The sequence below is a fragment of the Mobula birostris genome, chromosome 14, assembly GCF_030028105.1.
Source record: "Mobula birostris isolate sMobBir1 chromosome 14, sMobBir1.hap1, whole genome shotgun sequence".
Taxonomy (NCBI): domain Eukaryota; kingdom Metazoa; phylum Chordata; class Chondrichthyes; order Myliobatiformes; family Myliobatidae; genus Mobula; species Mobula birostris.
In genome coordinates, this window is record NC_092383.1 from 30,891,355 (window position 1) to 30,963,443 (window position 72,089).

The 72,089-nt window shown below is 41.3% G+C and overlaps 1 protein-coding gene across 1 annotated transcript; it reads right to left on the reverse strand.

Annotated features, from left to right (window-relative positions):
* Positions 1-7,408: 7,408 nt before the first annotated feature.
* Positions 7,409-34,706, reverse strand: idh2 (isocitrate dehydrogenase (NADP(+)) 2). The gene is made up of 11 exons (XM_072278310.1): positions 34,443-34,706; positions 25,461-25,552; positions 22,687-22,852; positions 17,004-17,164; positions 15,299-15,442; positions 14,699-14,835; positions 13,084-13,235; positions 10,811-10,923; positions 10,110-10,207; positions 8,507-8,599; positions 7,409-7,773 (listed from the first exon to the last, which is right to left on the reverse strand). The coding sequence occupies exons 1-11, from the start codon at positions 34,546-34,548 to the stop codon at positions 7,686-7,688; spliced, it is 1,350 nt and encodes a 449-aa protein (XP_072134411.1). The 5' UTR covers positions 34,549-34,706; the 3' UTR covers positions 7,409-7,685.
* Between the last annotated feature and the right edge of the window lie 37,383 nt (positions 34,707-72,089).

Genomic DNA, 72,089 nt, shown 5'->3' on the forward strand with positions numbered 1-72,089 from the left:
AAACATAAACGCAAGAAATTCTGCAGATGCTGGAAATCTTCAAAGTTCAAAGTAAATACTTATGATCAAAGTACATATATGTCATCATATACAACTCTGAGATTCGTTTACTTGTGGGTATATTCAATAAATCCATAATAGAATAATCATATTATAATCAATGAGAGACCGCACCAACATAGGTGTTCAACCGGTGTGTAAAAGACAACAAACTGCAAAGACAGAAAGACAGAAATAATAATAACATTAAATAAATAAATAAACAATAAATATCAAAAACATGAGGTGAAGAGCCCTTGAAAGAGAGTCCATATATGTTGTGAGGACATATCAATGATGGGGCAAGTGAAGTTGAGTGGTTCAATAGGTCAATAGGTTCAATTTAATGTCAGAGAAATGTGTACAATATACATTCTGAAATTCTTCTTCTTCACAAACATCCACAAAAACAGAGGAATGACTAACAGTTAAATGTTTGAACCCCAAAAACCCCAGCTCCCCCTCCCATGCATAAGCAGCAGCAAAGCGACAACCCCCCATCAGCAACAAAGCATCTGCACCTCCACCGAGCACTCAAGCGTGCAGCAAAGCATCAGTAAAGACACAGACTTGCAGTACCCCAAAGACTACTTGTTCACCCAGTAATATGACATATCACAGGCTCTCTCTGTCTCTCTCTAATAAGGGAAAAAGAGGTGTCCCCGTTTCACAGCAAGAGGGGAGACATAGCAAAACATCTTGCTGATTTATGGTGTTAAAAGTCTGTTGTGTCGCTTTTTCTGAGCTCTGTGCCCAAAGAACTTGGGTCTCTGGGCACACACCCAGCAGCCAGCTCACTGCTTTTGATCTTCCGTCTCCCATGATGCTCCAGGCGGCAGCACCAACCAAGTCTGCCTGCCTCCAGGGCCACCAAAATCTGGCACCCTGAAGGCGCGTAGTCTTCTAGGCCGTGTCCTTGGCATATCGAAAAACAGTCGGTCGTAAGGTTCTGAGAGCGGGTCCCATTCCCGTAAAGAACCGAACTCAGCGGTCAGGGTCTTCAAAAGAACCCTGAAAAGGAAAAAAAGATCAGAAATAGTGTTGTTTCTGAAGATGCAAGCAAAGCAATTGCTGTTAGGTGCCATCATCCTACGCTCTTTGATTCAAGAGCCTGATGGTCGAGAGGTAATAACTGTTCCCAAACCAGATGGTGTGAGTCCTGAGGCTCTAACAGCTTCTTCCTGATGGCAGCAACGAGAAGAGAGCATGTCCTGGGTGGCGGGGGTCCCTAATGGTGGATGCTGCTTTTCTGTAACAATACTGTGTGTAGATAGATTCATTGGTGGGTGGGGTGGGGTGCTTTGCACGTGATGTATGCACTACTTCTTGTAGGATTTTCCATTCCACGGCATTGGTGTTTCCATTGGTGGTGCAGCTCTTCAACATACTCTCCACCACTTATCTATAGGAGTTTATCAAAATTTTAGATCTCATGCCGAATTTTCTCAAATTCCTAAGGAGGTAGAGATTCTACGGTGCTTTCTTCATAATTGCTCTTTTGTGCTCGGCCCAGGACAGGTCCTCCGAATGACATCACTGAAGAATTTAAAGCTGGTAACCCTCTCCACCTCTGATGAGGACTGGCTCATGGACATCTGATTTCCTGCTCCTGAGGTCAGTAATCAGCTCCTTGATCTTGCTGGCATTGAGTGAGGGGTTGTTGCTATGGCACCACTCAACCAGATTTTCAATCTCTCTCCTATATGTTTATTTGTCACCACCTTTGATTCGGCCTATGACAGAGGTGTCATCAGCAAGTTTGAATATGGCATTGGAGCTGTGCTTAACCACACAGTCTGAAGTGTAAAGTGAGTAGAGCAGAGGCTAAGCACACGGCCTTGTGGCGTGTCTGTGCTGGTGGTGATCACGGAGGAGATGTTGAGCAACACACACAAAATTCTGGTGGAACTCAGCAAGCCAGGCAGCATCTATGGAGGGAAATAAACAGTCGATGTTTTGGGCGAGATCTTCCATCACGACAGCCCTGGTGAGGATTTCAACCTGAAGCACCGACTATTTATTCTCCTCCACTAATGCTCTCAGGCTTGTTGAGCTCTTTCAGTATTTTGTGTCGTGCCCCACACCATTGAGCTCTGTATGCGGAAGAATGCATTGAAGTATCATCCTTAGACTTTGTTACACTGTCAACTAACTAGATATTGTTTATGAGCATGAGCCACTGATTCACAGATCTAGCAAACTAGTTTCAAAACTGACATTGGGTGACCTCTGTGAGTGTATGGATTTCCCATTGTGCTGGTTAATGGTAATTTATGGTTGCCTATTCATCAAAGTGTGGATGGGTGACAGAATTAAGCTAGGGAACTTACTGGGCACTAGAGAGGGGTTACTGGGGAAAGAAGGCGAAATGGAACTGAAACCTGAAACAGTAACTCTTTCTCTTCCCACAGATGCTGCCTGGCCTGCAGAGTATTTTCAGTATTTTCTGTCCTTATTTTAGATTTTGAACATCTTCAGTTTTTTTAAAATTTGCTACTGCTGAGCAAATGTCCAGGGATTTCCAGAACTTAGTGCATTGAAATTGTAATTGCAAGACTTCGACATTTACCAAAAAATGCAGTACAAATTTGGAGGAACTCAACAGGCCAGGTAGCATCTTTGGAGGGAAATAAATTGTTGTTTTGGTTTTGTCCCTTTATCTGGACTGAAAAACGTGGAGGGAAAGAATGGGGCAAGAGCTGGCAGGTGAGAGAGAGGTGGATCCAGCAGGTGGGAGAGGGTGTGATAAGAGAGGGAGAATGATCTCAGGAACTGGGAGGTGATAGGTGGAGGGGTGAGATATGACTGGGAGAATGACGTCAGGAAATGGGAGATAGTAGGTGGATACAGGTGAGGGGTGATATGAGGTGGTGAATGATGTCACGGTCTGGGACATATGATGGGTGAATGTGTTAAAGAGCTGAAGATGATGGAATGTGATACGATATTGTGCTGTAGGTTTTCTGTTTCTAAAACCTACAGCACAATACAGGCCTTTCGTCCCACAAAGCTGTGCTGAGCTTGTCCTTACCTTAGAAGTACCTAGGCTTACCCATAGCCCTCTGATTTTCTAAGCTTCGAGTACTTATCCAGGAGTCAGAGGTTAGGGGTCGCATTGTTCAACAGGAGAAAGGAGAGAGAAAAAGGGATAAAGAGACAGAGGGGGAAGTGGTTACCATAAGCTTGAGAATTCAGTGCTCTTGCCACCCTTTTGAAGATGACTTAGGCATATTGTGGTATTGTTCCCTGAATTTATATTTGGTCTTAGTTGGGAGGCTATGGACAGATGTATCACTGTGGGAGTGGGAAGTGGAATTAAAATAGCAGACCACCAGGTGATCCCAGTCAGCTTGCTTATGGGGCACATATGCTTTGTGAAGCAGGAGCCTAATCTACATCCAGACTCCTTGACAGAGGCCACAACAGGAGTAGTGGCACTGCGAGATTCACGTGAAATACTGTCTCAATTAGAAGTGCTATTTAGGGCTCTGGATGGTAGTGAGGGAGGTGTAACACTTTTGCTGGTTACAGGAGAAAGTGCTGGGGGGGGGAGGATAAATATTGAAAAATCGGTGCAAGATAGATTCAGAAATCAGAATAAAAGGAAACTTCAAGGATTTGAGGAAGAGACCAGTTAGAATGAGTTAAAACAATGGTGGATTAATTAGGAACAATGACATGGGATCATAAGATATAAGAACAGAATTAGGCCATTCAGCCCATCAAGTCTGCTCTGCACTTGCATCATGGCTGATCCCAGATCTCACTCAACTCTATACACCTGCCTTCTCGCCATATCCTTTGATGCCCTGACCGTTCAGGAAATGATCAACCTCCACCTTAAATATACCCATGGAACTTGCCTCCACCGCAGTCTGTGGCAGAGTGTTCCAGATTCACTACTCTCTGGCTAAAAAATTCCTCCTTAACTCTATTCCAAAAGGTCGCCCCTCAATTTTGAGGCTGCGTCCTCTAGCTCTGGATACCCCCCACCATAGGAAATATCCTCTCCACATCCACCCTATTTAGTCCTTTCAACATTTGATCAATGAGATCCCCATGCATTCTTCTAAATTCCAGCAAGTACAGGCCCAAAGCTGCCAAATGCTCCTCATATGTTAACCCCTTGATTCCCAGAATCATCCCCGTGAGCATCTTCTGGACTCTCTCCAATGACAACACATCCTTTCTGAGACATGGGGCCCAAAAATGTTGACAATAGTCAAAGTGCGGCCTGACTAGTGTCGTTTAAAGGCTCAGCATAATCTCGCAAACACAAGGAATTCTGCAGATGCTGGAAATTCAAGCAACATACATCAAAGTTGCTGGTGAACGCAGCAGGCCAGGCAGCATCTCTAGGAAGAGGTACAGTCGAAGTTTCGGGCCGAGACTCTTCGTCAGGACTAACTGAAGGAAGAGCTAGTAAGAGATTTGAAAGTGGGAGGGGGAGGGGGAGGGGGAGATCCAAAATGATAGGAGAAGACAGGAGGGGGAGGGATGGAGCCAAGAGCTGGACAGTTGATTGGCAAAAGGGATATGAGAGGATCATGGGACAGGAGGCACAGGGAGAAGGAAAAGGGTCGGGGGGGGGGAACCAGAGGATGGGCAAGGGGTATAGTCAGAGGGACAGAGGGAGAAAAAGGAGAGAGAAAGAATGTGTGTATATAAATAAATAATGGATGGGGTACGAGGGGGAGGTGGGGCATTAGCGGAAGTTAGAGAAGTCAATGTTCATGCCATCAGGTTGGAGGCTACCCAGATGGAAGATAAGGTGTTGTTCCTCCAACCTGAGTGTGGCTTCATCTTCACAGTAGAGGAGGCCGTGGATAGACATATCAGAATAGGAATGGGATGCGGAATTAAAATGTGTGGCCACTGGGAGACCCTGCTTTCTCTGGCGGACAGACTGTAGGTGTTCAGCAAAGCGATCTCCCAGTCTGTGTCGGGTCTCACCAATACTACCTCAGCATTACTACCTCACCAGCATCATTTATCTGTGGTCCAATATCAATTCCAACCTCTTTTTAACTCTTTATACAACTCTAAAACCTTTTGGTATCCTGATTTATTATTGGCTAGTTTCCCTTAATATTTTTCTTATAGCTTTTGCCTTTTGTTGGATTTTAAAAGCTTCCCAATCATCCAACTTCCCACTCACTTTTGTTACCTTATCTGCCCTTCCCTGGTTTTTATTCAGTCCTTAACTTCCCTTGTCAGCCACAGTTGGTTACCCCTGCCATTTGAGAACAACTTCCATGGGACACATCTATCCTGCTCCTTGTGAACTAATCCCAGAAATTTCAGCCATCTTTGCTCTGTCTTCATCCCCACCAGTATCCTCCTCCAATCCACCTGGGCAAGCTCCTCTCTCATGACTCTGTAACTTCCTTCATTCCATTGTGATACTGATACATGTGACTTACAGTATCATCACACCATTTGACCCCAAGTTGTTCATCATTCCAGACTGAAAGTTTCACGACACTGCATCAGGGTCTAACTTGGCAGTCAGGTCCAAATTGCCACAGGAATGATCATCAGGAGGCATTCCCAGATAATAACATTTTAATATCAGAATTCAAATTCAGATTTATCACATGTACATCAAAGCATGTAGAGACATCATGTAATTTGTGCTAACAACCAACACATCCAGGATGTCCTGGGGCAGCCCATGAGCTTTGCCACACATCCTAGCACCAACATAGCATGCCTGCAATGCTTGGCAGAACAACACAGAACACACCAAGCAACAAAAATGAAGCAAGCACACATCTATACATATACCCCAGGTCAGGCTGTCTTCAGCAGTCTTATGGATTCGCAGACCCAGGCTTTGCCTTTCAGGCCTCAGTCTGGGCTCCAGATTGACCTTTGGCCTTGATGTTCAGCATCAACTCAGGACTTGCAGATGATAAAGAATGAGAACATCGGATGAGGGCCTAAACTTCAGGCTCAAACGGTGGATGTGAGCATCCTCAATTTAATAACAGGCAATTCAATAGCCCCCTTTCTTTGTCCCAGGACCTCAGCACCAAATCTGTATCCACACACTCGCAAAAATGCAAATTCATGTACCACAGTGCAGTTCTGAATCCACCCTTGTAGTTGTGAATAGAAACAGAGTGTGCATGTAGGCAGAGTTAACAGCCAATTGAGAGAGAGAGATAAAAAAACAAAGTATAGAATAAAGTGCTTTTACTGGATTTAGGGTTGCCAACTTTCTCACTCCCAAATGAGGGACAAAAGTAGCAAATACGGGACACTTGTGTTTACCCCGAGAAAGACTACCATGACCATGAAGCCTTGCGCGGGCACCTGTGTGCGCATGCGTGATATGTGCATTCTTGTACGTGCCGAGTTTTTCCTACAAATGGGTTTTGGCTTGATCTTCCCGATTCTGATACACTGTACATACATTATTTCTACTTTATATAGGCTGTGTATCTATCATATCATTCCTGCTTTTACTATATGTTGAAGTGTTATTTTAGGTTTTATGTGTTATTTGGTATGATTTGTTAGGTTATTTTTTGGGTCTGGGAACGCTCAAAAATTTTTCCCATATAAATTAATGGTAATTACTTCTACGCTTTACACCATTTCGGCTTACGAACAGTTTCATAGGAACGCTCTACCTTAGCGGGGGAAATATGGGACAAGGGCAGTCCCGTATGGGACAAACCAATTTAGCCCAAAATACGGGATGTCCCGGCTAATACGGGACAGTTGGCAACCCTAACTGGATTTCACAAAGCACACTTGCCACTCCAGTAAGCATGCTTCTTACCTAGATCTTCTCAATCTTGTTTCAACACCTCCTCCAAAACATTCACTTTACAAGTTATCATGCCTTTTACATCAGTATTATTGAAATATTCCTACAACCTATGATATCAGTAAGGACCATCTCATGTTCTCATTATTTATTGCTATTTATTTATATTTGCATTTACAGAGTTTGTTGTCTTCTACACTCTGGTTGCTCTTTCATTGATCCATGTTATAGTTGCTATTCTGTAGATTTGTGAGTATGCCACAGGAAAATGGATATACACTTTGATAATAAAATTTACTTTGAACTTCTGAAGTTTGAACTTGGACATTGTAATGTTGATTCTCACCCAAACCAAGTTTAACAGGTAAGAGCCTCCACAATACCTTACAGAACACAAAGAAATAACTGACAATTGTCAATCTATTGAAAATGTGGCAGTTGCTTTGATTGAATTGGATGAATTAGCTGCTAAAACCAGATGCAAACTCAAGCTAGGTGCAATTAATTACAAACATTATTGTAAAACACTGTTCTTCATGTGCTTGGCAATAAATATTTTGGAATAAGAATCAAAATAAACACAAAAAATAGTTACACTTTAAAAGGGAATTTTTATTGCTTCTTGTTAATCAATGCCAACTTAATTCCTAGTGGCAAATATATTACAGATCTTAAATGAAATGCTTCACAATACAAAACTCACATCAATCCAACAAGCTTCTGTACAATGTCCTCCCAGACAATGCTGGGGAATCATATCCTTAATAAATTTAAAACTTAAAAAAATATGTAATGACTGGCTTTTTTCCCTTCTATTGATGTGACTTCATTAAGTTAAAAATGAGGTAAAATGGATCCTTTAGACCATCTACTTCTTGCCTAGGGCTTTGTCCAAGTTATTCTTTATGGCATCCAAGAAGTCAGTAGTGTTCACATAATGCTCATTCAATCGGACACTACAGAGGAAAGTAGAACACATTCATTTAAGCAAAATGGAAGATAAACAATATAAAATTGCATTAAGCTTTCATGCATCAATTATCAGTTTTGCTCCATATTTATTAATTTCCAGATTTTCTCTTTTAGTTGGCCTGTTTGTGCCATTTGACATCTACAACCACTAAACTTCATCAAGGACCCTTTAGTTAGCAATGATGATGCAGTAGTTAACAGGTGACCCAAATGCACTTCCACATTATGTTCCCATTTCCAACACAAAAAGCTGTATATGAACAACTTGTGAAGGACTAAAGCAGTGTTTTCCCATGTTCCTTGTTTTAAAGCCCAAGCTCAGCACTTACTCTTCCACTCTTACCCACAATTTCTATCTGTAATCATTGGGCCAATCAACCCAAATCCCCAGTTCCCCTAGTCTAAGCTAAGAATTTTTTCTCATCCACATGCTAGCCAGTCCAGTCTGGATTGAAACTTAAATTCTCCAAGAGAATCCCTGAATGAAAACATTTCAGTTAAGCTCCAAGATTTAGCCTTGATGATATGATCGGTTATTGCAGTCAGAAAGCTAGTCTGGTTGCAGATCTGTGCAGAGATAGGCCACAGTCACCTCTGGCATGAACAGTACAGATCAAACAGCTTATTCTAAACAACCTTGTATTGACAGTATAATTATGAAGTGATAAAACCTCAGGAAAGACTTGGAGTAATGATTAATTGAAATTCTGAACTTACTGGCTGAGACCATGGATACAGCCAGCAAGATCCTTTGTCATGACACCACTCTCAACAGTTTCAACGCAAACCTGCTCCAGGGTCTGAGCAAACCTGTTAAAATGAAAAATAGTATTACAGTACATTTGAACCAGCAATAAAAATATTACAAGTTACGAAGTTTCACTTGACTGAACAGAAGTTAACGTTGCTGCAGATTAAAAAGCCCTACACCTGACTAGTTCCTGGAAAATGAAGTGCGAGATTTGGGACAGGCATTGTTCCACCCTTGCAACTACCAGATGTGATAGTTGTACAAGACTCAAAGGATTAACCCGTGTGCATTTTGCAAGATAGCTGGCTGGTGGTGTAGTGGCATCAGTGCTGGGCTTCAGAGCGAAGGCTCCCGAGTTTGAATCCAGCCGGCTCCCTTGCACGCTTTCCATCCATGCTTGGTTGTCGAGCTAGCAACTGGGCCTCGTAAAAATAAGAAAGCCTGCTTAAAAAAATGCCGTCACAACGGCGTCCTGATGACTCCATTCGGAGTTAAGGACTTTCTTCTTCTTTACTGTGCAAGATGAGAAGGCTATTCAGTCACCAGTTTTTGACAAAATTTGACAATGTCAGCAGCAGGGTGTGATAGGCAGCAGTATCCTGATCTCAGCTTTTACATCTTTTAGATTTATAAGGATGTTGCCTGGATTGGGGAGCATGTCTTATGAGAATAGGTTGAGTGAACTCGGCCTTTTTTTCCCTGGAGTGACAGAGCATGAGAGGTGACCTGACAGAGGTGTATAAGATGATGAGAGGCATTGATCGTGTGGATAGTCAGAGGCTTTTTCCCAGGGGCTGAAATGGCTAGCATGAGAGGGCACAGTTTTAAGGTGCTTGGAAATAGGTACAGAGGAAGGGTAAGTTTTTTTTAAAAACACAGAGAGTGGTGAGTGTGTGGAATGGGCTGCCAGTGACGGTGGTGGAGGCAGATACGATAGAGTCTTTTAAGAGACTCCTGGATACGTACATGGACCTCAGAAAAATAGAGGGCTATGGGTAACCCTAGGTAATTTCTAAGGTAAGGAAATGTTCGGCACAGCTTTGTGGGCCAAAGGGCCTGTATTGTGCTGTAGGTTTTCTATGTTTCTATCTGCCTCTGAGCTACAGAGAGTAGATTACCTACACTTGGAAGGTCTCTTCCAGCCATGAATATGAAAACAATTTCAACTCAGGCCAGTTAATATACAAAATGTAAATACTCAGGTTGGTTTTGGAATGTCTACAAGGTTACAAATATCCTATCTATAATGCCTTGACATTAATAATCAGCCAGAATCCAAATTAAATACAGATTTCCCATGCCATCTTCAGTTAGGAGGTAGCATTGGCATTAGCATGATTGACCCAATCATAGAGATAGATGCAATGACTCCTGGAGGGTCAGATATGTAACAAAAGCATTGAACTCCAATCCAAGCTCATCCTGGGATGCCACATTACAAAACAATACAAAAGAATAATTGAGGCTGATGGTTAAAGATCAAAAGTTAGAAATAAATGCATGTGAAATAAATCACCATTTTTAAAATGTCATTCCAAAGTATTTATGATTTTAATGAATGATCTTTACCTCATAAGCTCCTGATTACCATCCAGCTTTCCGCGGTGCTCAAGGCCTCGAGTCCATGCAAAAATACTAGCAATAGGGTTGGTGCTGGTAGGATTGCCCTACAATGTGAAGATTAAGATTAGCTCTTTCCAAACAATCCTGCAATTCTACATCACTGAAACCAGTTTCTTCAGTTGGTTTCCTAGAAGGGCAATCAACCCACAGAAATAGTAAAATTCAAGAAAATTGTTTAGTTATTCAGAGGTGAAAATTAATTAGAGTTAAGGATAAAAGGAATGGAATTAATTTATCATCTTTTAAAGAAACAATACAGACATGACAATGGTATCACAGGAGAGCAGAGCAAGAGTCTAGATAATAAATCCACATAGTAAACATTTATACAGTGATTATGTAAAAGCCTATACTTAATATATATATTTATTAAGTAACCAAGTATGGATTAAGTTTTAATTTATATAAGGATTTGTTTGACTTTGACTGACTTTATCTTTTGCAAGATTAAGCCTAATGTAGACTTTTGTAAAGGCAATTCTGAAAGGATGATTTATTTATATTTAAGCCATTCAAGGCCATTTATGACACTAGACAAGTGCAAATCAAGAAAGCAGAATCATGCTGACACTGCAAAGTAAAGCTCCAGTGATTTTCACCCCCAATGCCAAAGCAGTTTGCTTATCCATCAATCTCACTGCGCCTACCTTTTGGTGTTCCCTGTAATGGCGCGTAACTGTGCCATGAGCTGCCTCTGCTTCAATGGTTTTACCATCAGGACAAACCAAAACAGAAGTCATCAAGCCAAGAGAACCAAACCCTGAGGGAAAACAAAACAACATATATAAACAAAGTCAGCAGATGCTGGAAATCCAAAGCAACACACACAAATTGCAGGAAGAACTCAGCAGGTCAGGCAACGTCTATGGAAATGAATGAACAGTTGACGTTTTAGGCCAAGACCCTTCTTCAGGACTGGAAAGGGGAATGTCACCACAACAAAAAGATGGGGTGGGGGGGGGAGGGAGAGAGAGGATAGTTAGAAGGTCAGCTGGCTTCACCTATCTTCGCTTTCTCCTATGGTCCTCTCTCCTCTATCAGATTCTTTCCTCTCCATCCATATACTTTTTCTATCATCCTGGCTTCACCTACCACCTTTTAGCTAGCCTCCTCCCCCTCCCCCAACCATTTTAATTCTAGCACCTTCCCCCTTACTTTCCAGTCCTGAAGAAGGGTCTCAGCCCGAAACGTTGACTGTATATTAATTTCCATAGACGCTGAGTTCTTCTAGCATTTTGTTTCCATGTGATTATATGTATAAAACTGTACCTGTAGATTATTAGAGGTATAATTGTTAACATTTTTAAATTAGAGAAAGCTAGATGATGTGAGCTGCCTGTACAATAATATTTATGTTACAGATTTTAAGTTTACAACATGAATCACATCCAATACCATTTTAAGCTTATTGGCAAAGAAAGCAAACTGAGCACTCAAATGAAGAATGCATTCAATCATTAAAGTGGTGTAGAATTTAAACTACACTTCTAATTTTGGTATGAAGTTAGACGTGTATTGTTTGGGACAGCAACATTAGTTCCTCCATTTTTTGCTACTGCTTTATACTCAGCCTCATCCCTCCCAGGAATTTGTATATACATACTTATGAAAATGAACACAGTCAGGACAGAACAAAGTTACAAGAAAACCTTGTTTACATAGTATTTGCAGGAGAATCAATTCAGGAAACTTCAAAAGGGAATCGCAATCAACCACAATAACTCAACACAATTCCAAATTTGTTCAACACTTGCTAGAATTAACAGAACTCATGGACTTTATACACAAGAGAATACAACCTCAGAAGCTACATTGTCAGAAAAACATGAGAACAAACGTTGGATGTTACCCGAAGCATTATCAGCTAGTCAAAAATTCATCTGGCACTGAAATTTTCAATAGCAGTGTAATGGGTCAGTGATTGGCTAAAGTACGCACATTCACAAGCACAACTCAGAGAAAACATGAAATATTACGATGTACATGAGGTATAAAAATCTCAAAAGATTTGTTGCAAAACAGGCAATCTTGGAAAGGCCCTAACTGGGCACGATGGCAATATGATGGCAAATCATCAAACAGCAAAAGTTAAACTTGCCATTAATCTTGCTCTAGTTTTTAAGGCAATAATAAGTTCAGTACAGTTCTGTGATCTTATCATTTATCACAATTGTGTTAGAACTAAGGAAAAGGTCAATCAATTCCCTGAACATCCTCTGTCCTTTCATAGAATCATGATTGATCAGATCTTGGCTTGACCATAACCCACCCCCCAAAACACACACCCTAAATCTCTCTAGGGACCCCAACCATCTGTCTCAGCCATGAACACTTTCAATGATCCTGCCCCATTACTCTCTGGATCATAACTCTTAAGGAACCTCTCATATGTCTTACATGGACCACAAGCAGCAGCTGTGTTCATTCAAGACTGATCCAAAAATCACCCAGCTCTGCCAGTTCTCGGTATCTACACAGGCCAGAACTGCATCTCTCCACCACACCCTCCATACTGTATTCCTCTAAACCCAGAAAAATGCCAGAGCAAATTCTGGATGGTGGGAGGAGGAAGAATTCCCTTCATTCCTCCTTCTCAATTACTTCCTTTTAGGCAACCAACACTTGCATCAACTGGTACATTTAGAAAAGTGAGAACTAAGTAATGTTAATATCCATTGAGGACAAAGCTAACTAAATTTTGAATTTCTCCCCAAGTGAATAAAAACTACTGAATAGGTACATGGATAGGAAGGGTATGGAAGGATGTGTGTCAAACTCAGGCAAATGGGACGAGCTTAGTGGGCCCCATGGCTGGCATGGATCAGCTGGACTGAAAGGCCTGTTCCTACATTGTATCACCGACTCCAAGAATCCAAAGAATGACATTATCTTAGTGATGGTTAAAATAACATGCAATCACCTTGAGCTAGAATATCAGATTGCACATCACCATCGTAGTTCTTGCATGCCCAAACAAATCCACCAGTGGATTTCAGCACTTGTGCAACCATATCATCAATGAGACGATGCTCATACCAAATACCAGCCTTCTCAAAGTCTGCTTTGTACTTCCTGTGGGTGAAAAAAAAAACACACATTAATGTTATTTCCGGAACACAAGTGTAAAGGAGAATGAAATAATTGTTAATCCAGATCCAATTTAGCACAAAGAAACACAATAAGATAAAGAACATGATAACAAAAAATTACAGAGGAGTATATATATTTGATTAACTGTAATAGAGCCTTCCTGGCCACAGCAGTGCAGCTTCTGTACCATGCTGCGATGCAGCATGTTAGGATGCTCTCTACTGTGCATTTGTAGGTCATGAGTACTGATGTGTATAATCTGACTCTATTCAGCCTCCTCAGAAGTAGGCATTGGTAAACTTTCCTGATTGCATATAATGGTCCCAGATAACATGAGAGGCTGTGTGAGATGGGCACTCTCAGGAGTTTGAAACTGCTTATAGTTTCCACTGCTGAGCTGATGTAAAGAGGGACTTGAGTTCTAAAGTTGATACCTATCTCCTTTGTCTTGTTGACATTGAAGATTACTTGCTTGGAACCTGGCCTCAAACTTTTCCACCTCATCATAGGACTTTGCATCATTGTTGACGAGCTTTACCACTTTGATGTTATCGGCAAATTTAACAATGTGATTACTCAGGTGTTTGATCGTACAGTCATGTGTGAGTAGAGTGTACAGCTGTGTTGAGAATGATGGGATAGGAGGAGCAGTTGCGCATTCTGTCTATCTAATGTCTTTTGGTCAGAAAGTCCAACACCCAGCTGCACAGGGGTATGTTTAGACAGAATAGGAGTTTCTTCACCAAGGTCACTGGGACAATAATGTCGAATGCCGAGCTGGAATACAGAAACAGCATTCTAACACAAGAGTCCTTGTTTTCTAGGTGTGCCAGGGCAGGTACATGACAGATGCTACGGCATCTTTCAAAGAGTATTTCCATCGGTAAGCATTTTGGTGAGTGTCCAGTGTGGCAGGAATGGAGTTTTTGATATATACCATTTTCAGCTATTCAAAGCACTTCATAACAATTGGCACCATGCCATCAGGTGGTAGTCTTAGTTCTGGAGGTGTAGAGTTCTTTGGTACACGGATGAATGGTGGCTGATTTGAAGCATGTGGAGGCAGCATTGGCTGGCATTGTGTTGCATGCCTTGAAGCGTGTATAAAAATTGTAATTTTAATAATCACACTACCACTAGGTACAAGTATAACACAGAAGTGACTTAGTTCTCTTTCTGATGATCTAGCAATGCTGAAACTGCTAATTCTTCTCCTATCCTGAAATTTTGGACAGCTCTGGAAGAATACATCATCTCTTTTCCATTCATCAGCTTTTCCACTAGAAAACCTACAACTAGCAGACAAGTTTGGAATGGCAGTATTTAAATAGTTTAATTGTAGTGGCACAAATGTTAATGTTATCGCTTCAAGAATGTCTAAAATTTCAAACCAGTTTTAATTTGGATAAACATGATGTTGCAAGAGAAGTAAGACAACCACTTACTTTTGAAAGATGTCTTCAAAAATGTCTTTGAATCGGCCATCATAAGCCTTTAGAATAGTATTCTTTGTACTCATGTAGAGTGGCCACTTCTTCTGTAGAGCATACTGAAAGCAACTGTGTGCAAAGCCACTGATGGACTAGAGCAAGCAACAAGAGTTAGACTGATTGGAAGGCAGAGGCAGACAACCTCAAACCAAACATTTCAAGATCATTACCAACCCTCTGACAGAATACAAGACTGATTTAAAGAGTGCATCTGCGTTCCTGTTCATTTTCATTGCAATCCCCTGATTAGATTAACTAAAATTAGAGGCATCCCTTCACAATCCTCAGTTTAACCTTTGAGGCACTATCAGCCATAAGTACTGGCATTCCAAGGGAACTTTAGAGATCATAAAATATTGGATGGCTCAGCACCACAGTTTTTGTGCTATGTGAGCCAATTTCAATGAATACAGAAAGCTAGTGCACCTTTGAGTAACACAGTAAGCAAGAGCTTTGCTATCTGGAGATGATCAAGAAGTGGAAAACCCAACACTCGACTGCCAGCAGACTTTTTCCAATGGTGAAATAACCATTAATAGGAACTTGTGAATTTACCTCATCTGTGTTGTACATGCCCATTCCGACACCTCCTCCTGGAAAGTCATACACCTCCCACTCTTTCGCTGAACTGGCATCCTTTGGAGTGAAGACCAACTTGAATTTTCCTGGTTTGTCCACCACAAAGTCTGTCGCTTTGTACTAAAACAAAATAGACAGGATATACAAAAATCTGAGCAATTTAAGGTTATTATTCTTGTAGCATGGGATTGAGTATTTTATCTCCAATTAAAAGATTACAGAATGCAAAACAAAATGTATGGATTTTGCAATGGGTACTCTGGATTGAAAAATGATAGAATTTAAACTGATGAATTACCCATCTGAAATGGTGTACGTAGAAATTAATTAGCATTTTTTAAGTTGAGTAGGATGCCAAATAAGGTTATTGAAAAGATCAATTCAAACTGGTTTACATCAGACAAACTACTAGAGGCAATAAAGTCTTAACGAGATATAGTAAAGCGGGGCAGTCAATGGAAATAAACAGAACAAATAATGTGGACATTCCTAGAGTGGTTGTGTTTCCTGAATCACCACACCAAAGGCAATTTTCCCCTTCTGACCTTCTATAAAATCCAATCGCACCAATTAAAACAATTTATCCAGCACGTATATTTACATCAGACAAAGATTGATCTATTCATTTGAAGCCCAGTTCAAATCAATTAAGAATGTTCTAAAAAGCAACATCCGAGTCTCATAAGGAAATCCTCAAATCATTAAACTTCAGAAACATTCAAGACTTACTAGTGGGAATTAATCTGGAGAACTTTCAAGGCAATTCAGACAAATCAAAATCTGACCATTCCCTGAACACTTGCCAGGAATGTTTCATCCCAACATTATAAAATTCAAAACTGTGAGCAATAAGGTTTTCAAAACATAAAGCTCCTCTGTTGAACTGAAGAAACTGATTTTTTCAAGTTATGCCCTTCTTTCTCTACTGGCCCTATTACTGCAATTGCTTGTAGGACATTCAGCAGTGCCATTGATGGTACGAATCCTACCCAAAAATTAAAAATCAATCTCAACAGCATTTAATGAAGCATTATCTGGAATAACCACACTGCACAGGGCCACGGTAGGTGGTTTACTAAGAGGCAACTACTACTTTATTTCTACTTCAAGCAGGTAACGTCAGTTCAGTAATGACCTTAAAATCTCCCTTGGTCCTTTGCAAAATAAAGGTAATTAATTTAAAAAAGCATCATGCACCACTTCATTTTCTTACTCTTACTTGTCATGCTCATCCATTCATCCCATCATCAATCACTGGGCATTGTAGGTCATAACTTGCAACTTTGTTTCATTCAATGCAGCTTCTTTACAGCCAAAGTGATTTCTCAGCTTCAAATAAGCTGTTACAGCAGGTACTTTGGCACTTGCCAATGGGCCATTTAACCAGACTCAACTCATGTTCCCACTGTATTGTGCAAAGCAATGAAACACAGGCAAGCAATAGAAAACATTCAACCTCCAATGCTGACTTAACCTATTGGTATTGGTACCAATTAAATAGGAAAACAATGGAATTTACTGATTGTTGTATCATGGCATTTTCAATATCAAAACTCCCACAATTCTAATAAATATTGAAGCTTTAAAAAAAGTTCTTTTTAGAGAGCAGCTTGAAGGATCGATTACAGAACATGTCATTCAAATTATTTTAACTTCATTACTGAGGAGTAAAGTGACATACCTGATCACCATGTGCATGCCTGCCAATAGTAATGGGCTTGGCCCAACCAGGAACAAGTCGAGGGATATTGTTACAGATAATTGGCTCACGGAAGACTGTACCTCCCAAAATGTTTCTGATTGTACCATTTGGACTCTTCCACATTTTCTTCAGTTTAAATTCTACAAAAGAGATCATTCAGTGGAAATATTAACTCAATAACGTAACTGAAAGAATGGCCAGGAGCTGATGTGCACTCTGATTCCAACATCTAACATGCTTCTCACATGCTTTGTAACATAAACAGGACACTCCAATCATGTGTTGCCCATTAAACCTTCTCACCCAAATCCCAGTCTTCTATTCCTTTCACAATTTCACTTTTACTAACACACTCCCCTCCCCCACTTCATACTTAGAATATGCACTTAATTGGACACATTCCAATTTTTTTTGGCATTTACTTTTAACATTGGAGACCATTTGACCCATGGGGACCACATCAGCAACCAGGTGGGAGAAATCAGTCACATTCCCACTTCATTGCTCTGTAACTTCAACTCATTCTATTATGCCCATTAACTTCTTTAATTCTTTTGTCACTCTCCTACATCAAGGCATAGCCAAGTAACCTTTCAGCACAAGTTGGTGAGATGGGAGGAAATGAAGTACCAGCCCATTTGAGAATGTGCAAAACATCACACACACTAAGCACCCATGATCAGGATCAAGCCAGGATCCCTAAACCTGCAAGTAAGAAATGCTAAATGCCGTGCAATCCATACAGTCTTTATATAGATGGATGCACCTTTGCATAACGAGAATTTGCTATAACTTTAAGAGTGAGGAAAACTTGCACCCTTGTAATGATTCGGACAGTATTATATTTTTGTATCATTATTAAATTGCGACTTAATTCCAAGAAAAACTGGTATCACTCCCACTCAGATTTGCTCTATAGTTCTGACGCTTTATACCTCCCTGTGAATGGCTTTAAATTTAGGATAAGCTGGTATTTCTTTCCTGCCTATTTCATTTCTGAATATTCTTCACTGATATCACAAATGTTTTTCTCAGATCAACATCATGTAGATGTTACGTGTGTCCTTGAATGAAGCGTAGAACTATTAAAACAATTGCTTGAACTTGTTTGTTTCAAGTTGATCTTTTAAAAATGTTACATTGGTTAAAAAACTCCTGGCATAATCAGTTCGCACTTGCTTTTGGCAGTACAGCTACTTTGGCTAGCTATCTGCTGATGTACAGTACTGTGCAAAAGCCTTAAGCACGTGTAAAAACATTCTGTAAAGTGAAGATATTTTCAAAAATAATGAGATGTTTCAAAATATCAAAAAAATTACTATAAAGAGCAGTAAACAGTAAAAAACTAAATCAAATCAACATTTGATGTGACCACTCTTTGCCTTAAAACTGCATCAATTCTCTTAGGTACACTTGTTTCATAAGAAAAACAATCAGCCGGTAGGTTGCTCCAAGCATCTTGAGAGAACTTGCCACAGTTCTGCTGCAGACTTTGACTGTCTCAGGTAATCCCACACAGCCTTGATGATGCTGTGATCAGGGCTCTGTGGAGACCGTACCATCTGTCGCAGAACTCCTTGTTCTTCTTTTTGCCGAAGCTAGTTCTTTATGACCTTGGCCGTGTGTTTGAGGTCATTGTCCTGCTGCAGAATAAAGTTGGAACCAATCAGCTCCCAGATGGTATTGTGTGATGGATGAAAATCTGCTTGTACTTCTCAGCATTGAGGGCTCCATTAGTTCTGACCAGATCACCAACTCCATTTGCAGAAATGCAGCCCCAAATCTGCAGGGAGTGTCTGCCATACTTCACTGTTGGCTGCAGTGTCTTATTCATATAATGCTCTCAATGTAATTTCTACAGACAAACTATCTCCTGTTTGAGCCAAAATTTTCAAATTTTGACTCGTTAGTCCAGAGCACTTGCTGCCATTGTTCAGCTTTCCAGTCCTGTGTTTGGGTGCATAGGTGAGTCTGTTTCCAGTTTGGAGGAATGACTTTCTGGCACCAACGCTTCCATGAAGACCGCTCCTGCCAAGACTTCTCCAGACTGTTGAAGAGTGCACTTGGGTGCCAGTGATTTCTGTGAGTTCAGAGTTGATAGCAGTGCTGGACTTCTTCTGGTTTAAAAGGGATGTCATTTTGATGTACCTCTCATCTGCTGCATTTAGTCTCCATGGCTGACTACTGTGTTGCTGGTCCTCAATCTTGCCCGCTTCTTTGTGCTTCTTCAAAAGAACTTTGACAGCTTGAAATTCCTGTCTGCCACAGAAGTTCTGCTTGGGAGCAACCTTGCTGATGCAGGATGACCACCTCGTGTCTTGTTGCTATGCTCACTCTTGCCATGGAGTAGGAATTGATGAGTTGAAGGTTAAACTGTCACTTCTGCCACACTCTCACTTTTAGTTTGTTTGTCCTTCACCCAGTTTGATTCCTTCTACATGTTTTGTTTCAGTTAATCAGTTTAGTTCATTCAACTCATGATGTAATTGATCATTAGCATCCTGCTTGTTATCTTTGTTTACTCATGCACTGAGCTTGATACCTACAAAGTAATCAAGTTTTTATTTGAAAAATGGTTTATTACTTAATTTGCTACTTTCTTTAATGAAATACAAACATTTCTCCATTACATTTAATTTTTTTTTGGAAAATGGAATACGTGAAAATCTAAAATTTGCTCTTTTCTGTTGACATACTAAGACAAAAATAGACATTTAAAACGAAACTAATATAAAAGACCAAAGATGCCTAAGACTTTTGCGCAGGACTGTACCCTTCACTAGACAAGGTGGAGTAAGATGGAAAGCTCAAGGTCTGGTTCAGTAGTTGGTTGATCAGCAATATCTGAAGGAAAAGATAATTCAGACTGCTGCAGTCTTTCAATGACCTTTACAAATACAATTAAGTTATTGGTATTTCATAGGTTAACGATACATATTTAGGACTAATAGATGAGCAGACAATCGAAAACATGGAGAATGCCCAATAGTTCATTTTATATTGGCATCTTCATACCTTTAGTAAAGGGAAAGAGCAGAAGATTAGCCGAATGGCAGGAGGCAAAGAGTAGGAATAAAGGGGGCTTTTCCTAGTTGGCTGCTAGTGACTAGTGCTGTTGGTCCTCTGCTTTTCATATTACACATTAATTATCTAGATGACAGAACTGATGAGGAAGCAGGGAGTCCACACAAGGATCTGGACAGACTAGGAGAAAGGATAAAGTAGTGGCTGATGGAATAGAGTACAGGTGTCCCCCGCTTTTCGAACGTTCACTTTACGAAACTTCACTGTTACGGAAGACCTACATTAGTTCCCTGTTTTCGCTAACAGAAGGCATTTTCACTGTTACGAAAAAAGGCAGCACGCGCCCCGAGCAGCCGCTCTCCCCCCAGATTTGGAACTGCATTCTAGCCAGCATTGCTTAAACACGTGCCTGTGAGCAGCCGTTTGCAAGATCAGTTCTAAGGTATCAGAAAAGCCTGAAAGAGCTCGTAAGGGTGTTACACTTAGCATAAAACTAGACATAATTAAGCGTTTTGATCGTGGTGAACGAAGTAAGGACAAAGTGAGTTTGGCTTGTGGAAGTTGACAAAGATGATGTTGAAGAGATTTTCCAAGAACTGAAAGATGAAGAGCTGATGCAATTGGAAGAGGAAAGATAACAATCAAAACTGAATGCAGTAGCGAATGGACCGAAAGTGAAGTTGTCCAGGAACTGAACGTGAAGCAACTGCGTGAGATTTTCGCTGCAATGATAAAGTACAACTTTAATTTTGAAAGGGTACGTCAGTTTAAGGCATATTTGCAGGATGGTTTCAGTGCTTACAAAGAACTAGCCTTCCACATCAGCCACAGCAGGCGATGAACCTCGGCCTTCGACATCGAGGCAGGCAGACATAGAAGATGCTCTGCCTGCCCTGATGGAAACAGACGACGAGATGACCGTCGGCACCTAATTAATTAGCTTGTTTGTTTCGGTTTTTTTCTTAAAGATGTGCTGAGTGCGTTCCAGCTACCGCTGTACGACTGCACTCTTCACGGATTGGTATCGGGTCGCTGCCCAGAGGGTGGGGACCACTGCACCACCCCAACCTCCGACGACTCAGCCTAACATACCATCATCAGTATGCTTGATGTCTTCCCGATTCCCGTAAGTGATACTACACTGTAATTTGGCAGCTTCATAGCTTAAAGGTTACTGGAGAGTGCTTGCGCCGTGCTTTTGCCGAGAGCACTTGCGTGAGATTTTCGCTACGGAGAACAGTGCGGCGATGATTGTGGAAAAGTATTTCTACTTTATATAGGCTGTGTATTCATCACATCATTCTGCTTTTACTATATGTTACTGTTATTTTAGGTTTTATGTGTTATTTGGCACGATTCGGTAGGTTATTTTTGGGTCTGCGAACGCTCACGAATTTTTCCCATATAAATTAATGATAACTGCTTCTTCGCTTTACGACATTCCGGCTTACGAACCGTTTCATAGGAATGCTCTACCTTCGGATGGGGAGGGGGGAAACCTGTATAGGAAAGTATATGGTCATGCACTTGGGTAGAAGTAAACGCAAAGACTGTTTTCTAAATGGAGAGTGAATCCAGAAATCAGAGGTGTAAAGGGGCTTGGGAGTCCTAGCGCAGGATTCCTTAAAGGTTGAGTCAGTGGCAAGGAAGGCAAATGTAATGTTAGTATTCACAACAAGAGGATTAGAATATAAATGCAAGGATGTAATACGGAGGCTTTACAAGCACTTATCAGACTGCATTTGGAATACTGTGAGCAATCTGGGGCCCCATAAATAAGGATGCGTTGGCACTGGAAAGTGTCCAGAGGAATGATTCCAGGAATGAAAGGGTTAACATATGTGCAGTGCTTGATGGGCCCAAGCCTGAATTTGCCGGAGTTTAGAAGAATGAGAGGGATCTCACTGTAACCTACTAATATTGAAAGGTCTAGAGTTGACATGGAAAGGATGTGTCTTACAGTGGGAGAATCTAGGACCAGAGGGAGTAGCGTCAGAATAGAAGGATGTCCCTTTAGAACAGAGATGAGTGGGCATTTCTTTAACCAGAGGGTGGTGAATCTGTGGAATTCATTGCCACAGATGGTTGTGTTCATCAACTCATGGTGTATTTAAAACGGATATTGACGGGTTCTTCATTAGTAAGGTGTCAAAGGTTATGGGGAGAAGGCAAGAGAATGGAGTTGCGAGGGAAAATAAATCAGCTGTTATCGAATGGTGGAACAGATTAGAAGGGCTGAAGGGCTCAATTCTGCTCCTACATCTTATGGTCTTATTACATCAACTTGAAAGAGCAGTCAATCCTTTCATCAAGGCAGTGAGAGTGAAGGGGTCTAACAGAGCACTGAAGTGACAGTTTGAATCAGAAGGTGAAATAGCTCATGAACTCTCATCTTCTGATTTAATGCAAGGCTACTACCACATAACCAAGACTAACGTCACAACCAACTATATCCAACTACTGGCAGGGTCAGCAAATTTCAGAAGTTAATTAAAGAGGCACCAGAGATCATAATTATGCAGTGATTATAATGTAAATCTTGAACTGAAACACTTTCAGCAATACAAATTACAAGAAGTAATACAAATTAGTATTTACTTAGAATTACAAACTTAAGCTGAGAGGATAAAATACTTACCTACTACTCTCTCCTCATCGGGGGTAATTGTAGCACACTTAACAGCAACGTGATGCTTTTGGGTTGCTAATGCAGAATCAATGGTAACTTGATCATTTGTAGCATCCCGATGTGGCAATCCCAGATCATAGTATTTCATCTCCACATCAACATTGGAAAGGATGAGCTGCAGAGAAAAAAAAATTCTCTTAGGATTAAAATATTGCAAGCCTTCATACTGTTTGAGTAATAAGGCATAGTGTCACAGGGAAGCAACATCCATCAAGGATCCCCACCACATAGGACCCGCTCTCTTCTCGCTGGTACCATTAGCAAGAAGGTACACAAGCCTCAGGACTTGCACCACCAGGTTCAGGAGCAATTATTACCCCTAAACCACCAGGCTCTTGAACCAAATGGAATAACATCACTCAACTTCACTTGCCTCATCACCGAAATGTTCACACAACCAACAGACTCTCTCAAGGACCTCTTCATCTCATGTTGTCAATACTTATTGCTTATTTATTTATTATTATTGTTTCTTCTTTTTGTATTTGCACAGTTTGTCTTCTGCACTCTGACTGAACACCCTAGTTTGGCAGTCTTCCACTGATTCTGTTACAGTTATTATACTTTAGATTTGTTGAGTATGCCCACAAAAAATGAATCTCAGGGTTATATATGATGATATGGAGTTTGATAATAAAATTTACTTTGAACTTTTTTCAGCTATCAAACGTTTTATCAAACTTAGTCAGGTCGTTTTATGATTTAGTAAAGATGCACTATTTTTACAGTGCATTATGACAATTCACAGTGCAGATTCCATCTGCAATTCCAAAGCATGCATTTCTTTCATAAAAAGCAATAACTGATTTCTGAATCCAAATGAGTTTCTCCTATTCATTCTGGTTTCCTCCATCATCCCAAAGCAGTGTGGGTTTGTAGATTAACTACCTTCCAAAATTGTTGTAAGAAAATACAGTAACTTCCTGGTCAGGACATGCTAAATAGTTAATTTGCAAACTCACAAATCAGCCCATCTGCATTTTTCATCCATATTATTACCAACAGAATAACACTACTCTTACCACCACCTTGCTCTATAGTCAAGCCAATTACAAATCCAGTACTTTTACAACAATGATGGAGAGCTAAAAACCAGCATCCTAGTAGGAAGATGAATGTCACAGACTGAACGATAACAAAGTTAGATTTTAGCCTTTAATGGTAAAGAACATCTCAACCTTTACTACTTTGACGTACTTGTGGACCCGTATGCATTTTGGATCTTTTACAACTGTATCCATACGGACGCACACATGTTCCTTTTTCACCCTACAACTGCCACATGTCCGATTATGGTGCTCCAATCTCAAAATTTTGGGCGTTTCCTTCCAAGCACCCTGTCAACAGATCACACTTTCCTCTAGCTGATCAGTGAGAACACAAATCCACAAGCCTTTTGCATTCCTTTCTACACACCCCATGTTCTTATCAGCTCTTTCTAAAACAATTTGACAGCCAATAACTTCAGCATTTTATCTGACCACAGAACCAAACATTCAACCACAACTTGAATTAGATAGACTTCTATCTCCTGCATTTGTTCCACTCTCACCCCAGCTTATTTTCTACTAAACCCTTATCTGTTCTTTTGTCCGTGGTTACATCATTAGACTCCATCTGTATACTCAAGTTCATTCAAAAAAATTGTCAATCTCCCTTCAGGAACAAAACTCCACCCAGCTAAATGTATTCATTCAAAGAATCAACTCTTTGGCTTCCAGCCAGGCACAGATATCGATTATAACCAACATTCTGATGACAAGTTCTGCCCTCTTCAGGGGTGATGCCGGGGCATATCTAGCCCTGTGGTACTTATATCCCCTTAGTCCTTCGATCCTGATTGGTTAGTCCTCATCGAATCAGGTTTCCGTTCACCCACCTTGTTTACAATCAAATTCCAGTTCTTACTTAGAGTGAGATCTCTGTCTTTGTTAAAATTCTTTTCTAGTTTTATATCAATGGGTTCCTTTACCAGGCAGTCCCAAAAGCCATTGGCATGGCACAGTAGTTTAGTGCCAAAGTCAGTCCTATGTTCTCCTACCGCCAATTTCTCCGGGTAACCCAAACAGATACACTCCCGTGCTCCCTGATGTGTGTCCCACCTGGCCGATATACGCTGCTCCACATTCACAGGGAATCCTGTAAGCGTCAGCTGACCCGAGTCCCAGGTCATCTTTGACCAGCATGAGCTGTGATTTAAGCTTCCTTACGGGTCTGTGGGTGGTAATAATCTGGTAGTTCTTCAGGATCCAGACGATCCTTCCAGAAACCATGGAAATTTAGGGAAGACAGGCTGTAGCGACAGGTTCCTCCTCATTGTAAGGTTTCCTAGTTTTTCTATCAGCCCTTTTAAGGCCCAATTGATTTCCTTCACCTTGTAGCCATTCTGTAGGAATGTCATGTGTAATCATCTTATTCCGTCGGGGTATTCATTCAAATTCTCTGTTTAAATAGCTTTGTGGTTTAAATTAGTAACATCGAAATATGCATGCCCCAATCTATGACTACATGGCTATGGCACACAGTACAGAGGACACACGATCTTAGCTGCTTGTTAGAAAAGTGTTTATCCTTCAACTAAAAGAACAAACCCAAAGAGAATTGTTACTTTTATAAGAAAAACTCAAATCTTCAGTCTACGCCAAAGCTCTTGACATCAAAGAAATTACTGAGTAAGGACTATCACCAGTTATACAGTCAAAATTATGTGCAAAGAATCCTACCTTCTCCTTGATAAAAGCCCAAATGATGCGGGTCATCTCATCACCGTCCATTTCAACCACAGGGTTGGTCACTTTAATACGCTTGTCTGCATCTGTTCAAATGAAGGCAACTTAATCACGTACTCCAATCATTTAACTACTAAAATTTAAACTATTAAGAATATCTTGCTCTAAATGGGTTTAAGTGCTGTAATAATTCTTGCCATGTATAAAAAAATTGAAGGTCATACTCAGTCTTTGAAAAGCTTACAAATTCGGATCCTGGTGTAATACAGATCTGTAGTGCCTTAAAGTCCTCAGCCCCCACAACTATTTTCACGCCTTACTCTTATTTCTAAATTTAAAATATATTGAAGTAGGATTTTTTGGGCTAATCTACAAAAGATTGTGCATCATGTCACATCAAAAGAAATTCCAAAACATGTCAACCATTTACTAAAAATTAAAAACCAAAATTGTGAGGCTGAAAGTATTCGTCCCCTTTGTACTTAATATGCTAACTTTCCTCAGGTGCAATATACCATATTACTTTACCAATTCACCCAATTTGTTGATGCAGTGATTTCATAATAAATATCCCCTCTCTGCAAGATCCAACAGTACAGTAGATTTGCAACAGATCAAACTAAAATGAAGACAAAGAAAGCATTCAAGACAAGATAGAGGAGTAGAAATCTGGGAAAGAGCGCAAGGCCACCTCAAAGGCACTGAACAGACCACAGAACTCAGTGCAGTCCATCATGAAACTACATCCACACTGCATGGGTCAGGCTGCCCTATAAACTTAATCACCGGAGAAGAATGGCACTTGTAAGAGAAGCTACTGTAATGTCAACAGACACTCTGAGTGAGCTGCAGAAGGCAGTGGCTGCAACTTGAGATGGCTCCACAATCTCCAAGGCCTTGCGCAGAATGGGTATTTATGTAAGAGTGGCAAGGAAGAAGTCCTGGCTAAGAAAAACATACCTTTGCCCATAAAGACTTTGCAAAGCATTACTTTGAAGATACTGTAAAGATGTGGAAGGTCTTGTGGTCAGATGAAACTAAACTGGAGCTCTCAAAACCAAGTGGCATGTGCAGCATAAATCTAATACTGCGCATCAGCCAGGTAACACCATTCCCACTGTAAAGTATGGTGGAGGTAACATCATGCTATGGGACTGAAAATCTGGTATGGATTGATGGGAAGATGAATGCTACTAAATAGAGAGATCCTGGATAAAAACCTGCCAGTCTCTGTCAGGAAGCCTAAACTGGAGAGGAAGTTCCGTCTTTCAGCAGACAATGACCTAAAGCAACACTGTCAGAGCAACCATGGAGTGGCTTAAAATGAAGAAAATTGATGTCCTTGAGTAGCCCACTTAGATTCCTGACCATAACCCAATCAAACATCTCCAGCAAGACCTTAAGTTTGCTGTCCACTGCCGCTCCCCAATTAACTTGGCATAGCTTGAGCAATTTTGCACAGAGGAATGGGCAAATCTTGCTCCATCACATTGTGCAAAGCTATTAGGGATTTATCCAAAATATTACTGGCTGTAAAAGCTGTGAGAGGTGGTTCAATTAAGTACTGAGCAAGGGGGAGGGGTAATGAATACTTTTGAACAGCCGACATTTCAGTTTTTGTTTTCTTTTTTGTGCTTTACAATTTCCCTGTACTTTGGGATCTACTATGAAAAAAGGGCCACGTATTTCACAAATAAAAATATCTAAGAGTTAAATTGATCAAAATCCCTAGTTGTAATATTTATGTGAACAAATGTTTGGGGCTGAATACTCTTACTAGGCACTGCACAGATGTCAGTGAAAAGGCAGGATCTGCAAATGAACATGTTAAAGAAATGACATTCAAAAAGATGAAGGTCACACCTGGGAAAACATTGCTGTTTAACAGTTGACTAGGTCTGTCATTGGTTAATAGTGTCAAATTTAATAAGTTGTAACCTCAAAACAATTACATTGATTGTTCTGGTCGAGTAGTTTCTAACAATATACTAATATAGCCTACGGATACGCATCGTTGTGGGTAACACACACAAAATGCTGGAGGAACTCAGCAGGCCAGGCAGCATCTCTGAAAAGAGACAGTTGACATTTCATGTCATGGATTCTCACAGCTACCTGAACTATACCTCTTCCCACCGTTACTTGTAACCATCACCGATCTTATTAGCTCTGGGGATTTCCCATCCACTGCCACCAACCTCATAGTTCCCGCACTATACAACTCCCATTTCTGCCTCCTACCCAAGTTCCACAAACCTGCCTGTCCATGTAGACTGGCTTGTTCCTGTTCCACTGAACTCGTATCTGCATACCTGAACTCTTGTTTTATTCCCCCATAATTCAGTCCCTTCCTACCTATATCTGTGACACTTCATACATTCAGGCTCTTTTCAATGATTTCAAGTTTCCCGGCTCCCATCATCTTATTTTTCCTATGGATGTCCAGTGCCTATAGATCTCCAACCCCCACCAGGAAGGCCTCAAAGCTTGTCTCTTTCTGGACACCAGACCCAACTGGTACCCCTCCACCACTACTCTTCTCCGACTAGTGGAACTTATCCTCACTCTGAATAATTTCTCCTTTAGTTCCTCCCACTTCAAACAAAAGGAGTTGCCACGGCACTCGCATGGGTCCCAGCTATGTGGAACAGTCCATGTTCCAAGCCGACACTGGTGACCATCCCGCACTTTTCCTACATTGCATGGATTGCATTGATGCTGCTTCCTGCACCCATGCAGAGCTTGTCAAATTCATCAACTTTGCCTTCAATTTCCACCCTGTCCTCAAATTTACCTGGTCCATTCCTGATACCTTCCTTTCTCATTTTCTCTGTCTATGTCTGGAGACAGCTTATCTATAATAAACATACAGACTCTCACAGCGGCCTGGAGTACACCTCTTCCCACCCTGTTAGTTGTAAAAGACCCACCCCCTTCTCTCAATTTCTCTGTCTCAGCTGCATCTGCTCTCAAGATGAGGTTTTTCATTCCAGGACAAAGGAGATGTCTTCCTTCTTAAAAGAAAGGGGCTTTCCTTCCTCTACCATCAACGCCGCCCTAACCACATCTCTTTCATTTCACGCATCCATCCTCCCGCCACCCTACCAGGGACAGGGTTCCTCTTGTCCTCACCTACCACCCCACCAGCCTCCGCATCCAGTACAATTCTCTGCAACTTCTGCCATCTCCAACAGGATCCCACCACCAAGCACATTCCTCTCCCCCAACTTTGTTTTCCGCAACAACTGCTCCTTAAGCAACTCCTCCATACTGATCTCCCTCCTGACAATTATCCTTGCAAGCAAAACAAATGCTACACATGCCCCTACATCTCCTCCCTCACCACCATTCAGGACCCCAAGCAGTCCTTCTAGGTGAGGTGACACTATATCCAGTGCTCCTGGTGTGGCATCCTGTATATCTATATAATGGGAGATTGCTTTGCTGAGCACCTACACCCTGTCTGCCTGAAAAAGCAGCATCTTGCAATGGCCATCCATTTTAATCCCACTTCTTATTCCCATACGTCAATCCATGGCCTTCTCGACTGTCGTGATGAGACAACACTCAGGTTGGTGGAACACCGTATATTCTGTCTGGGTAACCCCAACCTGATGGGATTTCTCAAACTTCTGGTAATCCCTCCCCCACCTCATCATTCCCCATCCCCTTTTCCTTCTCTCACCTCATCTCCTTGCCTACCCATCACCACCCTCTCGTACTCCTCCCCCCTTTTCTTTCTTCAATGGCCTTCTGTCCTCTCCTATTATATTTCCCCTTCTCCAGCCCTGTATCTCTTTCACTCATCAACTTCCCAACTCTTTACTTCACCCTCCTTCCTGGTTTCACCTATCACCTTGTGCTCCTTCCCCCCCCCCCTTTAACTCTACTCATCTTTTTTCTGCAGTCCTGCTGAAGGATCTCAGCTTGAAACATCGACTGTACTCTTTTCCATAGGTGCTGCCTGGCCTGCTGAATTCCTCTAGCATTTTGTGTGTGACGCTTGGATTGATTTCCAGCATTTGCAGATTTTCTCTTGTTTGTGCCTGGAAACTAGGTAATCAACTGAATATAATACTAAATGTCATTTTCAAGCCAGATAAATCTTTGGCAATTCCTGAATACTTCGAGCATTAAAAGGTAGTATTCGTTGTTTATAAAAATGCATCATCCATCCTATACAACACTACAACAAATATTTGAATGCAGATGTTATTGAACATACAAAGATTAAATGAAAATTGTAGTTCTGCCTTTGCTTAAAAATGAAATATTCCTTCACAAATCTCAGAAAAGCTATTGCAATCCAACGCAAATTTTACATCTCTATTGAATCTTTATGGATACGGACAATATGCACATACTGCACATCTAAGACATTCCATAGCGCTATTTCTGCCATCAAAAAAAAAATCAGCAAACAATACCAAACGTATCCTGTAAGGAGGAACTCTGCATCTAATTCTTCATTTCTCTCTCCAGCAAAAAATACACAGCAGCAACCTTGGAACTGTGGATTCTCCAAGCTCAAGTGAAAGCAGGATACTTCTCAGTTTTTAAAATATAGCAGAAATCAAATAGTGTAATGGATTTGACATTTAGTTGGGAATTAAAAAACCTCTCCACAGCTTCAAGGTTATTGCAAATCTTAAAGGCGATCATACTCCATAATACATGACCGCTTTGGCACAGAGCCATTTCTATGTTCCCAGGATTACTCTCGACTTCCTCCCTTCACACAAGGGCAAGATTGGAAGACATTTACAAGCTGACATTTCAAGGTTGCATTTCTTGCAGCAGCAGGCCAATATCCACACAAAGAATAAAGTCTGCAAAAGAATTTGACTTCCAAGTGGTTTGTCCTGATCTTATCAAAGATTGGCAAGATTTTCTTACGCCAAAAGCAAAACCTGTACATCGGATGGTGAAAAACTATTTGGCTGAGAGACATTATTAATGACAACTTAAGAAAGGTATTATTTCCCTCAGAGAATAAGCAAGAACTGCTTTAAAACAACAATCGCTCACGAGAGCAGACTATTAAGATGCAGTTTCTCACACAAAATAAAGGAAATCTGGAACTCTCCCTTAAAGAATGGGGAGATGGTCAATGAAAAATTCAAAATTGGATAAGTAGTTTGGAATAGGTATTACAGGGTAGGTATGGTCCAACTGAATCCTAAAGCAGACTTGATATTCTGATTCACACAATCCAGAAAAGTTAAGTACTGTATATAGTTAGAGTCAAGGTAAACTCTACGTCCAATTCTATATTCAGGGCTCGTTCTTAAAATCTCACTTCATTAAGGAGGGTCAAGAAGTTAATTTCATTACAAAATAACTTCCAGAAATACTAGAATATGTATTACATACTTCATGCACTGCTTGCTATGTTAATTGAGAAGCTGTAGTTCAGGGAGCAATTTTTGCACCTATTGAAATATCTCAAAATGATCATTTAAAACACAAGTCAAGTCAATGCTGTAACCTGGAAGAAAAAGAATCCACTTACATGACAGAAATTTAATAATGTCGATATTATGAAGTTCATTAGATATACAAGTGGGAATGTGCAAGTTTCTTCAAAGTTCCACTTAGTCCTGTTACATACCTCAAGGAGATCTTGTGACTTTCTTGTGAGAATGATGTAATGGTCTTCTGGAGATCGCCTGATGTAATTTTCCCGCTGATGTGAGGTCAAGTGATGACATGTTCACCACGTGTATAAAAGGGAAGACCCCTGGTGACGCAGTTAGTTTTCCAGTTAGAACGTCAATGAGATACTCCGCTCTGCTGCTTATTTGCATTATAACGCAGTTTTAATTTAAAACAGAGTTTTATGTTCTAATGTAAGGTACAGAAATCTGCGCCGGCAGTTTGACCAATCGCTGCATGGTTTGTTGATGTATCTTTTCAGTAACGTTGGAGAGTGAAGACGGGTTTGGAAAGTATCGACCATTATTGAATTCGCTCAAGAAAGTGATCTGCATGAGATAGCCTCTGCTAAAAAGGAAGCAGAAAAGGCTGTGCAGGATCTATTCTACGGAGGAGGAAGGTCAGTGCCTTTAAAACCATTTTACTTCCGTTGTCGTGAATCCTGTGGACAAGGCAGGATCTAACTGGGAGTGGCAGTGACGTCGTGTCTTCGAGAAATTCGTTACTTCATGAAAGTCTCTCCTGAATGACTGTATAAATCTCTTGGACTGTAAAATTTACCATTCGAGAAACTGTGTTTGAATTTATCGCTTTAAGAACTGGTTTCGCATTTATCGCTTTAAGAACTAGTACTGAGTAGCCGTTTACTGAATGGGCGCATAGCCGTTTACTTTCGGTTAGGGTTCTTGTTTTTTTTTCATCGTTTATCAGGGTTTAATAGATGTTTGTTTATAAATCCTGACTCGATATATTCATTGTTGCCGATCACATGACAGTCCGTATATCTGTATGCCTACCACTGACCTCTAGAACATGCTTTACAAGGTTGAAGAGGGTTAAATGGGGTAAATAAAGAACTGGCTCTCTACTGGTTATAGACCAAGAGCAGGTAGTCACAAACTGAAATAAAAATTACATACTTCTAGAGCTAGGCCATTTCAAAGCAAATTAGACAGCAATTGTACAAAGGAAAATAAAATGCATTCTTTCTTCAAAGCAATGGCTGCTGCATAATTTTAAAATTTCAAGGGAAGAGATTAATAATTTTGTCAGATTTAGAATATTAAAGGAACATAGTGAAGATATTGATAAGCAAATTAACGTATTGACAGCACCTGCTTAAGTTGAATGGCCTCTTCTGTTACCATGAGGACATAAAACTGGTCACACAAAGGGCAACACAGTAGTATAGTGATTATTGTAAAGCTTTACAGCGCCAGTGATTCCTGCTGCTGTCTCTAAGGAGGTTGAATGTTTTCCATGTGACCTCCGGCTGCTCCAGTTTCCTCCCACATTCCAAAGACATACAGGTTAGTATGCGATGTAGCAACATCCTCAAAATGTGTTGGTCATTGATGCTGTTTCGGTGTACAGTCAGTTTAGTAAATTGACAAATAAAGCTAATCTCTCACTTGTATGACACATTTGATTAAGACAGAGGACAAATCTGTAATACCCTTTATATCACACAAGCTTAAATACTCAAGTGGATATATATGTTTGAGTGATATGAAGGGTTTTGGTGGAAAACGTCCTCTAAACTCTCTGCACAAGTCATCTTCTCAACATTCACCAACTGCTGCGTGAGAAAGTTAAAATTAGAATGTGGGTGGGATTACTATGAATTGATTGAATTTTCCAGTATTCCTTAGGACCAACAGACAGGGGGAAAAATGTCCACCTGTGGAAATGGACTCAAGTTAAATGTTAGCAACACTAAAAATTAACTCCACTTGATGGTTGACCCAGCAGAAGAAACAGTTAAAACCTTACCCCCTCCCAAAGAAAACAGCTTTGCAAGGAGGCCATTAATAGTTATTCAATTCATTCAAAAGCAAAATACTGTAATTATTCAAATCCAGCATTTTTCAGATAAAGGCTTAAAGATGTGGCAATTTTTATTAGGTTAATGGCTGAAGAAAGACAAAGTTAAAGAATCAGGTGACCGATCCTTCCATCAGTACAGAGTAAAACTGGGAGACAAAAAAATTAAGATGCAGGCATGGGAGGTCTGTTATCATGGGAAAGACACACATTTGATTAAGTGACAGGAGAAAGGTGCAAGACATAAAAGATCAATGGCAGGATTAGTGAACAATGAATGCCTGCAGATGCATAGGGAGTAGAATAGTTAGAAAAGAAAAAATGCTGATTAACTAACAATGTAAAACTGTAATTTGCTCAGTTAAAAGATGAGGTGCCATTTTGAAACATAGTATGAAATGGAGGATAGCAAGAGCTAGAAAGCAAGAGAAGAAAAGTGTAACCCACACTTGAGGATAGAATTATCAAGCCACCCTTCAACTTAAAAATAGAAGCCAGGCCTGCAGTCAGCTGGAAGATTTTAAGTCTCTTATATCAATCAAGTACTGATTCAAGATTAGTCTGGAATAGGTATTTTATACAAAAGAGGCCAGAATAAAATTGCCCAAAGCACCAAATTCCAACACAAGTGATTTAACCATACAATCTAGTGAAAAAAGCCGCAGTTGCACCAGGCTGACTCCCATTCATGAACTTGAAATTCAATCTGCAGCATCTATTCAGAGCCTATATTATCCTAAGATACTAATACTTTAAACTGATTTTCGCAACCGACCGTGATCCGTAAGCAAAATCGTTTTCCACCATCGACTGAGAGCTGAACTCGCCAAGTGAACTAACACCAAATTGATTAACACTAAAAGTGCTGGCCGAGCAAAAGTTATGAAAGCTATTTTAACCATTTTATTCGGGAAGCTTTCAAACCAAGAATGCGACACAAAGCAACGAATTGTAAAGCACAAGTCCCTTCCTTTCATAAAGGGTACATGCAAGGTTTGAACACGAACGTCAGCGAGTAGCGGAAAGGGGAAGGGTGCCTCTCAAAGCGGATTTAGTGGTACAGAGAGAAGCTGAAACCGCTGTAACTGAGGCCACGTCAGTGGGTAATGAGAGGGGCGAAGCGCTCCTGGACAATGGCTACAGCGCCCGAGGCTCCGATGGCAAGCCGGCGACCTTGAACTGACCTCCGGGGAAGGGCACCGCAACGGCGATCGGGACGGCTACCGGAGGCCACCTCGCCCCCTCCCAAAACCAGATCGGACCCCCCACCCTCAGTATTCTCTCATCCCTACCAACTGCCACCTTAGTTCGGCTGGAACGGGAGAGCGGATAGAGGGGAAGTGTGTGTGTGTGTGTGTGTGTGTGTGTGTGTGTGTGTGGGGGGGGGGGGAACCAGGAAGGGGGATGGGAGAAAGAATCCGGAGTGCGTGGCTGGTGAGCAGGGAGAGGGGTTATGGACCTTTCTTTCCCACCCCCGCCGAGCTGGCTGGCACTCACAGTTGCGCCGTTGCCCGATTTGACAGAAGATCGGTGCCATCGCGGCGGGCTGCCGAGACACGCCGAGCCCCAGCCGGCTCCATGCCTTCAGATAAGCTGCCATCATCGATCTCTCTCTCTCTCTCTGTCTCCCCCCGGTTTCCGTCGGAGAATCACTCAGCACCAAACCCTCCCCGGCCTTCCGACTGCCCAGAACGGACCGCGCGCGCTCGGCTTTGTACTGACAGCGAGCCGGCTTTCTCCACGACGTCTGACGTCGGCAACGTGGCGGCCCGCGTGCACGCACCGAGCCGGCCACCTTCTGTGCGCGCCCACTCCCGCCAAAGCGCGGCCCATGCTACGTCCAATCAGGGGCCAGTAAATTGGTGGCGGTGGCGGAGGTGGGAGGGGGGTGCGAGATGTTGACGTCAATACGTGTGCCCGACCAGTAGATCTATGCCGAGATGTTGGTGGTGGCAATTTCTGCTGCTTAGGGGTGCCTGAATTACACTGATTTGGCATGTCTTCAATCATGTATAGGCATTCCTGATGTCAGACTCTACAAACCATTCTATTCCAACAGATTCACAAGGGAGGCAGAAGGAAAGGATGTTCTTGAAACATCCTTGAAATTTCAGTATTCCCACTGGGAATTCCTATCCCACAGCTGCTCAAAATTGAGAAGGAGTATGCAAGATAGCGCCGAAACCTAGAGTCCATGCATATCACTATACAGAATGGGGATTCATCTACAGTATACTGCCGTATGATTGTCATCACTAAAGCAGATCCACATTGTATCACACTACAGCAGTTAATTTGATTCAATTTAATTTAATTTCAGATCATCTGTCTTCCACAAAGTTCATTCAGATACCAGATAATCGCCTTTAGTGATGTTGATTATATTGGCAGTATACTTTGGATAATCCCTATTAAATCATGACTAATCTATATCCACTTCAACACAGTTATTGTTAATCTGTACCTTCGGTGGTAGCACTCTGCTGACAGTTTATGGGTTCAAATGCTAGCCTAAGGCATTGGGTGTATCTAGGTACTGCAACACTGATGGAGTATTGTATTGTCTGAGAAAGTATAAAAACCAAGGCCCTGTCCCATTTTTTTTGATGGATTAAAAATATCACATGGCCTTTCCCCCCCAAGGAACTGGAGGGTTTATGGCAAATATTTATGCTTCATCCAACCTTACATTGCGTCTTTTACAGAGCCAGCCTCTGTCCAATTAATCTTTTAGCTTTTTGACTAACATTCCATTGCCCTTTCAAATTACTTTGTTTTATCAATGTTCTCCGGTCTCTCATGTTTGTAGAGAAGGGAGGCTGAATGAAGAAACTAGGATGACAAAGAAGGACAACAGAAAGGATGGGAAAGAGCAATGCAGAGAAGGGTGCAAGGAGGGTAGAATAAAGTTTGGGAAAAGGGGCAGGGAAGAAACAAATTGAAGTGGGTGGATCATGAAGGAAGGGGTGAAATGAGAAGAAAAGAGAAAGCGGAGAAAAATGAGGCAGTGATAATGATGATATGGGGGAAGAAATGAAGATAAAAGTAAAAGTGAGGGAAAAGTCTATCTGCTCCATTATTTAGCCAGGCAACTGCCTAAAAATGGAATTTCATGCCTTTGAATGACGCTCATTGCCTGCACTCCATTGCTTGTTTAACCTTGGCTGTTCTCAATTTGGTAGACAGTGGATCCAGGGCAAAGTTAATTGTGTGGGGTCTGAACAATGCCATCGTCAAAATGAAAAACCAACTCACGTTCCATTGCAAGATGAGATAACTTAGGCTGAAATTTCTCATTCAGGACCAAGCAAACCAGTATTTTTAAAAAACCTCCAGGATCTGGGCATTCAGATAAATAAAAAGAACTATTTTATTCATGGACCTTCCAAAATACGTATTGATTTAGAGGTGTGATATTCAGTAGTTTCAAATAAAAATAACACTGAAATGGGTAAACAGTATTAGCCAAATACATGCCTATAGCAAGTCAAATGGTAAACTAATTTTATCTCACATGAGCCACATTAGTGATGACAGAAAGATTATTGATAAACAGAAACGTTAAATCTCTCTTGGTCCAAATTATTGTGCAATTATTAATTTTAACCCCCAGAATACCTCATTAAGAGAAAACTCTAAAGGTGAACTCAGCAATATGAGGAAAATGACTTAAGCTATACAAATGCATTTTTTTGCAGATTCCAAATGTACCATGTATGCCAGGGAAGAAGGCGAATTTAATGGTCTGGATAAAAATCACTCAGGTCTTTCCTGGTCTATAGGAAGTGTTGGAATTATACTTACCTCTTTCATAGACCTATCCATGCCTCTGATATGCTGCCAGGTTTTCTGAAGCTGAAATATCTACCAGGCCTGAGTTAATTATGGGCAATAAGCATCAATATAACATGTGAATAGCTAATATATCTCCTAGAATGGGATTGGATGCCTATCCCTTGTCCAACTCCCTTTAAAGGTGGAAATAGGCAGATTACATTTGGCTTCCAGTTGATAATGCCCATTCTGACCCAGATGTATCATTTTCTCTATGATTAAAATTACCCTGATGCTATTTCTGTAGGAATTCTAACCAGAAGCAGGAAACATGCTTGCTTTTCCCTTCCTTGTTTATAAATAGACTCCTTCAGAGAGATGAATCTATTCTATGTATTACTCTCTAGGTTACTTCCTCAGAAATAAGAACTAACACAGTTTAAGCCAGTAATATTGTTGGTACACACATCCCTACATCCTTTCTCAGTGGGTAAACCTGGTCAGCTATCAGAAAAGCTATGGTAAATTTTGAAATGTTTATTAAAAATAAATACTCATTCCACCGAGATGCAACACGGAGCGTCACAGGAAATCATTCCTGCCTGTGGCCATCAAACTTTACAACTCCTCCCTTGGAGGGTCAGACACCCTGAGCCAATAGGTTGGTCCTGGACTTTTCCTGGCATAATTTACATATTGCTATTTAACTGTTTATGGTTTTATTACTAATTAATTATTTATGGTGCAACTGTAACGAAAACCAATTTCCCCCAGGATCAATAAAGTATGACTATGACTATGACTAAAAATAAAATATGGCCAAAAAGCAAACACATAGACACAGTCTTATCCTGTATTAGTCACTTTTCATCTTTTATTGCTGTTTCACACATTTATACAACTGCTTATTTTATTATAATAGAGCCAGCATCATTATACAATCTTCATTAACGTATCCCTCAATGTCAGCAAGATGAAGGAATTGGTTGTTGACTTCAGAAGGAGTAGCGGACCGCATGACCCCATTTACATCGGTGGTGAGCAAATGGAACAGGTCAAAAGCTTTAAGTTCCTTGGGGTCAATATCACAAATGACCTGAGCTGGTCCAACCAAGCAGAGTCCACTGCCAAGAAGGCCCACCAGCGCCTTTACTTCCTGAGAAAGCTAAAGAAATTTGGCCTGTCCCCTAAAACCCTCACTAATTTTTATAGATGCACCATAGAAAGCATTCTTCTAGGGTGCATCACAACCTGGTATGGAAGTTGTCCTGTCCAAGACCAGAAGAAGCTGCAGAAGATCGTGAACACAGCCCAGCACATCACACAAACCAATCTTCCGTCCTTGGACTCACTTTACACTGCACACTGTCAGAGCAGTTCTGCCAGGATTAGTCAAGGACACGACCCACCCAGCCAACACACTTTTCGTCCCTCTTCCCTCCGGGAGAAGGCTCAGGAGTTTGAAGACTCGTACGGCCAGATTTGGGAACAGTTTCTTTCCAATTGTGATAAGACTGCTGAACAGATCCTGACCCGGATCTGGGCCGTACCCTCCAAATATCCGGACCTGCCTCTTGGTTTTATTGCACTACCTTACTTTCCTTTTTCTATTTTGTATTTATGATTTATAATTTAAATTTTTAATATTTACCATCAATTTGTACTCCAGGGAGCACGAAGCACAGAATCAGATATCGCTGTGATGATTGTACACTCTTGTATGAATAGTTTGGCAACAATAAATTAAAGTACATGAAGATACACTTCACACTTCAGGTTAACCTGGCCCATCTTCAAGCTATGCCACTCATGGATTTGTGCTAATATTATTTTGTGACTGTACTGTATGTGTTGGATTGTAACTATTATGTGCTGTGTGTGACTATGTGTATTGGTTTTGCACCTCAGCCCTAGAAGAATGATGTTTTGTTTAGCAGTTGTGACAACAAACCAAGTTATCAGAAGATTGATGCTGATGAGAGAGATAAGGGAGACAATGGAGTAACATTCAAAATGCTATTAAGAGAGAAGAGAGAGATTAACGAGAAAGAAACACATTTCAGAATATTGACAGACCGGTTGCTTTGAACCTGAACTGTTTGAAGTTTGATGGACAGGCGATACCCCAGCAAGGGGATAAAAGGAACAGGTTTGCTAAGGCACAACACACACCACGAAATCACGAGATAACGTGACCCTGGAAGTGCAGTGTGCCCCCACAAGTTGGTGAAAGTTTGGAGCTCTGGTCGCGGGAACCGACCATAGACACACAGGGTGAAAGGGGTACAATCAGTGGGAACCTGGTGTGTGTGTTCGCCCTTGCCTGGGTGCCGGGTTCACCATGGAAGAACGGTCATATCCGGAATGGAGGGATTACAGTCGGTGACCACAGAAGACATTAAAAGGGTTTGCCCGAAAGCTGACTGCGAAGAACATCAAAGGTCTGTCTGAATCAGATTTGCATATTCTCTCTCTCTCTCTCTCTCTCCAACGGCACCACAGCAATTACTGCGAACTGTACTAAGCTGAACTGAACTCTGCGTCACTTGAGACTGATCATTTTACCCCTAGACTGCGATAGAGCGTGGTTGATTCCTGTTACCCTAGTTCTGTGTACATGTGTGTTTTATCATTGCTAACCTGTTGCATTTATATCCTTACGATTAGAGTACTGTGTTACTTATTTCTTTAATAAAACTTTATTAGCTTCTGTTAAACCAGACTCCAACTAATTGGTCCATTTCTGCTGGTTTGGCAACCCAGTTACGGGGTACGTAACACAGTATACATGTGAATGGTTGAATGATAATAAACTTGAATTGGAACTCAGCAAATTAAGCAGCATGTTTGAAGGCAAAGGGATCATTCTGATGCAGAGCCTTTGCGCAAAGCATTGACCATCTCTTTGCCTCCATGGGTACAGCTTGACCTGCTTAGTTCCTCCAACAGTCTGTTATTTTTTGCTCTAACACTTGCAGTTTCTTGTGATTCCACAAAACACAGGCAGGATCTTCTAGGCAGTTTGTTAATGCATAGTCTTCTTAAAGGCTTTATAAGCAGTGGCATACAATAACAATGAAAAGAGTTAATGATAAATGTTTATACATTATTTCTTGTTCTTCTTCTTGGGCCCTTAGCTTCCAGTGGAATACAGGCCATTGATGACCTCCTATCTCTATCATCCGAAGTCAAGAGTATGACTGGAGTTCATCAATGTTTCTGTAACCCAATGTATCCACAGTACAGGGGATTGAACTCTGTAGCTCCACCAGAGCCCTGTTGTCTGACCTTACCTATTTCCACCTCTCACGATGGGTCATAGGGTTGGACTTTGAGGGGCTATAACTTATTGTTAGGCCCTAATTTTGGGTAGTATTGTTTTAGACAGGGAACAGAAATTTACCAGAATTCTCCTGAATTGAGGGACCTTATGCAGAGACACTAACGCTCTAACTATTTTCCTTGGAGCAGAGAAGGTTTAATTAGGGCATTCAAACTAATGGGGAGTTTTATCAAGATAGGTAGAGGAAAAATGATTATGTACCCTGGCAGAAAAGCCAATGGAAGAAGATTCAATTGCAGCATTCAAAACAGAAAAGAACAGGGAGTGAGATTAATAGGATAGCTGTTTCAATAGTCTATGTGTTTTAAGTAAAGGCAGTGATGGAAAAAACCTGCCTGGCATTCAAGTGTTTGATAAGTGATCAACAATTGGGAATTGATCAACTCGTCCATCAATAAGTATGCTTTACTCAAAGTACAAAGTAAATTTATTATCAAAGTATGAATATGTTACCATATTGCACCTTGAAATTCATTTTCTTGCAGGCATTCACAAAGAAATACAATCGAATCAATGAAAACTTACACACAAAGACTGACATTCAATGTGTGAAAGAAGAAAGACTGTGTAAATACAAAAAATCATTAATTAATACTGAGAACATGAGTTGTAGGGTCCTTGAAATTGAGTCCATAGGTTGTGGAATCAGTTCAGTGTTGAGGTGAGTGAAGTTTATACTTTATACTTTATTGTTGCCAAACAATTGATACTAGAACGTACAATCATCACAATGATATTTGATTCTGCGCTTCCCACTTCCTGGATTACAAATATTAAGTATTAAAAATAGTAGAAATTAGTAAATGTTAAAAACTTAAATTATAAATCATAAATAGAAAATAGAAAAATGGAAAGTAAGGTAGTGCAAAAAAACCGAGAGGCAGGTCAGGATATTTGGAGGGTACGGCCCAGATCCGGGTCAGGATCCGTTCAGCAGTTTTATCCCAGTTGGAAAGAAGCTGTTCCCAGATCTGGCCGTACGAGTCTTCAAGCTCCTGAGCCTTCTCCCGGAGGTAAGAGGGACGAAAAGTGTGTTGGCTGGGTGGGTCGTGCCCTTGATTATCTTGGAGGCACTGCTCTGACAGCGTGCGGTGTAAAGTGAGTCCAGGACGGAAGATTGGTTTGTGTGATGTGCTGTGCTGTGTTCACAATCTTTTGCAGCTTCTTTCAGTCTTGGACAGGACAACTTCCATACCAGGTTGTGATGCACCCTGATGGCAGCAGCAAGAGCAGAGCATAGCCTGGATTGTGGAATTCCTTGATAATGGATACCGTTCTCTTGTGGAGGTGCTCCTCGTAGTTGTGATCAATGGTGGGGAGGGTTTTTTCTGTGATGGATTGGGCTGTATCCACCACTTTTTTTAGGCTTTTCTGTTCTTGGTCTTCCTACAAGGCACTGGTTCACTTACTTAAGGAAGGATGTTACTGCCCTGAAAGCAGTTTCAAAGTTTAGAGGAAGAATGATACTTGGAATGTGGAAGGGGAGTTTTGTGTTAATTGATTTATGAGGGAATGTAACACAGGTCAGGCTTACCTCCATTGGAGTTTAGAGGAATGAGACCAGACTTGATTGAAACACATAAGATCCTGAGCGACCTTGATAAGGTGGATATAGCGTGGATGTTTCCTTCTATAGGAGCATCCTCTCAAAATATATGAAAATTTCACCAAACTGTTAAGTCAGCAGAAGGGGTCATTGACTACAATCTACCATCACTGCTGGACTTGCATGTGTTCAAGACAAGGAAGTGGATAGGAAAATTCACTGCAGATGCTACCCACCCAGCAAATTGCCTTTTCCAAAAAGTCCCTTCTAGAAAGTGTTATGGAACTATTAATACAATAAAACTTCACACTACCTTAAAAATGTCCTCCCCCAGGCAGTTAATCTGCTCAATTGTTCTAGTTAGCCCCTTACCCCCTCTGTCTATTACCTCAGTCACTGCACTGTGAACACTTTAAAGCAGATTTTAAATATATTATAAATACATGCTGGTATTCATGCATTTATGCACTTCTTTATTCTTTAAAGTTAGCCTGTAATTCTTTATAATTACTGAATGCTGTTTTTTTTGCATGTCACACCAACACATCACAGAAAATTCCTAATAAATGTAAATATACAATGAATAAAGTTAAACCTTGATTTAGAATTAGAGATCACTATTTGAAAATAAAACATCCCGCCTTATAAGAGAAATATGAGAATCTTTTCTTATTTCAAAGGGTTGAGAATCATTAGAACTCTTTTCCTGAGGAGACAGTGGGAATCGAGTATTTGAATATTTTTTTAAGACAAAGATAGATTGATTCTTGATAAGCAGGGGGGTGAATGGAAAAATGAATATACTCACAGAATGCACGTGTAATATGGAAGTAGGTTCATGGGTTTGGTGAGTGAGACAGAAGACATTGACTATGAATAAGCATATTAATCATTTATTTACAAACAGTAAAAGAGTTGACCAAACATCTAAGTACTCCCAAGTTACACAAACCACTAAACTGAATATTCAATAGATATTTAGCTAAGAATGTGAGAGGGCCTTCTAATTCTGGAACATACTTTCCCAATGGTTCTTTAGCACTGGTCGTGATCTCAGTATGAGGAGCCCCTGGAGACAAAAGGAAAGAAACCAAACCTCCTGATGTGCTATTCTTGTACCACGGAGGTGTCTAAAACCAGAACCAGGTAGGTCAGGCGACCTTGAGCCAATGGGATGGAGATCCATCGCTTCAACTGATGAGGAACACCATAAGAGTTAGGAGCTCCAAATACGTAAGGTCAATAACTTGGTAGGACATTCACCATTGTGGATGTGAGGTGCCCCACAGACGTGGAGTTTCAAAACGGGACTATGAGGGACATGTGGCCAGCAGCAGAAGCTCCTTTTTTACTGGTATTATATTTTCTATTCTTCGGATGTTCATGGAAGGCCAGGGAAACTCAGTAGCTGTGTAAGTTCACATGTCCTTCAGTTGAGACAATTAAGGTTCTTGTCGGTAATTACTGATCATTATCACAAGGGGTGATTCTGGTAACACTCCTGTACCTAGTAAGGTGGTCGCTGAGAGTACGTGGTTCATTGAAAGGACACTCTTTTTGACTGACCCCATTTCCATTGAATCATGGACTGTTCAGTTTAATTTTCTGGACTCCATGTTAGCTCCCTGTCCTCAAAATATATTCATTCTTTCAAAATTACTAATTTTCTACTCTTTTTTGAAATACCAACTCATAAAACTACAAAAAAATCATGAAAAACAAAATAAGAACAGAAAATGTTGGGAACACTATCAAATTAGGTAGGTAGTATTTGCAAAAGGAGAAACAGAGTTAATTTTCCTGATAAAGAGAATAAACAAGTTAGGGTTCAATTGAATGTTGGGTGGCAGAGCTTAGCATTTGTTTTTGCATGTTTCCATTTCATTGGTAATCTTTTTTCCCTATTAAAGTCCTAAGCCATGTCATAATCTTCCAGATCTATTTGTATTAGTCAATTTTCCATCCTTTGAAGTACCTTGTGATTCTTCCAAAATTAAAAGCCTTATTTCAATGCCAATTGTTATGAGCTGAATATTGAGCCCAATTTAGTTTCAAAGTACAAACGGACATTACTTGTTTAGAATCTCCAATACATCATTGTGAACCAAAGCCATTAACTTAAAACACTGTGTTTTAATGACACAGGAATACCATACTTCTATCGGTTTGTAAAATCTTTATCTGTTATCAGTATTTAACTTTAACCACACATTGAGTTTAGCCTCAGCCACTTTGAAGCTGATTTGTAAGTTTCAAGTTTTATCTGCAGTTAAGATCATTCTGGATTGATTGCTAAATTTGTTCCAAGGCTCTACTGAACTGATTTGTGGTTTATTGAAGATAAACCATGGGTAAACGTTATAGAAAGAATGACCTTTGTCTTTCAAGCTTCAGAATGTATCAAATTGTTTTACCACAAATTAGTCACTGTTTTAATGTAGGAAATATGACGGCCAATTTGCATACAGAAGGTCCCACAACCAGACACGTGGTAATGTCCAGTGAAGCTGACTGAGGGAAAATATAGGCTAGGCCCCAAGGGAGAAGAGCATATTGGAAACCAATTTAACCGTTCGCCCCCAAAAAATAGCACATTCACCAGTACAGGGCTCTTTGATGTAGCACTCAACATGTTACGTTAATCCATAAGTAACACATATTTTAGTTAATAATGACATTTGATCAGAACAATTCCCTGATAATAGGTCCAGTCGCAGTCAGGCCCAAATAGTAACTTCACTAGGTGGGTTGCTAGTATTGAGAGTTGCTCTTGCAGGCCAGTTCTGTATGGGGCACTGCTACTGATACTGGGCAACATCACAGACCTGAGTGTGGAGGAATATAATCGTTCTGGCTCCATGACCATCGATTAGCAACAATAATAGCATTATGGAAACTGTTGCATGGAAGGTACAACATTGCTAATTCTGTGTGGTTGCTTGCACAGTATAAAGAGTAAAGTTATATATCACTGCTAAAGTTTATCAATCATAATATTTACAGGTTAATGTAAGGCTATGCTGTAGTTTTTGATGAGTAAGCGTCATGTTTATTGCTGATAATTGCAATCCAGAAATTCATCAGGCTTCATTGTAATACTCTTTGAAAACCAGTTATTTGATATTTTTCTCTTCTCGTTGATTCAAGTTGAACCCAACTGTTATACCTACCAAAGCATGCTGAAGTTCAGAGAGACAGACACACTGAGCTATTAAAAGATTAACTTATTCAGCTTTTCATTCAGGTCTTGATTCCTCATGGTATAATCACTGTGAGACAGGACTTTGCTCAACCCTTTCTGCTTAACCAGCATTGGCAAATATTTGTACTGTCTGATGGAATGCCAGTGATTATATTTTCGTCTCTGCCTGCAAGTTGCTGCTGACAGGCACCAAGAGATTCTCCATTTCCTGTTTCTGGTCACTGTTCAGAAGCCCCATGTATGTGCACTTGTGGTCTGAGGGCAAAGACAGGTCAGCTTCATCTGCTGAGCCTGCTGTGGCTGAACCGCTTAGTGATATTTGTTGTTAAAGTCATATTTGGGCAGCATATTTGGGAAAGAAGTTCAAAGATTCAAAGTGCAGTTATTATCACAATATGTATGCAGTATACAACCCTGGAATTTGTCTTCCCACAGGCAGCCATGAAACAAGGAAAATCATGGAACCTGTCCAAAGAAAAACATCAATCGCCACCTCCCCATGTACAAAAAAAAAAAGCAAATTGCACAAACAGCAAAAAAAAAAATGAGCAAAAAGCACAGAATATAAAATACAAAATAAGAATCCAGGTGTATTCAGCTCCACCTATCACTTGTTATCTGCAGGCTGCCTCAATCAAAATTGCCAAAGAGGCAACAGAAAAGGGAGTGACCAGAAACCAGAAGTTAACATGTATGGAGTAGGATTCCTAAGGGAATAATCTGTAAAAAGAATAAAAGATGAACATACTTAGTTGCTGATCTTTTTGTTGTAGCATTAATGTCTCATTTGTTTGAAAATTGAAATTTTAACTAAAGATAGATCTTTGAAGTAAATAATATTCACAATATGAGCTTCATAAATATTTAAATCCCAATATACAGCTATATGGTCACCAATGGTGATAATCTAAATGGTCTGAGAGGCAGTATTAGGTGACTGGTAACAAGTCAGTGATGCAAGAGGTAGGCAGCAGGAGATAAATATCCAATAACAGGGCAAATATTCTTCTTAAATTGTATCATCGGTTTATATTGGTCATGTATCAAGCTTCAAATTCCTTGGTGTCCACATTTCCAAGGATCTCACCTGGTCCCTGAACTCCTCCATCCTGATCAAAAAAGTGCAACAGCGCCTTTATTTCCTGCGGAGCATCAAGAAAGCTCAGCTCTGTCCCAGGATACTGACGGACTTTTACAGCTGTACCATTGAAAGCATACTCACCAACTGCATCTCAGTGTGGTATGGCAATTGTCCCATATCGGACCGCAAAGCACTCCAACGTGTGGTGAAAACTGCCCAGCAGATTATCGGCACTCAATTGCCCACCATTGAGAACATCTACCATAAACGCTGCCTGGGCAGGGCGAAAAGCATTATCAAGGATGCATCTCACCCTAACCATGGACTTTTTACTCTCCTCCCATCCGGTAGGTGCTACAGAAGCCTCCGCTCCTGCATCAGCAGGCACAGGAAGAGCTTCTTCCCTGAGGCTGTGACCCTGCTGAACCTCATATCACAGCGCAAAGCAGTATTGCACCCATACTGTACCGTCTCAGTACTTTTATATTTGTGTGCTTTAGCACTTACTTTTTATTCGCAGTTATTTTGTAAATAACACTATTCTTTGCATTTCTGGTCAGATGCTAACTGCATTTCACTGGCTTTGTATCTGTACTTGGGACATTGACAATAAAGTTGAATCTAATCTAATCTAATCCAAATGACCATACATAAAATCTGAAGGTAATACACTCTGTTGTCAGTTTCAAAGCCAAGTTTTTGGAGGCCACATTTCAGGGTCTATGACACTAAACAGTGAGGCAGTAATGATCATACAAAAGACAATGAAGAATTAGAAAGAGCTTCAGATTAATTTAGACGAAGTCACACAACTGCAATGCCTTATTCTTCAGCCCAGGAAACTCTAAACTCCCGTGCTAACCTCTGGGAAAAAATTACATCTAAAACTCACCGACAGTTAGGAGGAAAATCTATTAAGGCAGAACTTCAGCTGTCCTAAGGTTACTGGCTGCCTGGCCTTGAGGCTTTCAGGTTCTTCCCTAGTACGGCCCTGGGACAACCTTCCACTGTGAACATAGTATTTTATTGTCTCGGCCCAGGCAGCCTGCTGTGCTTATGGAATGACATTGACAGCTAGTGAGGGCCCTGACTCTCGGCTCACCAGGTGTCACCGTAACCACAAGCATCCAAAGGCAATCAAAATCATGTTTAAAAAGCTGACATTATTAACCAGTTTTTCAATGTTGGAAGTCTATATACACACACACACACACACATTACTAAAAACATCTAAGATACATCAATTATAACAAATAGAATAGTTTTATTTTCCCTTTTGGAAAGCAATGGTTCAGAATTACTTCATGAACACAAAGGAGTCTGCGGATTTATTTCAGTGGTATTGCTGCATCTGTGCCATGCATAACCCACTGCATACTCAATGCACGCATTTCCTAACAGCCTTAGAGCTAGGGAGTCAGTAGAAGTTTATGTTGTCCTAAACAGGTGCACTGCTGAGGCAACAGGGAGAAAAACTGCATTAAAGTGCACTGAGACTCTGTCTGTGAAGGCTTTTGCATTAGGCCTGCCATGCAATGGAACCTCTTCCCCGTTGAAAATGCCTCCCTGTAGCATTAAAACTAGCTGAGGAGATCAAATTGGCTGTCATACATGTTATGTGGTATCATCCATGAAAATGAAAAATTCCCAGGTATAGTCTTCCCACAACTGCTCCCACACTGTCTGTGTAATTTATGTGTTTAATATTCACATTTAATTTGAATATTTTATCAGTGCATATATAATCTGGTCCTTTCATTATTCATGAACTTCAGTCAAATCTCTCTAAAGTATATGGTTGCAATTCTTTAAGCTTTTTCCGTCTCTATTTCACATAAATTGGATTACATAGTACCATATTTTTGTGTGTTTACAGTGATTTGCACTAAATCTGCTTTTGTAACTGAGTTCTCAGTGTGCCTGATATACCAATGCACAGAGTGGTACTTCTCACAGTGAGGTCTGATACCCCTTCTTCTGTCAATAATGGGCCATACATGTGCATGATTTCTCTTCTTCTGCAAGGTGGCACTGATAAGTGGCAACCCTGCGTGCCGCTCCGATGGGAATCATCAAATATTCCCGTTGAGGATTACTACAGCTACAGTCATGTGACTTCAGTAAGTAGAATCATTTTAAGATGTTTTAAAAAAATCCATCGACTCCCCTCCTTGCTGACAGTCAACACTGACACAGCTCAAAGATGTATGCTTAGGCCATTGCTCTATTCTCTCTATATCTAAGACTATGTGGCTATGCCCAGCTCAAACACCAACTATAAATTTGCTGATGACTTAACTATTGTTGGCAGAATTTCAGATGGTGTGAGGAGGCGTACAGGAGTGAGGTAGATCAGCTAGTTGAGTGGTGTCAAACAACAACCTTGCACTCAATGTCAGTTAGACTAAGGAATTGATTATAGACTTCACGAAGGGGAAGATGATGGAACACATACCAGTCCTCATCGAGGGATCAACAGTGGAAAGGATGAGTAGTTTTACATTCCTGGGTGTCAACGTCTCTGATGATTTATTCTAGGACGAACATATTGATGCAACTACAAAGAAGGCACGACAGTGGTTTTATTTCATTAGGAATTTCAGAAGACTTGGTATTTCACCAAAGATACTCACAAATTTCTACAGATGTACTGTGGAGAGCATTCTAACTGGAGGCATCACTGTCTGCTATGGAGTGGCCACTGCACAGGATCAAAAAAGCTGCAGAAATTTGTAAACTCAATTGTCTCCATCATGGGTACAAACCTCCCTAGCATCGAGGACACCTTCAAAAGAAATACCTCAGAAAGCCGGTATCCATCATTAAGGACCCCTATCACTTAGAACATGACCTCTTCTCATTGCTACCATCAAGGAGGTACAGGAGTCTGAAGACACACATTCAACATGTCAGGAACAGCTTCTTCCCCTCTGCCATCCAATTTCTGAATGGACAATGAATCCATGAACACTACCTCACTGTGCTTTCCTCTCTTCTTTGCACTACTTTTTAAAATTAATTATTAATGTATACTTCTTTTTGTAATTTATAGTTTTTAAAAATTATTATTATTTTAATATTGTGGGGCTGTTAGAGATTGGCAGGTATGATGCTGTGGGCATCTCTTAGTTGGGCTGAAAAAAGATTAAAGTTGGAAATTATAATAGGAAACCTTAGGCCAGTTAACCTGACTTCAATGGTTGGAAAGGTGTTGGAGTCTATTATTAAGGAGGAGGTTTAAAGGTACTTGGAGGAAGATAATAAAATAGGCCAACGTCAGTATGGTTTCCTTCAGGAGAAATCTTGCCTGACAAATCTGTTGTAATTCTTCGAGGAAATAACAGGCAGGATAGACAAAGTAGATTCAGTGGATGTTGTTCACTTGGATTTTCAGGCCTTTGACAAGGTGCTGCACATGAGACTGCTAACAAGATAAGAGCCCATGGTATTACAGGAAAGGTACGAGCATGGATAGAAGATTGGCTGATTAGCATGAGGCAAGGAGTGGGAATAAAGGGGCCTCTTCTGGTTGGCTTCCTGTGAAAAGTCACTTTATATGTCAAAGACTTCGATACAAATTTGAAGGCTTTGTGGTCAGGTTTGTGGACAATACAAAGATAGGTGGAGGGGCAGGTAGTGTTGAGGAAGCAGAATCTTTGCAGAGGGATTTAAACTCTCTGCAGTTTAAGTGCAGAGGAAAGGGTAAAGATGTAGCAGATGTAATATAGTGTAGGGAAGTGCATAGTCATGCACTTTCGCAGAAGGAATAAAATTGTGGACTATTTTCTAAATCTCCGGAGGGGAAGGCCCCGAATCCTCGGCTTTGCTTGTTGCTCGGTGGCCGGGACGGGGTTGACGCGCTCGGCAGAGATGGTGCTCGGTGCTCGGTGTCGAAGGGCTGGTCGGAGGCTGAAGTTTTCGGATGGACTCAGAGTCGGCTGCGATCGGGTGCTTCCAATGCGTCGACAGTTGTCAGTGCCTGGAGGTTTATGGCAGAGAGAGTTTCTCCCTTCTGCCGCCTGCTATCGGGGACTATTGGGAGTCGATCGGAACTTTGAGACCTTTTTTTTTACCGTTCCCATGGTCTGCTCTTTATCAAATTATGGTATTGTTTTGCACTGCTGTAACTATATTATAATTATGTGGTCTTGTCAGTGTTAGTCTTTGGTTTGTCCTGTTTTTTTTGTGATATCACTCTGGAGGAAAATTGTATCATTTCTTAATGCATGCATGCATTTCTAAATGACAATAAACAAGGACTGAGTGTCCTCATAATCTAAGTTAGAAGAAAACTCAAAAATCAGAGGTGCAAAGGGACATGAGTCATGCAGGATTTCCTAAAAGTTAACTTATAGGTTGAGTCAGCGGTAAGGAAGGTAAATACAACGTTAGCATTCATTTGATGAGGACCAAAATACAAAAGCAAGGACATAATACTGAGGCTTTATAAGGCATTGGTCAGACCACACTTGGAGTATTGTGAGCAGTTAAGAAAAGGTGTGCTGGCATTGGACAGTGTCCTGAGGAGTTTCATGAGAATGATCCCAGCAATGAAAGGGTTAATATTTGAGTGTTTGATGGCTCTTGGCCTGTTTTGTTGGAATTTAGAAGAATGAGGATAGATCTCCTTGAAACCTTTTGAATATTGAAAGGCCTAGACGGAGTGAATGTTGAGAGGATCTTTCCTATAATGGGAGGGTCTAGGACCAGAGGGCACAGCCTTAGAATAGAGGGATGTCCATTTAGAACAGAGAAGAGGAAAAGTTTCTTTATCTAGTGGGTGGTGAATCTGTGGAGTCCATTGGATGTGTAGGGTAAGTCATTGGATATAGTTATGGTGGAGGTTGATATGTTTTTGATTAATCGTGGTCTCAAAGGTTATGGGGAGAAGATGGGAGAAAGGGGTTGAGAGGAACAGTAACACAGTCATGATGGAATGGTGGAGCAGATTCAATGGTCCAAATGTTCTAATTCTGTTCCTATGTTTAATGATCTTACGGTCTTATTAAATATTGCAATGTACTGCTCCTGCAAAACAACAGATTTCATAACATATGCCAATGATAGCAAACCTGATTCTGATTCTAATTATGACATAAGCTTTCATTGCAATTCATGATGTTTGTTGGGGACCTCTCGGAAGAGTCCCAATCTCTCAGTCTAGAATAGAGAGTCAGCATTGAATTGGTTCCTATAAATAATGTATTTAACTGGTTCTTCCTCATGCTATTCACTGAGCTCCATCTTTGTCACCTCACCTATATCCCAAGCTTGACCCCTCTTGATCTTTGATTTGCCAACTTTTTGCTTTCTCATACCTTCCCTTGACAAGGGATCGAGGGATGAGAAGAGTTGACAGTATTGGGTTTGTCAGCCAGGTCATAGTGGGAAGTTGGTGGCCAGGACTGGTAAGGCTAGGATGTCAGAGAGAGAGTCAGCTACAAGAGATAAGTAGGTCATGAAAGTTAATATCTATGTCTGAATCGGTGTAAGACTATTTCAGAATCAGTATCATATGTGAGTTCCACTCACTGCATGTGACTTGCCTCACTTTCTTTGAAAATACCTGTTCACACACAAGGTGCTGGAGGAACTCAGCAAGTTAGGCAGCTTCTATGGAGAGGAATAAACAGTTGACATTTCAGGCTGAGATCCTTCACGAGGATTGGAAAGGAAGGGGCAGAATAAGAAGATGGAAGGAGGGGAAGGAATACAAGCTGGCAGGTGATAGATGAGGTGGAAGAAGGGAGATGAAATAAGAAACTGGGAGATGATAAGCAGAAGAGGCAAAGGGGTGAAGAAAAGTAAATCTAATAGGAGGAGGACAATGGACCATGGAAGAAAGGGAAGAAGGATGGGAACCAAAGGGAGGTGATAGGAAGGAGAGGAGAAGGGAATAGGTAACCAGAATCAGGAATAGAAAAAAAGAGAAGGAGGGAGTGGGGAGAAATTATTGGAAGTTAGAGAATGTTTATACCATCAGATTGGAGGCTATCCAAATGGAATACAAAGGGTTATTGGGCCTCATTGTGGCATTAACGGAGGCCATGGACAGACACGTCAGAATAGGAATGGGAAGTTGAATTGAAATGGGTAGCCACTGACAGATCCTGTCTTTTGTGGTGGATGGAGTGAAGGTGCTCAACGAAGCGGTCCCCCAGTCTGTGAAGGGTCTCACAATGTGGAAGAAGCTGCACTGGATTAATAGATGAGCCCCAATAGAAAGGACTGTAAATACCATTTAGTATATATTGTGGACTTGGAGTTGCAATTTCCTCTATCATAATGTCTGTTAAGTGACAGTTTAGAGTAGTGACCTATATTCTATTCTATACAATTGTTTCATTGAATAGGACAGTGTTAAACTTATACATTGAGACATTATATGATCCATTACTAAGTAATAATTATTGTAACTTGTAGGATAAGCCACAGAAACTATTCTGATATCCAAGAGCCAAGGGAATCATCAAGTATCAAGAAAAAAACACCCACTGGTTGGAGTCATCCTATGGAAGATGGTCATGATTGGAGACCAGAAATGCCAGTTTCAAGTCTTTACTGCTGGAGGTCTAGCAGGCCGAGTCTTCAATCCAATCAATTGTAGCTCCTTCATCATGATCTTCCATCATAAGGTATTCCCCGGGGACTGGTCAATAATAACTTCCATTTGCAACTTCTCACCAAATGAAGCCAGCTATGTGGCAAGACCTAGGCAACACTCAGATATGGTAAGCCAAAAACTGATGATTCTGCAAATCTGAACTGAAAATGGAAAAATATCTTGAAATTAATGTTTGAGGTCAATGACCTTTCATCATGTAAATGACAGGTAATACTTGCATCATAAAAATGCTAGGAGTGACCATTTTCAACAAGGAATCAAACCACTGATCCTTGACATTCAATGGCATTACCTTCACTGAACTGCCTGACACTGATAAACTGGGGATTACTCAGCCGGACCAGTAACATAAAATATCACGGATACAAGTGGAGGTATTCCATATTGAGTGACACTTAAAAGCTGTCCGCTATCCATAAGGCATACATCAGAAGCAAGATAGAATACTTTCCTCTTCTTGGATGAGTGCAGCTCTAAACTCTGTTTACAAGTATCATGGTCCTGCCTGGCAATCTCCCATCTTGCTATTATCTCCTTGATTGGGCCTTAATCCCCTCATCTGATTTCCAATTGTTCCCAGTTTCATTAATTACAGCACGCCTGCTTTCCATCGGCGAACTGAGGATAAGAACCCTGGCGTCACAGCCGTGCTTCTCCAGTTCACTGGTCAATTCTAGTGTGTGTAAGCCTCGTTTCCTGATCCCTTAGGACTGTTAGTTCTAAGCTCTGCTCCATTCCCTGGATACTCTATGTAAACCTTGTCTCTGAGTCGAGAATCCCCTGGTTACCTGTACCACGTTTGACTGTGCTAGCGCCTCTCGATCCTGTCCCCGTGTCTGTGTCCTGCACTTGGGTTCGTCCTCAGTCATGTCCTTGCAAAAATAAGCTTGATGTAATTCTGAACAAATCAGACCTTCTTGTTTGGTTCCAACTACTCCAAGAGTTTATTCTCTCTCCCACTATGCACTGTTGCTATAGTGCGCATTAGCTGCAAAATATACCACAGTTAGTTATCCGGACTAAATCTGTCAGCAACCCCTGATCCAATAACTTCTACCACCAAGAAGGACAAGGACATGGACAAGGTTTGACTCCTGTTCACACCTTATCCTGACTTGGAACTTTATTGCTGATTCTTCAGTATTGCTGTGCTTAAAGCCAGTGACTCCACACTTAGCACTGTGGGAGCTAATTGTAAGGAGTTTGTACATTCTCCCTTAACTGCTTGGGTTTCCTCTGGGTGCTCCAGTTCCCTCCCACAATCCAAGGAAGTAAGGTTAGGGTTAGTGGGTTGTGGGCATGCTATGCTGGTGCTGGAAGCATGACAACACTTGTGGGCTGCCTCCAGCACCTCCCTCACTGATATGATTTGACGCAAATGACACATTTCAATGCATGTTTCAATGTTTTGATGTACATGTGGCAAATAAAGCTAATCTTTAATTACTTTTCACTGGCAAGGAATGCAGTGGTTAAAGAACATAGCTCACTACTAAGGCAAATTAGTAGTGGGTAATAAATTAATAAATTAAAAGACAGTGACAAGTGGGACAAAAGTATTGGTCTATCTTGCCTGACCCAGACTATGTTGGCTAAATTACCACAACAAACATTTAAACACAAAAGTGTTTTGCAGATGTTGGGAAGATGCCAGAATCTTTCCTGCCACACCCAACTGTGGCACCTTTCTCATTTCCAGCTTTTCCTTAGCCACATAATTTCCTAAGGGAGGTAAAAATGTAAGAGTCCATGGATAAGTGAAACATTGTAATGGGATCCTCTTTGGCTCCCTAAAGAGGTAAACCCATCTCAGGTCTAAAGATTTTTTTTTCCAAAAGAAGTTCAAATTTACCAGGAATCAAGGAGAATTTCTCACTTCAACCTGAAACCTTCCTTCCCCTTTCCTCATACATTTTAAATCCTGACAATTGAAAACAAGTCTCCACTTACCTTTGACTCACAGTTGTAATGCCACTAATTTCAGCACGATAACCATAAAATTTCCCTTTTCAAGAGAACAATCGGCAAGATTGTCCAGCACCCCCAAATCCACTAAGAGACCAAATCCATGTGTGCCCCAGAATTAGAGAGCACTGAATTACTGAGGAATTGAGCTAATCAGAATGCATGGCTCTGGAGGAAAATGTATACTGTAATTGCCTCTGCATTATTTCTATATGAATAGAGTAAATACTGGCAAGCTTCTTGGTGGTAGAAGTCATGGGTTTGGGAGGTGCTCTCAGATAAGTCTGGATAGGGAACTGTTATAGATGACGTCCATGTGATGCATATGCTTATAATGGGAAACTCTTACCAGCATTTCACAGAAATTTGTTACTCAGGTTCTTAAGGTAAGTAGCCTCAAAGACACAATGACATTATCTGAAGAATAGCCGTGACTGTATCATCAAAGGAGCCGCCACAGCTGCCTGCAAAATCTACCTATGGACCAGCTACATTCGAATAATTAAACAAGCACAGGGCTCTTCTGTTTAAGGTGAGATGTTTCAATGGCTGGGAATTCTGTGGCGAGTGACTCATTTCCTGATTCTCCATTGTGAAAAATTCTCTGCTTCCCTGGATGAGTACGGTGTTGAAACACTCAAAATCAGGCTTATTATCTATCACTGACATATGTCGCGAAAAAGTTTAACACCATTCACGGCAAACCAGCCCACTTCCACCTATTAATGTGCGCATGTTTAGGAGATGTAAATTGTTGACCTGAAGTATAAATATGTAAAGCTTGAAATTATACACAAATAACTGCATTTACAATACTTGTGTCCTGGTGTTCACAAATTCGTAAAGGCCCAGGGTGTCACAGCCTGAAATGGCCACTGTGTAAATCAGGTCAAGATACACAGTTCAGGCTCATTAAAAGGGAAGGCTCAGACATGGAAATAAAGGAACAAATTACATTTAGAGTATTATTATCTCACTGTGGAAGGAGGGAGGAAGGATACCTCTCTCTCCCTTGTTAGTGAAAGAGAGAACCTGGGGGATGTCAAACTGTTGGGATGAACAGTGGGTTTTTGATGGACTGCAGATCATGGTCTCTTTGGAGGCTTTGCTGTTGCTTGCTTGGTGAGTGGTGCGTGGGGGAGGAGGCTGATGCACTCTGCTGGAACAAGTGAGGGGAGGGTTGATGCTTTGCCACTACTTGTGTGTGGGGGGAGCGAAGGCTTTGATGTTCTAACATTTTTCCGTCATTCATTCTTTGGAGTTTTTTTTCTGTTTCATGGATGTTTGCGAAGAATAAGAATTTCAGGTTGTATACCGTATACATTCTCTGATATTAAATGGAACCATTGAAGTAATCAAGGTGTTTTATGTCCACAGAATTTATACTGTACCTTGGGAAAGAATGTCGTACTTTCAAAAACCCAGCACAAGTATGATTGCTCAAATAGCCTCTGAAATGCCATCATTACCTTTGAAATACAGTCAGTGTCCAGTACATTGTGGGTAAGGCCCTCCTAACCATTGAGCACATCTCCATGTCATATCTCCATCTCCATTATGTATCCTGTCGTAGGAAAGCAGCATCCATTGTCAGAAATTGCCACCGACCAGGCCTTGTTCTTTCCTCACTATCGCCATCAGGTAGGAGGTACAAGAGCTTCAGGACTTGCACCAGCAGGTTCAAGAACAGTTACTACCCCTCAACCATCAGGCTCTTGACCAGAAGGGGATAACTACACTCACTTGGTCATCCATTGAGATGTTCCCACAACCAATTATCTCACTTAAATGACTCTTTATCTTATTATTTCATGCTTGTTGTCTACTGCTATTTATTTATATTTGCATTTGCACAGTTTGTTGTCATCTGCACTCCGGTTGATCTTTCATTGATTCTGTTATAATTATTATCCTAGATATTTGCTGAGTATGCCCACAGGAAAATGAATGGCAGGTTCGTATATAGTGACATATATGTACTTAGACAATAAAATTTACATTGAACTTTTAATATGCACAAATCAAGAACTAATGAACAACTTTTAAATCAGAATCAGGTTTATGTCACTGATATAAGTCATGAAATTTATTGTTTTGTGGCAGCAGTACGGTGCAGGCTTAAAAATAGAATCAGAATCTAAATTTCAAAGTTCAAAGTACATTTATTATCAAACCATGTATACAGAGTACAACTCTGAGATTCGTTCTCCCTCAGGTAGCCACAAAACAAAGAAACACTACGGAACCCGTTCCCAGTAAAACGCCAAACACCCAACGCGCAAAAAAAAAATTACCCTAACGGCAAAAAGTGAGCAAAAGCACATAGAATATCAGCATCAAACCGGGAGTTCAGCTGAGTTCAGTTCAATTCAGTGCTACTAGCTAACTGCAGGCTGCACAGCCAGTCTTCACCGAAGTGACCCAGTCCTCATCGATCACCGGTATCAAACCGCTCAAAAACAGCAAAAAAGAGTAATCAGAATCCAGTAACAACTTGCAACAAAGTCCCTTAAAGTGAGTCCACAGCCAATCAATCCTTGCTGATCAATCCTTGCAAAGTGGAACCCTCTGAAAGCAGCTAGCGAGAGGGGGAGGAAGACTGGTTGAACGCAGACAGATGGTGCTGAACATCCGCCCGTTCTCTGCACTTGTCTTCACCGACTTCAACCTTGCTCAATGCCTCAGTTGGAGGGAAGCAACGATCACGGGCTCACACATGGTCTCAGGCTGCACACTCCGCTCCCAACCTCAGCAAACTCCTGAGCAAAGTGCCAGGTTGCTCAATCAGCCCAAAAGCACACCATCAAAATGTAAGTCACAGGTTCCAAACACACACAGCTTAGTAGTAGAATCCCATTTGAAAGAGAAAAGACTAAAAGAAGTAGCTTCATGAATTGTCTGCAGGACATCACCATTGATCACGTTCGCTGCCACCATTTTGAAGCGTGAAGAATCAAGATTATTACTTTACTTTACTTTATTGTCGCCAAACAATTGATACTAGAGCGTACAATCATCACAGCGATATTTGATTCTGCGCTTCGTGCTCCCTGGAGTACAAATCAATAGTAAATATTAAAAATTTAAATTATAAATCATTAATAGAAAATAGAAAAGGGAAAGTAAGGTAGTGCAAAAAAACCGAGAGGCAAGTCCGGATATTTGGAGGGTACGGCCCAGATCCGGGTCAGGATCCGTTCAGCAGTCTTATCACAGTTGGAAAGAAGCTGTTCCCAAATTTGGCTGTACGAGTCTTCAAGCTCCTGAGCCTTCTCCCGGAGGGAAGAGGGACGAAAAGTGTGTTGGCTGGGTGGGTCGTGTCCTTGATTATCCTGGCAGCACTGCTCCGACAGCATGCGATGTAATGTGAGTCCAAGGACAGAGGATTATTACTGATATATGTCTGAAATTTGTTGTTTTATGGCAGTGGTGCAGTGCAATACATAAAAATAGCTATAAATTACAATAAGAATATAGACAAATAAATAATGCTGCAGAAGGACAGCAAAATAGTGCTGATGGGTTCACAGACGATTCATAAATCTTATGACAGAGGTGAGAAGCTACCCTAAAACGTGGAGTGTGGGTTTTCAGGCTCCTGCACCTCTTCCTGGTAGTAACAATGAGAAGAGGGCACACCCTGAATGATGAGGGTCCTTAAAATGGATGCTGCCTTCTTGACTCACCGTCTTTTGTTGATGTCCTTGATGGTAGGGAGGCTTGTGCCTGTGATGGAGATGGCTGAGTCTCCAACAATCTGCAGCCTATAACGACCCTTGCATTGGTGCCTTCACGACAGACAGTGATGCAACTATTTAGAATACTCCCCAAAGTACATCTGTAGCAACTTGCTAGAGTCTCCTAATGAAGTACAGCTATCGGCTTGCCTTCTCACTGACTGCAGCAGTATGTTGGGAACAGGATAGCTTCTCAGAGATGTTGATACCCAGGACCTTTTCTGCAGCTCAATGAGAACTGGAGCGTGTTCTCCAACTTTTCCTTCCTGAAGCTCACAATCAATTCCTTGGTCTTACTGACATTGAGTGCAAGGTTGTTGTTACAATGCCACTCAACCAGCCAATTTACCTCACTCCTGTATGCCTCCTCATCACATCGTAGATTCTGCCTATACCTGTGGGGTCATTGGTGAATTGATAGATGGCGTTTGAGCTTTATGAGTGCCATGATTGCATTGGGAGTAGAGAAGTGACTAAGAATGCTTCTCTGAGGTGTGCCTGCATTGATTGTCAGTGAGATGTTCTCACCAATTTATACTGATTCTGTCTCCTGATGAGGAAATCAAAAACCCAGTTTCTGAGGGAGATACAGAGGCCTAGGTTTTGACGTTTGTTGATTAGGCTCTGTGGGGATGTGCCAGTGTTGAATGCCTATCGGTAACCAATAAGCAGCAGCTTGATGCAGATACTGCTGCTGTCCAGGAGATCCAAAGCCCTATGCAGAGCCAGTGAGATTGTATCCACTGTGGATCTGTTGTGGCAGTAAGCAAAATGCAGAGGGTCCATGTCCTTACTCAAGCGGGACCAACCTCTCAAAGCACTTCATCACAGTAGATGCAAGTGCTACTAGGTGATAGCCTTTGAGCCCACTTACCCTGCTCTCCTTGGGTGCTGGCATGAGTGATACACTTTTGAAGCAGGTGGAATCTTTCCACTACAGCAAGATGTCCTTGAACTCTCCGGTCAGTTGGTCAGCACAGGTTTTCAGTACCCTGCCAGGTACACCATTGGGACTTGACTCCTTCCAAGAGTTCACCTTCTTGAAGGAAGTTCTGATGTTGGCCTCCGAGACAGAGATCACAATATCATCAGATACTGTGGGTATTCACACAGGTGTGGCCATACAACCAGATAAATTTGAGAGCAAAAAGCAAAATGCTGGAGTAACTCAACATGTCAGGTAGCATCTCTCAAGAGAAATGTACACTTAACTTTTTGATTCCAGACTTTTCATCTGGACTGAAAGAATATTAGAGAGATTTAAGCATCTGCAGTCAAATATATCTCCATATTAAGTTTTAGCCAAGGCATCGACGTTCCCTTTATTTTAATTTACAGCTGCACAGACCAACCATTGATATGAGCAGAAAATTTTTATACAGCTTGAAAACTGTGTGGCACTTTCTATTAATATTTGATCTAAAAGAAAGTTCAAGCCGCACGGCAACAAAGGCTATGTGCGCGGGAGCATTTCAGCTACTGCGTGGCTGTGCACCCGCACAGCTGAGAGGAAACCGTATAAGGCATTCATAAGAATACCATAGATCACCTGTAATAAGCACAATGTGGCACCGTAAGATTCATCTCTATTTTATTATAATGTTGCACAGCTGCACTCTGATGCCCCTTCAATACAGCACTCGAGTAGAAGGAAGCAGGGTCTCAAAGGGACATACAACCAAATTGATGCAAGGGGTGTACAGGAATGAAGGTGCACTCTCTAAGGTTATAGAAGCAGTGAGGAGGGAAATGGATAGAACAAGTAAATATATGAAGACATACTTAGAATGAAGAGAAGGAATTAGCTGAAGATATAAACAGTATCATCATTCATCAGCTGAATGCTGATCGCAACTCAACCTCATAAAAATCAGACACGAATGTTAAAGGATCAGCAAGGTTGCCACCCGATGTGCCACAGGGCACGGAAAGGGAGCAACAAATAAGACATAGGAGTAGAGGGCTGGCTGGTAGCGCAACGACATCAGCGCCGGACTCTGGAATGGAGGTTCCTGGATTCGAAACCAGTCGGGCCCACTCCCAAGTACACTTCCCATCCATGCCGGGTTGAGTGTTGAGATTGCAACTCGACCTGGTAAAATTAAGGGAAAAACACTGCGAAATGTCTGTGTGAGGAGTGGCGCGACACACAGTCTCTCTCTCTTGCTCCGTACCTTGTAAAGGCATGAAAAAGACATCGTCCTGCCAACATCGCGCACGCACAGACGTACATGCACAGATGCGCATGCACGTAGACGCCAAAAAAAAAGACATAGGAGTAGAATTAGGCCACTCAGCCCATTCCCAACATTGCATCATGGTGGTGTTATTATCTCTCTCAACCCCATTCTCCTGCCTTCTCTCCGTAACCTTTGACACCCTGATTGATCAAGAACCAATGAACCTCTGTTTTAACTATACTCAATGACCAGGCCTCCACAGCCATCCATGAATTCCACAGATTCACCACCCTCTGGCTCAGAAATTCTTCCTCATCTCTGTTCTAAATGGGCATCCCTCTATCTTGAGGCTGTGCCCTCTCGTCTTAGTCTCCCCCCACTAGGAAACATTCTCTCCACATCCACTCTATCAATATTCGATAGGCTTCAATGAGATGCGACACATTGTTCCAAATTTCAGCAAGTACAAGCAAAGAGTCATCAAATGCGCCTCATACATTAACTCCATCATTCCCAACATAATTCTCTGGAACTTCCTCTGGACTCTTTCCAATGCCTTTTCTTTGATAAGGTGCCCAAAACTGCTCATAAGACTTCAAGTTCCTGTAAGATGGCAGCATGATCAATCGCAGAGTCTTCTACGGGGTCAACCAAAGTATTATCGTCCTTTATAAACATTATTTTTATGATCGTAGGATGCTGCTGGACGTTAAGAACTTAAAGTACAGCAGGTTTACCCCATCAGCAAGTTGCTTGTTAGCGGAGAAACCAAAGAGGCCGGACTTGGTGTGGGTTGTGCTGTTGCCTGTGACAGAGGGGTGTTGGAGGGGTCAGTGTGTGAAGGCAGTGTGCAGCCTAACAGCGAGTTATTGCCCTAGTTGCTTTTCTTTTAATCACAAAACCCTGCTGGGCATTGTTAATGTGGAATGCTGCAAGTCCAATTCACCGATTTATTGGCGGGCAGCAGGAGGGGCTGCGTGGCCTTGGTCGTAATGAGGGCTAGGTAACTTCTGTTTACTGCGCCTAGGAGAGAGGCATCAGAGTTTGTGCACTGCACCGGAGGCGGTGTGGCGTGGTGTACAAGCTGGAATTGGTGTTGCCCACCCAGAGTTTGCTTGGCAGAAGACAGGCTGCACTGTGTTCGACTGCAGATTTCCAGAACATCTATGGACTCAGGGTTCTTGGACTATGTTTTTTGTGTGACTATATTTTACTGATATTTTATATGTTCTTGCGATATTATATTAGTTATACGTGCTTTGTGCTGTGTCTGACTATTAGTATTGTGCTTTGAAACCTTGGCCCCAGAGTAACATTGTTTCGTTTGGCTATAATCATGGATATTCATGTAATGTTGAGTGACAATTTAAGCATAGTCTGACCAGTGCCCTATAAAGCCACAGTCTGACCAATGCCTGTTCGAGCTTCAGCATTACACCTACATCCTTACTCCTATATTCTAGTCCTCTCAAAATCAATGCTAATATTGCATTTGCCTTCCTTACCATCGACCCAACCTGCAAGTTAATCTTTTGGGAATCCCCAGGCCCTTTCGCACCAGCTATCCATACTTTGGAGAGTTAGAGCATCTAAATCCTGGAAACTGGCGGGGCTGGGTGGGTGCTTGTCGTAACAGGAATAGCAAATACACTCCCTTCTCCCCCCTAACCATCTCAAACTTCTGGCATACTGCTTGTGAAAATGACACAAAAATCTTATTAAGTTTGTCTGCCGTTTCTTTGTCCCTCATTACTACCTGTCATTTTGCAGCCGTCCAGTACCTACACTCGTCTCTCTTTTTCTCTTGATATATCTGAAAAAGCTTTTGGTATCCTCTTTTATATTATTGGCTAGCTTACCCTCATAATCATCTTTTCCCTCCTTATGGCTTTTATAGCTACCTTCTGTTAGTTTTTAAAAGCTTCCCAATCCTCTAACTTTCCATAAATTTTTGCTATTATGCTGTTGCTTTTATGCTGTTTTTGTCTTTCCTTGTCAGGAACAGTTGCCTTATACTCCCTTTAGAATACTTATTTATCTTTGGGATGTATCTATACTGTGCCTTCCGAATTACTCCCAGACACTCCAGCTATTGCTGTTCTGCTGTCATCCCTGCTGGTGTCCCCTTCCAATCAACTTTGGCCAGATCCTCTCTCATGGTTCTGTAATTCCCTTTACTCCACTGTAATACTGATACATCTGACATTATTTTTTCCCTCTCAGAATGCAGGGTGAATCCTACCATGATGATCACTGCCTCCGAAGTGTTCCTTTACCTTAAGTTCCCCAATCAAATATGGTTTATTACACAACTCCCAACCCAAAACTGCTTATCTCCTAGTGGGCTCAAGTACAAGCTGCTCCAAAAAGACATCTTGTAGGCATTCTACAAATACCCTCTTTTGGGATACAGAATTAACCTGGTTTTCCCAATCTACCTACAGTACATATTGAAATCCTCCGCCCCGCCCCCAACTATCATAACATTGCCCTAATTACATGCCTTTTCTGTCACCAATTGTAATTTATATCCCACATCCTGGTTACTGTTCAGAGCCTGTATATGAGTCCCATCGGGTTTTTTTTTTAAGCCTTGCAGTTTTTTAACTCTACCCACAAGGATCCTAGATCTTCAGATCCTATGTCAGGTCTTTCAAAGGATTTGATTTCATTTTTTAACCAACAGAATCATCCCACTGCCTACCTGCCTGTCTTTTCGATATTAAGCTTCCAACCATTGATCTTCTTTCGTCCATTACGCAGTGATGCTCGCAATGTCGTACCTGCCAATTTCAGTGCCTACTATCCATGTTAATGTGCCTTGTGTCAGATAATTGGAAACACAGGCACATCAGTTCATCATGTTTGGTCCAAGTCATCCTTAGAGTGGAGACGTTGAGGCTGAAGCGAAAGCAGTGTTTGTGGACTCCAGATAAATGAGGGGCAACTGGTGGCAGAGGAAAAGAGTGAGAGAGAATGCACAGATGGGGTGGCACTAGGGAGTCTGAGTAAGAGCAGAGTGTAAGTTAGACCTAAGAGAGTCAGCGAGATAGACATACAGTGAAAGTAAGGAGTGGAGAGAATAAACAGGCAATGGAGCAAGAGAGTGAGATTGGAGGAAATAGGTGAAGAGGGTGTGAGAGTGGAGTTGAGCGGAATTGGAGGAGTTCGAGTAGGGAATGGAGAGAGGGAGTGAGAACAGGTGAGAATGGAAGGCGTGGGTGAGAGTGGAGAGCAAATATGAGAGTGGAAGGTGAGAGCAATGTTCCTTCTAATTTTTAGTAGTCAGTGTGCGCAAAAATCTTATGTTGTGCAAATTTTTTTCCTGTGACAAAAGTATGTGCGCACTGAATGCACACATGGGACAGTTTATGTAGGTTTACAAAATATTTGACATAAAACTGCACAGAATAACAACAAAATAACATACATATTTAAGTCACACACACAAAAAATGCTGGTGAACGCAGCAGGCCAGGCAGCATCTATAGGAAGAGGTACAGTCGATGTTTCAGGCCGAGACCCTTTGTCAGGACTAACTGAAAGAAGAGATAGTAAGAGATTTGAAAGTGGGAGGGGGAGGGGGAGATCCGAAATGATCGGCGAAGACAGGAGGGGGAGGGATGGAGCCAAGAGCTGGAAAGTTGATTGGCCAAAGGCATATGAGGCTGGAGAAGGGAGAGGATCATGGGACGGGAAGCCTAGGGAGAAAAAAAGAGTGGGGGGAAGCCCAGAGGATGGGCAAGGAGTTATAGTGAGAGGGACAGAGGGAGAAAAAAGAGAGAAAAACAGGGGAAAGAAAAAAATTCATAATAATAATAAATAAATAAATAAGGGACGGGGTATGAAGGGGAGGAGGGGCATTAACATAAGTTAGAGAAGTCAATGTTCATGCCATCAGGTTGGAGGTACTTAATTTTTATCATAGTTAAGTCACTCTGTTACTTTTCTCTCTCCTGTCTTTGGCATTTACCCATTCTTTGTAAACTCTATCTCAACTAATAGAACTTCCATCCCATTGATAGCTTTTGATTCTCATTAACATATCCAAATGACATTCACCTAAACAGTTTCTCAGCTTGTTTTTGAGTTGATTCATTTGGCTAAAACCTCGTTCACAGTCTGCACTAGATGCAAGAAAGGTTCCCCCAATGTCCATCAACTGTGCAAGGTCACAAAACTGTTCATTTTGAAGTACAAATGCCACAATTTGAGCAAAGTTTGAAATCGGTTTGGATTTATTCTTTTCCTGCACAGAAAATTTGAAGTCATTAAACTATCTAACTATTACAATATTTTCAGCTAGAAAACCATGATATTTTAGACATAAGGCATTAACTTCTTCACCGCCAAATGTGAAGTCACAATCTGCAATTGTGGAGAAATCAAAAGCTCACCATTCTTGTACCTCAACTTTGATCTCCTCTGGGTTTGATCGTTCTCGCTCTTGCTCATCTACACTCAGCCGTAACATGCCTAGCACTCCTGTAACAAGTAATGACGGGTTCTGTTGCCTGAGCTTTTGTACACCGCCCAAATGTGATTTACTTGCCAAATGACACTTCAAAAAGTCAGGTTTCCAAATATCATCCCACTTCTTTCCACTAGCAAATTCTCCAGCAACTTTTGCATCACGACAATACAAACAGATAACTCCAGTTCCGAATCATACCTAAATATTTCTCGTAGCTGAACGTTCATGACCTCATGAGCTTTCAGTGTAACAGTTTCTACTATTTTGTTAAGCCATTCAACTTTAAACAAATCTGCAGTTCTTTTGCGTTTCACACCCTTTGCTTCTTTTGAATTGGACATAGTGAATCAATATTTTTTCCAATAAAAACTTAATAAGCTATCTACAGGATTTGAAACAGATTTTTGTAAACTCTACGATATCAACACTGTCCGCCAAACATGGCTGCCGCCGTGACACAGCCGTACAAATCGGAACAGGATAGATGAGGTGACGTAAATTAGTGACGTGCATTGTGGTATTTGAAAAACCGACTAACTAGTTAACAGAAACAGCTAACTAAAAGATTATTTTCAATAAGTATAATTATTAACTACTACATTATTTTAGGTAACTAACCTTTTGTGCACACATTAACTTCCTTTGTGTGCTGGTTGAAAAACGTGTGTGCGCGCGCACATGCGCACAGCTTAGAGGGAACTATGGGCAAGAGCATTGGGAATGAAAATAAAGGGAGGGCATGAAAGCAGAAAAAGTGAGTGAAAATGGACAGAGTTGACCCCAAGATTTCTCTGATCCTCCACACTGCCAAGAGTCTTACTATTAAAATTATATTCTGTATTCAAATTTGACCTACCAAAATGAACCACTTCACGCTTACTTGGGTTGAACTCCATCTGCCAAGTCTCAGCCCAGTCTGCATCCTATTGATGTCCCGCTATAATCGCTGACAACCCTTCAGACTATCCACAACACCCCCAACTTTTGTGTCATCAGCAAACTAACCAACCTACCCTCCTACTCCCTCATCCAGGTCTCTTATAAAAATTACAAAGAGGAGGGGTCCCATAACAGATTCCTGCAAAACACTACTGGTCACCAACTTCCACGCAGAATACGAACCATCTACAACCACTCTTTGCCTTCTGTGGGCAAGCCAGTTCTGGATCCACAAAGCAAAGTCTCTTTGGATCCCATGCTTCCTTACTTTCTGAATGATTCTTGCATGGGAAACCTTATCAAATGCCTTACTGAAATCCATTTACACTACATCCACTGCTCCACCTTCATCAATGTGTTTTGTTACATCCTCGAAGAATTCAATCAGGCTTGTAAATTACTACCTGCCCTTGACAAAGTCATGCTGATTATCCCTAATCAGATTATGTATCTCCAAATGATCATAAATCCTGCCTTTCAGGATCTTCTCAAACAACTTGCTCACCACTGATGTAAGACTCACTGGTCTATAATTTCCTGGGTTATCTCTACTCCCTTTCTTGAACAAGGGAACAACATTTGCAACCCTCCAATCCTCTGGTACTTCTCCCATCCCTATTGATGATGCAAACATCATTGCCAGAGGCTCAGCAATCTCCTCCCTTGCTTCCCACAGTAGCCTGGGGTATACCTCATTTGGACCTGGTGAATTATCTAACTTGCTGCTTTTCAAAAGCCCCAACATATCCTCTTTCTTAATGTCTATATCCTCAAGCATTTCAGTCCACTGTAAGTCATCCCACAATTGCAAAGGTCCAATTCCCTGGTTGATATTGAAGCAAGGTGTTTATTAAGTACCTCCGCTACCTTCTCTGACTCCATGCACACGTTTCCACTATCATACCTGATTGGTCCTATTCTCACATGGCTCATCCTCTTGCTCTTCACATACTTATAGAACGCCTTGAGGTTTTCCTTAATCCTGATCGCCAAGGCCTTCTCATGGCCCCTTCTAGCTCTCCTAATTTCATTCTTAAGCTCTTTCCTGGCAACTTTGTAATTTTCCAGGACTCTAACACTACCTGGTAAGCTTGTCTTTTCTTCTTAACTAGATTTTCTACATTCTGTGTACACCATGGTTCTTTGACCCTACCATCCCTTCCTTGCCTCAATGGAACATACTCATGCAGAATGCCATGCAAGTGTTCCCTGAACATTTGCCACATTTCTGTCATGTATTTCCCTGAGAACAGCTGCTCCCAATTTATGCTCCCAAGTTTCTGCCTAATAGCATCGTATTTCCCCCTACCCCAATTAAATGTTTTTTCCAAATTGTCTGCTCCTATGCCTCTCCAGTGTCATGAGAAAGGAGTTGGAGTTGAGATCACGAACTCCAAAATGCTCTCTCACTGAGAGATCTGACACCAGACCGGGTTCTTTAAACAATACCAAATCAAATACAGCCTCTCCTCCAATTGTTGGGAAACCTTCCTGAACACACCTAACAAACTCTGCTAGTCAATATTAGGAAAGTTGAAATCACTCATCACAACAACCCTATTAGTATTACACTGTTCCAGGATCTGCCTCCCCAATATTCTCCTCGGTGTCTCTGCTACTATTAGGGGGTCTATAAAAAACACACAGTAGAGTATTGGCCCCTTTCTGTTTCTGATTTCCAACCAGACGGACTCAGTAGACAATCCCTCTATGACTTCCTCCTTTCCTGCAGCTGTGATACCAGCCCTGATCAGCAATGCTATGTCCCCACCTCTTTTGCCTCCCTCCCTGTCCTTTTTGAAACATCTAAAGCTCGGCACACTCAACAGCCATTCATGCCTCTGAGACATCCAAGTCTCTGTAATGGCCACAAAGTCATGGTACTACATATTGATCCACGCTCTAAGTTCATCTGCCTTGTTTATGATACTCCTTGCATTAAAATAGACACACCTGAAACCATCTGGCTGCATGCATCTTTGGCAAGAGTGGGAGGCACTATGTGTGAATGGAGTGAGAGAGTGAGAGTGAAGCAAAACAGTGGGTGGCAGAAACTGGGTTGAGTCAAAGTACAAACCGAATGCAAAAGTCTAAAGTAGAAGTTAATTAGCATTGTCACAGCTGTAGGAGTGTGGTTTGATGCAACTGTGGTTTGTCAAGAATGTGCAATTATGAAGCAACAGAAACAAACTTTGTAAATATGTCAAATTAATGTCACAGCCAATGGAAATGGGGTTACACTGGGTGCAGTTTCACATCTCTGAGGGATAAGTAAACAATGAGCTACTACTTTCTTTTTCATAAAAGTATTCTATCCAAATATGTTTTCAAATAGAAATAAGTAAAATTTAGAAGTGGTAGGGTAGGCCACAGGTCAGGACTGTAGTAAGAAAGGGAAGGGAGAGCCATCACTGTGCCCAGTTTAAGATGGTGCTGGTCAATTTAGTGACTTCTGGCTGGTGGTTGATGAAACAAGGAAAACAACTAAATACTTGGTCAATCACACCTTTTTTCTGGAAACGGTCATTGCAAGTAACAGCCTGTAACTTCCTTTTGGACTTGTTAGGCAGTTCAAAGTGGCAGAACCAAAGCGAGGCAGTAGGCCCATTGCCGAGATCGAGGAAGACCTGGGGTTCGATAGGTTTAAGGGCCAGGCCAAATTGGAAAGGTTGGGTACAGGCCGAATCGAGGGTAGAGGGGGCCAGGTCCCAGCGCGTATCATTTGGAACATGATTTAGGCGCCGGACCAGATTAAAAAGGTCAGGGTGGCGGGTCCCGAGGTGAGGGTTGGGCTAGTTCAGCTCGCTGTTCTGTTCTCCGGTGATCTAAGGGTCTGTAAATCGACTCTCTTTGGACTGGTTCAGAACGCTATTTGCTTGTGTTTATTGTTTGCATGATCTGGTTTCTCTTTCCACGCACTTTGGCTGTTTGACGGTCTTTTTTATGTGTTTGAGTTTCTTTGTTTCATGGTTGCCTTTTAGGAGATGACTTTCAAGGTTGTATAGTGTAATATACTTAGTAATAAATGCAATTTGAACTTTGACAGAAAGAAGCATTGTGTCTCTACTTGAAATGATGTGTGATCAGAATGTTGGAGTCCAGAATGAGTTATGTTGGCATCAGGAGTTTTAGTCCATTGTCTGTAAATGTGTGACTTTATGACTGTGCCCTCTATAAGTAGGAAGTGGTAAAAGCTCAGTGTACAATAGGTCTAAAAAGGAAACAGGAAAGCAAAGCTGAAGACTGACTAAACTGAGGGATGATAAAAATAGTTCAGAAAGAGTTACAGGAGAGCAGTTTAAATAGGTGGTTAAAATACAGCGAGAGGAACTGCTACTTACAATGAGTTAGGCTTTTTACGGGGATACACGCCGTGACTGTAATGGAATAGGGAAGATGGAAGCTGTGGAATCTGAAATCTAGTTGCCCAGAAACTCTCATGTTCTGATAATGACAAATTCTAAGAACGCTGAATTAGAAGGAACTAGAGAATGGGGGTGGGGGGGGGGGATAACAGAGCTATCAGGGCAAGTTGCGAAACATGATGAGGGTGAGGGGGGAAAAGTTTAAATGGAACATTAGGGGGGGCTTCTTCACACAGAGAGTGGTGGGAGTATGGAATGAACCGCCAGACAAGGTGGTAAATGTGGGTTCTTTTTAAACATTTAAGAATAAATTGGACAGATACATGGATGGGAGGTGTATGGAGGAATATGGTCCTTGTGCAGATCAGTGGGACTAGGCAGAAAATGGTTCGGCACAGCCAAGAAGGGCCAAAAGGCCTGTTTCTGTGCTGTAGTTTTTCTATGATATTTTCATTTAGAGATTATAAAAATATAGAATGGCTACTTTTATGAAATAACATAGAGTTGTAGAACAGAGAAACATGCCTTTGGTCTACCATGTCCGTACCAAATCTAAGTATCAACACTTGGTCCGTGGGCTTGTGCACTATGGCAATTTAAGTGATTATTGATTGATTGATTGACATACAGCGTCGAATAGGCCCTTCCTGCCCCTCGACCCACGATGTCCAACAATCCCCAGTGTAATCCTAGCCTAACCAAGGGTCAATTTACAATGACTAATGAACCTACCAACTGCTACAACTTTGAAATGTGGGAGGAAACCCACTTGGGGAGAACATCATCATCATCATCAGGTGCCGTGCCCAGACTGAGCTTTGACTGCCATAGCCCACACTCCTGTTTCGGGTCAAGTGGATCAATTCATTGGTATTCATTTCCAGTTCTCTGGCTGCTGTCTCCATCATCGTTTGTCTTTGCCTTCTTCTTGCTTTCTTCCCTTCAATCTTTCCCATAATTACCGTGCATTCTAACTTCTCTTTCCTAATCACATGTCCAATGAAGTCACATTGCCTTTTCATGATCTCATACATTATTTCTCTTTTTGTGCTTGCTCTGTTCATGACATCCTTATTAGATATTCGTTTCGTTCATGATATTCTTTGCACCCTCCTCAAAAACCACATCTCTGCTGCTTCAATTTGTTTCTTCATGTTACTAGATATTGTCCAACATTCTGATCCATATAACATAACTAGATAAACATAACATTTCAGTACTCTGAGGCGGGTTCTCATGTCTAGTTTAAGCATTTGATAAAGTGAAGCACAATAAGTTATTTGAAATATTACAGGAAACTCTAGATCTAGATTCGAAAGACCTTTGCCTGGTCAGAAATCTGTACTGGGAACAAACTGCCACTGTAAGAATAGATGGGGAAAACATACAAACTCCTTAAAGGCAGCAGCGGGAATTGAACCCATTTGCTGGTACTGTAAAGCATTGTGCTAATTACTATGCACTTTTGAAACAATTAAATGCTTGTACAGTGTAATTAACATTCAGACAAATGCAATGAAGTAACCAATTTACACACAGAAAAAACTTCTAAGTGTTGTGAGAATCCTTCCCTCTTCCATCTTCTCAAGCAGTGTGTTCAGATTGCAACCAATCTGTGAGTGAGAAAAAAAAATCTTCAGATTCCCTTTAAAGGTCTTACTTCTCACCTTGAACCTATGGTCTCTGATTTTAGTTGTCTTTGTTTTGGGGAAAAGTTTCTCATTATCTGTCTCGTCCATATGTCTCATAATTTTATATATTTCTATTAGGTTCTCTTTCAGCCTCCTCCACTCCCAGGAAGACAAACTTCACTGTCCATTCTCCACTCTTGATTGAAATGTTCCATCACAGATCAATTCTGTGCTTCCACTCCAGCCCAATCACTTTTTTTCTATTGGTGTGATAACCACTATACTCCAACTGTAGCCTAGCCAAAGTTTTATTAGTTGTACAGTGACCTCCATGCTTGCATATTCTATGCTAATGAAAGCCAGTGTCCCATGTCTTCTACACCATATTTACTGATCTATGCCCTCCTGTTCCTTAGCACTTCCTAGGGACCTATCATTCACGGATGAGTGTTCAACCCTTATTTTGTTGTTCAGTCACTTAGTCGTGTCCGACTTTTTGTGACCATAGGGTCCACAGGGTTTTCATGGCAAGATACGGAAGTAGATTGCCAGGCCTTTCTTCCGCGCAGATACTGCTGCTGCCCAGGTTGGGACCCGGCTGGGTTTGAACTCACGACCATCTGCCTTGAAGTCCAGTGCACCACCAACTACACCACCAACTGGCCCTCAATCCTTATTAGACCTCCCTAAATGCGTCATCATGCACTTCTCCAGAGTAAATTCCAACCATGTATATGATAAACATTAAGGGTTTCGGTGTAATATCTGAGGTACACAATTGGTTACAGGCTTCCAACCACAAATACAGCTGTTCACCATTAACCTCTCTCATCTTAGCAAGCCAGCTTGCAGAGTTATAATCATTTTCTCCAAGATTCTCACCCACAGACACTTTAACTACTTGTCCAACTTATTTCCTGAAGATTAAGTCTGGGAATAGGACTGTCTATCTACTGGCAGGGTGGAGATACGTCTCTACCAAAGGAAGTGTAAGGTGCTCCTCCCCCCCCCCCACTATCTGCAGGTCACCCTTGGGCAAGGTGTAGCACCTGCTTAGCTATCCCTGGTCAGGATCATGTGAGGCAATGGGAGCAGGTGGTGGATGGTCATATGAGCAGCTGGTGTATATCACAAGTCCTGGTTATGCGACCACTGATGCTGGGTAGACGATCTCTGAAGAGTATTTAGAATGGCTGGGGTCACCCATCTTGTAAAGATACTACCCAGAAGAAGGCAATAGCAAAATACTTCTGTAGAAAAATTTGCCAGGAACAATCATGAT

What these genes read in the sequence shown, in the direction of transcription:
- idh2 (XM_072278310.1), bottom strand. Translation starts at nt 34,548, where the DNA reads ATGATGGCAGCTTATCTGAAGGCATGGAGCCGGCTGGGGCTCGGCGTG. An exon ending in TTTGAAGACATCTTTCAAAA is followed by an intron (nt 13,236 to 14,698) that starts GTAAGTGGTTGT and finishes TTTCACCCACAG; the next exon opens with GAAGTACAAAGCAGACTTTG. An exon ending in TGTATCCATGGTCTCAGCCA is followed by an intron (nt 7,774 to 8,506) that starts GTAAGTTCAGAA and finishes TTTCCTCTGTAG; the next exon opens with TGTCCGATTGAATGAGCATT.